Raw genomic sequence first — 60,948 nt, forward strand, 5'->3', positions numbered from 1 at the left:
ACTGACATAGCAGTTAAAATAAAATTATTGCACCTTAAGTAAAGAATTCAGGGAATAATTTAAGTAGAATTTCAGCTTTGGGTGCTGGCAGTGGAGTGGGAGGCTTCTTTCCAGAAATTGTCCTGGGAAGGTAGAGGCCCTCCATTTTGGGTTTACAAGACCCAAATGTATAATGTACAACAAGGACTTCTTCATTTAAGTAACTTGTTTTCAGTTAGACTAGTAAATGGTATACAAAAAAATAAAGGATGAGGGAGAAGTATGCAATGCATGCTGTTTGACCGATGATTATGAAGAGGTGTTCAATGGGTAGGCCTCTGATTCATGTGAGTGTGAGAAGATCTGCTACTAGGATTCAAAATAGGCATTGACTTAATGGTCAAAATATTATACTTTGTTGTTTGGACATGTGAAGTATTGGGACAATGGCTAGGGTAAGAATGGAGAGAACGAGGGCTAGTAGGCCCATAGTTTCTTGGGAACAGAGCATAAGATTGTGCAGGCAAAAAAGAAAAGAATCACTCTGGTTTAATATGGGGCGGTGTGTTGAGGGGGTTTGCTGGGGTATTGTTGTCTGGATCGCCTAACAGGTCAGGTGAAAATAGAACTAATATAATTAATAGCAGTAGTAGAATTAGGCCTAAAATGTCTTTGATTGTAAAATGAGGCTGAAAAGGGATTTTATCAGAATCTGATGAAATTCCCAAGGAGTTATTAGACACTGTTACATGGAGAAATAAAAGGTGGATGGCTTCTAGGGCTGCAATGATTAAGGGTAAAATGAAGTAGAGGCAAAGAATCATGTGAGGGTAGTTTTATCAACAGAAAACACACCTCAGATTCATTGTACTAGGTCAGTGCCAGTGTATGGAATAGTGACAGCAGATTGGTGATTACTGTTGCAACTCAAAAAGATATTTGTCCTCATGGCAAGATGTAACCTATAAATGCTGTTGCTATTACCACAAATAATAGGAAAATACCAACATGTCAGGTTTCTAGAAGAGTATAAGATCCATACTATAGGCCTCATCCTACATGTCAGAATAAACACATAAAGAATATTGAGGCTCTGTTGGCATGTAGATACCAAATAATTCAGCTGGAATTCACCTCTCAGCAGATGTGTGTGATGGAGGAGACAGCAGTTATTGTGTCTGATGTGTAATGCATGGCTAGGAATAGTCCTGTAATGATTTGTCGGGCCAGGCAAACACCTGGAAGTGAGCCAAAATTTCACCATGTGGAAATATTTGATGGTGCCATCAATGAATGAGTGGTTAAGGATTTTTATTAAGGGGTGAGTTTCTTGGATGTTGGGTTCGTACAGTTGAAATACAATGATGATTTTTCATGGTTGGGGGGTTGTGGAGTTAATCGAGAATATGTTTAAGGAAAGTGTGCGTAGACATGCATACAGAAGGAATTAATCAGGAACAGGAAGAGCATGTCCAGGGTTGAGTAGACATTATATTATAAAGACCCTGAACAGGGAAACATGTGACTCAGCAACAGCAGGGGAAATTGCCTGGTTGTATTGAACATTTTAGACATATATTGGTGCTCTGAAAAATAATGCCCCAAAATGGAAGCCTCAGGAGCAGCCTCAGAAGTAGAAGTTTTTCTTTGGCTTTCTCTTGCCATTCCATCTCTCAGTCCCATTTTCCCTCAAGGCTGGCCATAGCAACTAGGATCTCTCTTCCCTAAAGTGGGTCCTAGAAACCTGAACTCATTTTCCTCAAAACCAGCCATAAAACCTAAAAACTATTACTCTAACTTTTCTTTGCCTTTCTGTGTAAGAATGTGGCCATAAACAAATAATCTAACCTTTCTAGTTGGACTGTAGGTCATAAGATCACATAGCCAGAAGGAAGGAAATGCATGCACAGGGAGGTAAGGAAGAGTTTAGACAGACAGGCCTTGCCGGGTAGTCTACTAGCATTAAATTACACCCTTTTGTTTAATTATACTTTTATATGGCTGTCCATGTCTTGTTGAACCCAAGCATAAAAACGAACAATTTCCTCTGTACCTTAGGCTTTTATTCTGAAAACTCCCACATATATACTCTAAACAAATTTGTATATCTTTTTCTCCATCAATCTATCTTTTGTGACTTGATTTTTTTGGCAAAACTTCAGAGGGCCTCTGGTCCCTAAAACATATTAAGAAAAAACAAGAATATAGACTTAAGTTAAATCAGAGTAAAACATTGCCTTTTTAAAACCTTCAAGATAAAACATTTCAGCATCAGGCCATAACAACAGATTTAGAACTAGAGTAGGGGAAGAAATGTTACAGGAGCCCACAAAAGTTGAAGGAGAGAGTTAATATTCCAGGCCTTTTCAAAGGGAGAGAGGCTGAAAGCAGCAGGGTACAGCAGAAGGTGAACTTCTGAGATATCAATTTGAGAAATTTGAAAAGAAACAGATAACAGAAAGGAAACTTGTTGCAATTTCATTAAGAGTAAATAAATAAGAAAATCTTATTGTTTTCATCAGTTCTTTGGTTTTGTACTAGTTTATTTTTAATATCAAAACCCAATCTCTAGAAAGACAAATTTTCTTTTAATTAAAGCCAACTTAATCACATATAAAACTTATTTTATACATTCTCTTTTTATAAACTTTATGACAATTTACACAGACCATTTGTGATATGCTTGGACTTTGTGTTTTGTCCTAAAAATGACCCTTTCTTAAATAATCAGTCGTTTTACTTTAGGACAAACTTTACCATGTAAGATTTTTTCTTTCTCTCTCTCTCTCTGTGTGTGTGTGTGTGTGTGTGTGAGAGAGAGAGAGAGAGATGGAGTCTCACTCTTTTGCCAGGCTGGAGTGCAATGGCACAAACTTGGCTCACTGCAACTCTGCCTGCCAGGTTCAAGTGATTCGCCTGCCTTAGCCTCTCAAGTAGCTGGAATTACAGGCATGTGCCACCACGCCCAGCTAATTTTTATATTTTTAGTAGAGACGGGGTTTCACCAAGTTGGACAGGCTGGCCTTGAACTCCTGAGCTCAAGTGATCCCCCCGACTCGGCCTCTCAAAGTGCTGGGATTATAGGTGTGAGCCACCACACCCAGCCTAAGATTTTTTCTCATATAAAATTATTTTCCTTTTAATTTTCTTTATTAAAAATGTATCTTTATAACTTTCTTCACATCTCTCTCACTTACTGGTTCCTTTACTTACTGGTTTCATGAAAAATCTTTAACTTTTGAATTAGACAAAAATTATTTTCCTTTTAATAAGAACACACTTTTTGTCTTTCTTATAACTTTTTTATTTAAAACACATTTCATTTTGGCACATTTTATATGCAGAATTATGTATTAACTAGAATTTTTATTTTTAGTAATGTTAAATTTTTGTGAATAGCTAGGAAGTAAGAAATATTGAATTGTCTGTTACATTAGCATTTTATAGATAAGAATCTTTGATAATTAATTTTTATAGAAAAAAGTTTTTCTATAATTTTAATTGGAAATGACCAAGACATTTAATGAATATGTATTATGTAATTTAATATAACTTTAAGATGTTAAATTATATGACAAGTTTATTTATATGCATTTTATTCTATTCATTTTATTTTTCATAGTTTACCTAGGTTATTTATGAAAACTGGGATATTAGACAAAGCTAGTCATTATTTAAAGTTATTCCCCTGTTAACCATTTTAATAGCCTATGAATATCATATATTTACCCAAGTCAGAATCTTAAGGTTAAATAAATGGGTATTTTTTTATTTTTATTTTTTTGCCAATAGCTTAGGATTTAGCTGTTCTTATTAAGCCAACAATATTAAATGTTTTATTTATCAAAAATTACATGAACAAAGATTGGGGCTGGGTTTGCAGTTTTATAACCTTTGTGCCAAACCTTGACACCTTATAATTCATAGCAGAGATAAATATGAAGCCACTTGACTAATAAACCTAGACAAAAATGTATACTGACAATTTTGAAGACAAAAACAATGTCTTCAAAATCATCACCCAGACTGAAGTACAGTGTCATGAACACAGCTGACCGCAGCCTTGACCTTGTGGGCTCAAGTGATCCTCTTACCTCAGCCACTTGAGTAGCTGGGACCACAGACATGCACCACCATGCCTGGCTAAACAATAATTTTAAGGCTAGCTTATTTATTAAATATTTATTTGTCATGTGAACTTGAAAGCTTTTGGACTTGCTTAATCTATGAGTATTCATTTACATATAAGCAAATTTGGTAGCATGCTAGACACAATATATAATGCGTATATACACATATATAGAAACACATTTAAACAAGCATACACACACACACAAGTAAAGATCCATTCGCTTTACCTCAGAACTTTAGCCATGAGACAGCATCACAATCTCATCAGCCTATAAAAGGTAGCTGGATCTAAATTATTTCTGACAAAATTGGGGCCTGTCTACATGGCTAAATTTCATTTGCCCCAGGTAACCCAATGAAGGCTGTGGACCAAAATTTGGGGCAACAGCATCTGTTGTTTCCTGACTTTTTTAATGATCGCCATTCTAACTGGAATGAGATGGTATCTCATTATGGTTTTGATTTGCATTTCTCTAATGACTAGTGATGATGAGCTTTTTTCATGTTTGCTGGCTGCATAAATGTCTTCTTTTGAGAAGTGTTCATATCCTTCACTCACTTTTTGATGGGGTTGTTTGTTTGTTTTTCTTGTGAATTTCTTTAAGTTCTTTGTAGATTCTGTATATTAGCCCTTTGTCAGATGGACAGATTGCAAAAATTTTCTCCCATTCTGTAGGTTGCCTGTTCACTCTGATGATAGTTTCTTTTCCTGTGCAGACGCTCCTTAGTTTAACTAGACCCCATTTGTCAATTTTGGCTTTTGTTGCCATTGCTTTGGTGTTTTAGTCATGAAGTCTTTGCCCATGCTTATGTCCTGAATGTTATTGCCTAGGTTTTCTTCTAGGGTTTTTATGGTTTTAGGTCTCATGTGTAAGTCTTTAATCCATCTTGAATTAATTTTTGTATAAGATGTAAGGAAGGGATCCAGTTTCAGTTTTCTGCATATGGCTAGTCATTTTTCCCAACACCATTTATTAAATAGAGAATGTTTTCCCCATTGCTTGTTTTTGTCAGGTTTATCAAAGATCAGATGGTTGTAGATGTGTGGTGTTATTTCTGAGGCCTCTGTTCTGTTTTCATTGGTCTATATATCTGTTTTGGTACCAGTATCATGCTGTTTTGGTTACTGTAGCTTTGTAGTATAGCTTGAAGTCAGGTAGTGTGATGCCTCCAGCTTTGTTCTTTTTGCTTAGGATTGTCTTGGCTATATAGGCTCTTTTTTTGGTTCCATATGAAATTTAAAGTAGTTTTTTCTAATTCTGTGAAGAAAATCAATGGTAGCTTGATGGGGATAGCACTCAATCTATAAATTACTTTGGGTAGTACGGCCATTTACACAACATTGATTCTTCCTATCCATGAGCATGGAATGTGTTTCCATTTGTTTGTGTCCTCTCTTATTTCCTTGAGCAGTCATTTGTAGTTCTCCTTGAAGAGGTCCTTCACATCCCTTGTAAGCTGTATTCCTAGGTATTTTATTCTCTTTGTAGCAATTGTGAATGGGAGTTCACTCATGATTTGGCTCTCTGTTTATCTATTATTGGTATATAGGAATGCTTGTGATTTTTGCACATTGATTTTGTATGCTGAGACTTGGCTGAAGTTGCTTATCAGCTTAAGGAGATCTGGGGCTGAGACGATGGGGTTTTCTAAAAATACAATCATGTTATCTGCAAACAGAGACAATTGGACTTCCTGTCTTCCTATTTGAATACCCTTCATTTCTTTCTCTTGCCTGATTGCCCTGGCCAGAACTTCCAATATTATGTCGAACAGGAGTGGTGAGAGAGGGCATCTTTGTCTTGTGCTGGTTTTCAAAGGGAATGCTTTCCAGCTTTTGCCCATTCAGTATGATATGGGCTGTGGGTTTTTCATAAATAGGTCTTATTATTTTGAGATACGTTCCATCACCACCTAGTTTATGGAGAGTTTTTAGCATGAAGGGGTGTTGAATTTTATCGAAGGCCTTTTCTGCATCTATTGAGATAATCATGTGGTTTTGTCATTGGTTCTGTTTATGTTTTACTTTTATGGATTATGTTATGGATATGTTTATGGATTACATTTATTGATTTGCATATGTTGAACCAGCCTTGCATCCCAGGGATGAAGCTGACTTGATCATAGTGGATAAGCTTTTTGATGTGCTGCTGGATTCGGTTTGCCAGTATTTTATTGAGGATTTTTGCATTGATGTTCATCAGGGATATTGGCCCGAAATTTTCTCTTTTTTGTGTGTGTGTCTCTGCCAGGTTTTGGTATCAGGATGATGCTGGCCTCATAAAACAAGTTAGGGAGGAGTCCCTCTTTTTCTACTGGTTGGAATAGTTTCAGAAGGAATGGTACTAGCTCCTTTTTGTACCTCTGGTAGAATTCAGCTGTGAATCCATCTTGTCCTGGGCTTTTTTTGGTTGGTAGGCTATTAATTAACTGCCTCAATTTCAGAACTTGTTATTGGTCTATTCAGGGATTCGAATTCTTCCTGGTTTAGTCTTGGGCGGGTGTATGTGTTCAGGAATTTGTCCATTTCTTCTAGATTTTCTAGTTTATTTGCATATAAGTGTGCATAGTATTCTCTGATGGTAGTTTGTATTTCTGTGGGATCAGTGATGATATCCCCTTTATCATTTTTTATTGTGTTTATTTGATTCTTCTCTCTGTTCTTCTTTATTAGTCTGGCTAGTGGTCTATCTATTTTGTTAATCTTTTCAAAAAACCAGCTCCTGGATTCATTGATTTTTTTGAAGGGTTTTTCATGTCTCTAACTCCTTCAATTCTGCTCTGACCTTAGTTATTTCTTGTCTTCTACTAGCTTTTGAATTTGTTTGCTCTTGCTTCTCTAGTTTTTTTAATCGTTATGTTAGGGTGTCGATTTTAGATCTTTCCTGCTTTCTCTTGTGGGCATTTAGTGCTATAAATTTCCCTCTAAACACTGCTTTAGCTGTGTCCTAGAGATCCTGGTACATTGTGTCTTTGTTCTCATTGGTTTCAAAGAACTTATTTATTTCTGCCTTAATTTTGTTAATTACCCAGTAGTCATTCAGGAGCAGGTTGTTCAGTTTCCATGTAGTTGTGTGGTTTTGAGTGAGTTTTTAAATCCTGAGTTCTAATTTGATTGCACTGTGGTCTGAGAGACTGTTTGTTATGATTTCCATTCTTTTGCATTTGCTAAGGAGTGTTCTACTTCTAATTATGTGGTCATTTTTAGAATAAGTGTGATGTGGTGCTGAGAAGAATGTATATTCTGTTGATTTGTGGTGGAGAGTTCTGTAGATGTCTATTAGATCCGCTTGATCCAGAGCTAAGTTCAAGTCCTGAATATCCTTGTTAATTTTCTGTCTCATTGATCTGTCTAATATTGACAGTGGGTGTTAAAGTCTCCCACTATTATTGTGTGGGAGTCTAAGTCTCTTTGTAGGTCTCTACCATGTGCCATCTTCTCTATTCGGCCCTGAGGATACAATAGTGAATAAGACAGACAAGATTTCTGCTCTCAAGGAACTCACAGTCTAGGGAAAAAAATATAAAGAAATTACTTCTTTGCCATATGCAAGTATGCGTGCTACTGTTATGAGTTGAACTGTGTCTCCCAAAAAGCTTTGTTGAAATCCTAATCCTCAGTGAATGTGACCTTATTTGGAAATAGTATCTTTGCCGATGTAATCAAGATAAGATGAGGTCATTAGGGTGGGCTTTACGAGAAGAGAGGAGGCTCAGAAAGACACAGGAGAGATTTTCCTATGAAGACTGGCTGATATTGGAGAGAAGCATCTATAAGCCAGGGAATACCAAGGGTTGCCAACAACTACTGGAAGGTAGGGAGAGGCAAAGAAGGATCCCCCCTTATAGGTTTCAGAGGGAGCATGGCCTTGCTGACACCTTGATTCCAAACTTCCAGCCTCCAGAACTGTGCAAGATTAAATTCATGCTGTTTTAAGCCATCCTGCTTGTGGTCTATTAGTCACAGCGGCCTTAGGAAACTAATACAGCTACTAAGGCAGTGCACAGGAGGAGAGTTGAATGTAATGCAGAGGGTTGACAAAGGATTCCCAGCAGAAATGACATTTAAATTTATAGCAAAAGAATGTGTAGGATGTAGCCATTGGAGGCAGGAGAGGTGCTCCACTTGGGGAGCGCTGCAGGTCCGAAGGCTCGAGGCAAGAGAGAACACATTGGAGGAATTGAAGAAATCCTAAATGGCTAAATTACAAAAATGGAATTATTATAAATGACACTGAAGTAGCCATGAAAGAGCACAGTGAACAGATTAAATAAAATTGTTCATATAACAGAAAGACAAAGAGCAACTTTCTTGGAAAGAGCTTTTAATTGGGGTATTTTTTAAAAAAATTATCCACCTGCTTTCACTTTTATTTATTTTTATTTTTTTGAGACTGGGTCTCACTCTGTCACCCAGGCTGCAGTGCAATGGTGCCATCTCCGATCACTGCAGCCTTGACTTCCTGGGCTCAAGCGATTCTCCCACCTCAGCCTCCCAGGTAGCTGGGACCTACTTCAAGCCCTGCCAATTTTGGGGTTTTTGTTTGTTTGTTTTGTAGAGATGGGGTTTCATCATGTTGCCCAGGTTAGTCTCAACTCCTGAGCTCAAATGATCCACCCACTTTGGTCTCCCAAAGTGCTGGGATTACAGGCATGAGCCACTGTGCCTGGGCATTGCTTTTATTATTTTTAAATTTTATTTTATATTTTATTTATTTAAGACAGGATCTTTCTTCCTCTGTCACCCATGCTGGAGTATAGTGGCATGACAGTAGCTCACTACAGCCTCCAACTCTTGGGCTCAAGCAATCCTTCTGACTCGGTCTTCCATAGCTAGGACTACAGGGGCACACGCTGCCTTGGCCTTCCAAAGTGCTAGGATTGCAGGCTTGAGTCACTGCACCCAGTCTTGCTTTCATTTTTAATGTTAAGGGATTTTTCAGTTTCTTCTGGTAGAATAGGGTCAGGAGATTGGGCTCCAGAGGTAGGGAGGAGAAGATCTAGAAGAGGTGCAGCTTTCTGCAGCATGTTCCAGCAACAGGGCACACAGCACCAAGAAGGCGAGGCACACACACACATACACATACATACACACACACGCGCGCACACACACAAAGGAGATGACAATAAGGAGCTCCTTGTAGCAGATGTTCCCTAGTAACTCCAGATACTGTGATGTCTAGTAGCCAATTTTAATTTATCTTCCCCCTTACTCACAGAACTTCCATAAGCTTTGTTCACTAGCACAAAGCAAATATCTGTCAGCCAGGTGCTAACCCAACTCTGAAAAATAAAGGGATGTTGATGTCAGTGTTTGGAGGTAAAATTGATGAGGGATGGTTAAAATCACAAAAAGATTCAAAGACCTCAAAAAGTGGTCAAGGATAAGCCAAAGGTAAGAGTTCAAGGTGAGAAGGGACAGGCAACAACCAGAAAGTGTGAAATTCTCGTAGTCAGCTTCGGATGAAGACGCTGAATGCTCTATGTGGATGCTAGAGGCTTGAGAACACTTAAGTTACACTATGAATACAACCCAAAAATTTGCAATTGAGAAAGCCAATAGGGAGGCAGCAGTACAGACTCCATTTATGATAAAAACTGCAGAGTTTCTGGTGGGTTAAGGATGGGAAGAAAGAGATAAACCAAAGTCCAAATATGTCTATGTGCTGTAACAAGATTAATAATAATGATAACAATGATATAGCTGTTAATGAGAACTGACTGTGTGCCAGGAACAGTTCAATGTATGTTATTTCAGAGGCACATGTATTAATGAAAGGAGCAGAGAGGATAAGCAACTTGTGCAGTCACAAAGTTTGAAAATTCCATAGCAGACTGCTAGTTATCCTTTCAGCTTTATTCTTCACCACCTCTATGGTAATAATAGACATGTGGCTGCCCATCTAGAGGCTACATTTCTCATCCTCCTTTGCAATTAGGTGTGGCTGTGCTAAAAAGAGAACATGGAAGGCTTAACATTGCAATCCTTAGGAAAACCTGCTTATAAGCTTGGCCCTTGCCTTGTGTCTGGGAATTTGAATAATAAACAGTTCCCTATGTCAAAATAAAACTTTCCCCAAATGATAAAAGCACCTAAATGATTTGTACAAACAATATGGTCTATACTAACCACCTGCATTGCTCCTGGGAATCTGAAATTTTAAAATATGCAAAGTAGAGGGTGTCCCAATAAAAGTCTTGGGCACTGAGTTGCTAATAACTTCCCTGGTGGACACATGTTTTCACAACCCATTGCTGGAGGATTTAAGTGCATCCTGTGTCATTGCACTGGAAGAGGACTCTTGGATGCCTGTGCCTGGTTTCCTCCTGAATTCACCCACGTGTGCTTTTGCTGAGTTTCTTTTTTATCCTTTTGCTGCAATAAATCATAGCCATGGGTATAACTCTATGCTGAGTCATGTGAGCCCTCCCAGTAAATCCCCAATTCTGAGGGTCTTGGGAACCCCTTACACAGTGCCTAAGTTTTCACCAGTGAAATGTGAGTGGAAGTGATGCAAATTTACTTTCACTGGCCTAAACAGAAATTGCTTGCCCTCCATTATGTGTCTTTTATGTTCCTGTAGATTAGAACATGATTGAAGCAGCAAATCAGCTACAATCACGTGGAAGAAAGCAACACCCATAGTTGCAATGTCCACATGGCACACAGCAGCTTCATGTATTATTTAATTTAAAATTTAAATTAGTTAAAATTAAATAAAGTTTAAAATTAAGAACCCCAATTTCACACGTGGCTAGTGGCTATCATATTGAACAGTGAAGATACAATACACTTCCATCACTGCAGAAATATCTATTGGATGGCCGTGCCCTAGAGGCTAGTGGAGCAAAAAGATGAATGGAAACTTGGTCACTAAATGATCTCATGGAACTGAATAGACTTATCAGCCTAGAACACTAACAATCACTGGACTGTTAGATGATAAATATATTTATATCTTATTTAAACAACTGTATTTGAGGATATCTTTGTTACAGCACCTTAGCCTATATTTTAACTAACACAGCTTATAATTTATTCTTAATAAGAATCATGCAGAAAGTACAATAATCATGTAGGACAGGAGCAGACAGCATGTCTGAGCACAGCTTCCCTTTATGCCTAGGTCTTTTTAATCAGGGCACAAGCCTATTGGTAACAGTATCCACATGACATAAGGTCTCCCAGAATCTGAAAAGCTCAATTCTTGCTCCAACACTGCCCCTTTTATACTAAGAGCTTGCATCATTATTCAGGAAGAACTTTAAACAATCTATATGCTTCCTTTTGATTGAGGTATTTAATGCCACAAATATCTCTTTCATTACTGCTTTAGCTTTGTCCCGCAAATTTTGTACGCTGCATTTTCATTTAGTTTGATGCATTTTTGTTATTCTCTTAAGACTTCCCCTTTGACACAGGTATTAGACATGTGCTGCTTATACTTTCTCAGTGTTTGAAGATTTTTAAATTTTCTTTCTGATATTCATTTCTAGTTTGATTCCATTGTGGTCAGACAGCATAATCTATGTATGATTTCAATATTTTTAACTTCGTTGACATTTGTTTTATGACCCAGGATATGGTCGATATTGGTGTATATTCAAAGGGTACTTGAAAAAAACATGAATTCTACTATTGTTAAATGAAGTGTTTTATTGTCAATTAGATCCTGTTGGTTGATTGTCATGTTGAGTTCTCTACATCTTTGATGCTGTTTCTCTCTAGTTGTTCTATCAACAGCTAGTTCTAGTTGAGAGAGGAGTGTTGAAGTCACCAATGAGAACTGTGGATTTATCCATAACTTTTTCTTTCTATCCGTTTTTGCTTCATATATTTTGCAGTTCTGTTGTTTGGTGAACACACACTAGGGATTGCTATGTTTTCTTGGTGAATTGACCCTTTTATCATTGTGTAATGTCCTTCTCTGTTTTTGATATGTTTCTTTTATCTAAACTCTACTGTATCTGATAATAACAGAGCCACATCTGCTTTATTTTGATTAAAGTTTGCATGGTGTGTATTTTCCATCCTTTATTTTTAAGCTACATGTATAATTTGAACTACTTGAAGTGAATTTCTTATACAACATATAATTGAGTCATTTTTTTAAGTCCACTATGCTAATTTGTCTTTTAATTGGTATGTTTAAACTATTTATGTTTAATGTAATTGCTGATCTGTTAAGGCTTAAATATGCCATTTTATTTTTTACTTTATCTTTGATCTTTGTATTTCTGTTTCTCTGCTTTTATTTTTCTGCCTTCTAGTAGATGACTCAAACATTTTTTAAATGCCATTTTGATATGCCTATAGTGCTTTTGAGTGATTTTCTTTGTAGATCTCTTTTAGTGGTTTCTCTAAGTATTACATTACAGACATTTAATTTATCTGAGTCCACTGGTGTCAACATTTTACCAGTTAGAATGAAGTATAGAGACCTTATGTCTCTTCATATCACTTTATTCCCTCTCTTTAGAATATAATTGTCTTATTTCCTCTCCATGCACTGAGAGCCACATTAGACAGTTAGACTTTTGCTTCAATAATCAAACATAATTTAACAACTCAAGAAAAGGAAAGTCTTGTTTTTACTGATTGTTTTACTCATCCCATGTTCTTTCTTCCTTCCTACTGTTCCAAGACTTTTTATTTTACTATTTCTTTTTTGTCTAGAGAACTTCCTTTAGCCATTCTTTTAGAATAGGTCTGCTGGCAACAATTTTTTTTAGTTTTCCATCATCTGAGAATGTCTTTATTTCCCCTTCATTCTTGAAGGATATTTTCACTGGACATAGAATTCTGGGTTGACAGTTCTTTTCTCTCAGCACTTGAAGAGTGTTATGTCATTCCCTCTGGCCTCCATGGTTTCTGATGAGAAATCTGCTTGTCATTCAAACTTTTTTTTTTGCTATGGGTAATAGGTAATGTGTTATTTTTCTCTAGCTGCTTTTAAGAATTTTTCTTTGTCTTTAGTCTTCAGATAGAAAAGATAGTCTAGATTCTCTACTTGCCCTGTTGACACCCAGGGTGAGAGGGGCCTCTAGTCACTACTAGGCAGGGGTGGGAATTCAGATTCCCCACTGGGCCTCCAGTGATAACACCTTGCCTGGAGAGCAGTGCCTGCTCCCCATCTGGATGCATCTGACATAGCTGGGGAGGTGGTAGGTGGTGGCCTTGTTGTTGCTGAGTGTTGGTGAAGGTACTGACTCTCCACTAGGCCTTAACTGACATCCTATTGGGGAGGGGAAAGACCACCTCCTTAAGGATGGAGGGAGTGGAAGCCCAGGCTCTCCACATGGTCTCTCCTAGCACCACAGTGGAAAAGAAGGAAGGGGACTCATTGCTTCCTGGCAGAGGTAAAAGTCCCAGCTCTTCACTAAGCATTCCCTGACACTACCCCAGTGGGGTGTTGGGTGCCTCCTTATAGCCTCATGGGGGTAGAAGGCTGGGCTTCTCACTTGGCCTCCCATGTTGGGGGAGGTAGTGGGGCCATAGTTTTTTCTGTATATTTGGCTGGAGTCTGGTGGTTATTATCTCAAGCTTTTCTATTTTTCTAGGCCATCCCTTCTCTGGTCCTTTGGCTGAAGAAATCAAGCTTTTCTTAGGACATGTTATTTGTTTGCATCCATTGACGTTTCTGGATTCTCCAGAAACTATTTGGATACTGTCACCTCTAGTATCAAGTCTGAAATATATGAAACAAAAAGAAAAGCCTGGGAACTCACCACTGTGTCATTCCACAGGTTCTGAGGTCTCCAGCTGGTGTGCCCCTTCACTTTTCAGTCTTTTTAGGTTTATTTATTATGTCCAGGATTGTAGTTGTTCTTAGCAGGAGAAATAGGGGGATATGTGAATATTCCATCTTCCTGGAAGAAGACATGCTTCCTTTTAAGACAATGTGTACTAAATCAGGTACTCCCAATTTTTAACCCTAGATCAGATTTGCAAGGCCACATTCTCATCACAGGGAGTACCTGCCAATGATCCATCTCTCACCACCACTGGCTTTCCATTTCCCCACAGGGACAGATGGAAATAATATTTATAAAGGAAAAACAGAACATCAAACTAAAATTAAGAATCCATGGCTGGGCGCCGTGGCTCACGCCTGTAATCCCAGCACTTTGGGAGGCTGAGGCGGGCAGATCACGAGGTCAGAAGATCAAGACCATCCTGGCTAATACAGTGAAACCCTGTCTCTACTAAAAATACAAAAAATTAGCGGGGTGTGGTGGCAGGCGCCTGTAATCCCAGCTACTTGGGAGGCTGAGGCAGGGGAATTGCTTGAACCCAGGAGGGGGAGGTTGCAGTGAGCTGAGATTGCACCACTGCGCCACTGTACTCCAGCCTGGGTGATAGAGTGAGGCTCCGTCTCAAAAAAAAAAAAAAAAAAAGAATCCACAAGTGACAATAGATACCTATCATGTATTTCAAGTTCCATTATAATTTTCTGTGGGTAATATTTTCATACATTAACCTTTCTCCCATTTAGAAAAAACGAAGTGCAGCTTACTGCCAGCTCTCATTTGGTTTTACATAAACACATTCTTTGAGGCTGAAGCAAATCTGACTGATTTTCAATGTGAAAATGAAACATAAAAACTGTTCTTGGATTTATTTCTAAACAGAACTAACATCAGAATCATCTCAATCATGAGAATCATCTATTTCCAAAAAAATGGATTCATCGAATGAACCTTTGGCCAACAACTGTTCGAGAACGATGTTAATATCATGCGTGGGAATGCTACGTTTTCTAGTATTTGACATTTACAGCAATCGAGAATTACTGTATTTTGTAAATGGAAATACCACTACTAAAAAGAGAGAGCTATAAATAGAATGATGTCTTTTGTTTCCAAAATCAATGTGCTAGAGTGATGCAACAATAATAATAAAAGCGAGATATTTAGTGACAAAGATATTTCAGGGTAAACGCTACAGCCTCAAGTGCCACTGGTGAGTATTCTCAGGGCAAATGGTTAAACAGATATTCTTTTCATTTCTAGTCATTTCTTTTTTGCCCTATGATTCTTCCTCCATTCAAACCATACTCTAAGTCATCTACTGCCTACAGGGAGAGATGCTTCCACAGAACAGCAGATTGTTTTCTCAGTTATAACAACCTAATATTGTGAGTATATGGCAAAACGTATGTATTATCAAACGATTGGAGAGAATGCATAATTATATAAAATTCAAATTTTGCTATCCTAGAGGAAATACAGATTATCTTAGCTGTGGGAGATAGGGAGTCATAAGATAGAAAAACAGGAGTGTTACTTGCTGATAAATATCTCTCAGAATGGCAGCCACGTGTTTTGTGTGTGTCTGAGGATCCAAGTAAGAACAGCCTGGAGAGGTCTTAGAACAGGACAAGGCAGACACAACAACCAGCCACGTTGTGTCTGATGAGTGGAAGCCTGATTTACATTCCATTGCTTGGGAACAAATGACAACCATGTAAGGACAGATCCCAAGTGGGCTTGTTCTCACCCCCACCCTGGGAAATTTCAGCATTCCTGGGAATGATGCTCATTCCTGAAGGTGTGAGGGCCATGCCGGAAGCTAGAGTGTGAATTGACATGGGAAACCCCATTTAGCTTCTATGAAACAGGGGCTTAATATACAAATCACATTCCATTTTAAAAATATATGTCTTACATACCTGTGTTGAAAGTTTAAGATTCATGCCCACTACAGAAATAATGAAGTAAATGTTGGCAAGTGACCAGAATTATTCAAATAAGGGATCTTGGTGTTTCAGTAGACTTGGTAGACTAAGTATATATTGAGAAATAAATTCATTGAATTTTTGTTTAACATATCCACAAACATTTAAATTCTTAATGAGGTTCTATTCCAGCACCATAATAATTAACTATGAAATGCCATAATGACTAAGAGGTATAATAGGTAGTTCTATACACAGTAGATAATTCAGCCTTTAGAGGTCTCTACCCTTTGAAAAAGAGCCACAAGGAAAATGAAAATTGAGTGATTCATAGAGTCAAATATTGTTTGGAAAAACAAAAGCAGTATATGGACAGGAAGAATCATTATCAGTAAAATGGCCATACTGCCCAAAGCAATTTATAGATTCAGAACTACTCCTATCAAACTACCAATGACATTCTTCACAGAATTAGAAAAATCTGTTTTAAAATTCATATAGAACCAAAAAAGAGCCAAAGCAGTCCTAAGCAGAAAGAACAAAGCTGGAGGCATCACATACTCAACTTCAAACTACACTACAGGGCTACAGTAACCAAAACAACATGGTACTGGTACACATAGACCAATGGAACAGAATGGACAGTCCAGAAATAATGCTGCACCATCTACAACTATCTGATCTTCGACAAAGTTGACAAAAACAAGCAATAGGGAAACGACTCCCTATTCAATGAATGGAGCTGGGATAACTGGCTAGCCTTATGCTGCAGATTGAAACTGGACCTCTACTTTATGCCATATACAAAAATCAACTCAAGATGGATTGAAGACTTGAATGTAAAACTTAAAACTATAAAAACTCTGGAAGGTAACCTAGGAAATACTATTAGGACTTAGGACGTGGCAAAGATTTCATGATGAAGACACCAAAAGCAACTGCAACAAAAACAAAAATTTACAAATGAGATCTAATTAAACTAAAGAGCTTCTACACAGTAAAAGAAACTATCAGCAGATAAACAACCTACATAATGGGATAAAATATTTTTAAAGTATGAATCCATCAAAGGTCTAATATCCAGCATCTTAAGTAACTTCAACAAACTTACAAGCAAAACACAAACAACTCCATTTAAAAAGTGGGCAAAGGACACGAACAGACACTTTTCAAAAGAAGACATATAAGCAGCCAGCAAGCAAATGAAAAAATGCTTAACACCACTAATTACCAGAGAAATGCAAGTCAACACCACAATGAGATACCATCTCACACCAGTCAGAATAGCTATTATTAAAAAGTCAAAAAAATAACAGATGCTGGTGAAGTCGCAGAGAAAAGAGAATGCTTATGTACTGGTGGGAGTGTAAATTAGTTCAGCCATTGTGGAAAGCTGTGTGGCAATTTGTCAAAGAACTTAAGACAGAATTGCCATTTGACCCAGCAATCTCATTTTTGGATATATACCCAAAGGATAAATCATTCTACCATGAAGACACATGCACATGTATGTGCATTGCAGCAGTCCCAATAGCAAAGACACGGAATCAACCTAAATACCCATCAATGGCAGACTGGATTAAAGAAAATATGGTACATATACACCATGGAATACTATGCAGCCACACACACACACAAAAAAGCCGAGATCATGTCCTTTGCAGCAACATAGATGGAGCTGGAGATTCTGATGATCCCAAAGGTAGAGATAAAGGGAATACTACAAAACCCAAAATCAAGCTCAATTAAATTAGATCAATAACCATAGCCTCTGTTGTTTCCAGAAAGGCTTATTCTATGCTCTCCCTCCCTCCAACTCCTCATAGCCTCTCTTTCCTCCAGGTCTCCAGTGTTGACTCCTCTCTGGGGCCAAAGCAAACCTGTAAAATGTGAGCTAACCTGGAGTTCAGCTTCCTCAAAGGCTGTTCCTGGGGGCTTCTGGATAAAGATGGTGGGTAATGATATTTTACTCCACTGCCCTCCTCAAATTTTTCTGAAAACAATAAGGATGAAAATTTGAGGGAAAAAAGAAACACAACAACATCATCAGTGAAATGGGAACCAATCACAGCACCATTTCACAAGTACACAGCCCAGAACCTGGGGAGTCTGGTCAGAAGTGTGGGAGGAACAAAGCTCCCGCACAATGCAGGAATTGTCTGCATTCTGAGGGCTACCCGGAGATCTTTAGAGCATCTAGTCCTGAGGGTAGCAATGGGCCACAGAAGCGAGGTGCATGGTCTGTTCAGACATACATGTTCCTTTAATGAAAATGGATTCAAATACAGTTGGTCATTAGACAATACCAGTATAATGGGGAAATTGTGTAGGCTCCTAGGTGACCTTTTCCAGTCAGTTTGATGCTACCAGGGGCAAAACTTCTACAATTAAAAAGAAAATCTTAACAATATATGAAATCCTGAAGGGGGCAAAAAGAGGCTGAAAATCCTTTACTACAAGTATTGGCTGGTTTAGTGACTTCAAGAAGCCCTACATTTTCTACAACCGTAACCATTTCAGGGAAGTGAAAGTACAGACGAAAAACTGCAAAGGCATTTCCCCCATATTGAAAAAAATAAATGAAGAAACACTTAACACCTGGATCAGGTCACGCTTTCATTTTTATACCAATCTTTGTTAAAAGCAAATGCCCTCAAGGACCTACACCTCAGTTTAAGGCTGCAAAAGACCTACTGAATGATGCTGGACACAAATACGTGTGGAGATTTAACTGTGCTATTGGGGTTTGTTTTAAATAGACTTATTTTTTAGAGCAGTTTAGGTTCACAGCAAAATTGAGCAGAATGTACATCCTCTGGCCCCACATATGCACAACCTCCTCTATTATCAATGTCCCCCACCACAGTGGTAAATTTGTTACAGCTGATGAAACTACATTGATATGTCATTATCACCTATAGTCTATAGTTTACACTAGGGTTCACTCTTGGTGGCATACAATCTATGGGTTTGGACAAATGTATAATGACATGTCTCCACCCTTATAATATCATACAGAGTCGTTTCGCTGCCCTAGAAATCCTGTGGTCTGCCTATTGATCCTTCCCTCCCCCTAACTCCTGACAACCACTAATCTTTTACGCCCTATAGTTTTGCCTTCTCCAGAATGTCACTTAGTTGGAGTCATAGAGCATGTAGCTTCTTCAGATTGGCTTCTTTCACTTAATAATATGAATTTGAGTTTTTTCCATGTCTTTTCACAGCTTGATAGCTCATTTCTTTTTAGCACTGAATAATATTCCATTGTCTGGATATACTGTAGTTTATTCATCTACTGAAGGTCAATTTCAAGTTTTGGCAATTATTAATAAAGTTGATATAAACATTCGTGTGCAGGTTTTGGTGTGGATATAAGTTTTCAGCTCCTTTGAGTAAACACCAAAGAGCACAATTGCTGAATCATATGGTAAAAGTATGTTTAGTTTTGTAAGAAATCACCAACTGTCCTCCAAATTTTGCATTTCCACCAACAATGAAGGAGAGTTCTTGTTGCTTCACATCCTTGTCAGCATTTGGTGTTGTCAGTGTTCTGGGTTTTGCCCATTCTAACAGTGTAGTGGTATCTTATTGTTGTTTTAATTTGCATTTCCCTGATGACATATGCTGTGAAACATATTTTCATGTTTATTTGCCATCTGTATATCTTCTTTGGTGAGGTATTTGTTAAGGTCTTTGGCCCATTTTTAAACTGGGTTGTTTGTTTCCTTATTGTTAAGTTTTAAGAGTTCTTTGTATATTTTGGATAAAGTCCTTTATCTAATATGTCTTTTGCAAATATTTTCTCCCAGTCTGTGGTTTTTCTTTTCATTCTCTTGACATTGTCCTTAACAGAGCAGAAGTTTTTAATTTTGATGAAATCTGGCCTATCAATTCTTTCTTTCATGGATTGTGCCTTTGATGTTTTATCTAAAATGTCATCACCAAACCCAAAGTCATTTAGATTCAAAAATATTATCAATATTCTGAGAGATGTAAGAGAAGACATTGTAGCCATAAAACAAGAACAGAAGGCTATTAAAAAGGGAATATTTCAAGAACAAAAAGCAAGTTAAACATTAAAAAATTTTAAAGGTGACAGGTCCAGATAGTGCAACATCTAAAAGTAACAACAAACCAGAATTAAAGAAAGATAGAACAGAGAAAACAGAAGGATGGAAATCAACAAAACAATTCAAGAAACTTTTCCAGGATAGAAATATACAAGTTTCCAGAGTGAAATGGCTATTGAATGCACAGCACAATTAATAAAAAGACTCCCCACACCAAGCATATTCTTTTAAAATCTCAGAACTCTGGGGACAAATAGATGATTCTGCATGCTTCAAAGAGGAAAAAACAAACAGGTCACATAGAAAGAAAAAAACAGGAATCAAATGGCCTTAGACTTCTCAAAACAGCATTAAAAGCAAGAATACTGGAAGAATGAGAAACAATGGAGCAGACAGTGATTTCTTAAATATAATACCAAAGATATAAGCAGCAAAAGAAAAAAACAGAAAAAGTGAACTTCATGAAAATTTAAAGATTTTATGCATAAAAAGATACTACCAAGAAAGAAAAACGGCAATCTATGGAATAGGAGGAAATATTTGCAAATTATATATCTGATAAAAGATTCATACCCAGAATACATAGAGAACCCCTGAAACTCAATAACAAAAAACAAGCTGATTCAAAAATGGGCAAAGGATTTGAACAGACATTTCTCCAAAGAAGATATACAAATGGCTAGTAAGTACATGAAAAGGTGCTCAACATAACCAATCACTAGGGAAATGCAAATCAAAGTTACAATGAGATTCCACCCCACGCCCATTAGAATGGCTACTATTAAATAAAAAATAAAAACAGTCCAGTCATGGTGGCTCATGCCTGAAATCCCAGCATGATCCCTGCCTTTGGGAGGCCAAGGCAGGCGGATCACTTGAGGTCAGGAGTGCGAGATCAGCCTGGCCAACATGGTGAAACCCCACCTCTACTAAAAATACAAAAATCAGCAGGGCATGGTGGCGTATGCCTGTAGTGCTAGCTACTGCAGAGGCTGAGGCATGAGAATCACTTGAACCGAGGAGGCGGAGGTTGCAGTGAGCTAAGATGGTGCCACTGCACTCCATCCTGGGCAAGAGAGAGAGACTTCATCTCAAGAACAAAAAACAAACAAACAAAAACAAGTGTTGGTGAAGACGTAGAGAAATTGGAACCCCTGTGCGCTATTGGCAAGATTGTAAAATGGTACAGCTGCTGTGGAAGACAGTGTGGTAGTTCCTCAAAAACTAAAAGTAGAATTACCTTGATCCAGCGATTTCACTTCACAGTATATAGTCAAAAATATGTGATATGGTTTGGCCCTGTGTCCCCACCCAAATCTCATCTGGAATTGTAATCCCCTTGAGGGAGGGACCTGGTGGGAGGTGACTGGATCATGGGGGCGGTTTCCCATGATCATGCCTTTCTCATGATAGTGAGTTCTCACGAGATCTGATGGTTTTAAAAGTGACAGTTTTTCCTGAGCTCCCTCTCTCTCTCTCCTGCTGCCATGTAAGACATACTTTGCCTCCCCTTCACCTTCTGCCATAACTGTAAGTTTCCTGAGGCCTTCCCAGCCATGTGGAACTGTGAGTCAACTAAACCTCTTTTATTTATAAATTACCCAGTCTTAGGTAGTATATTTATAGCATGTGAAAACAGAACAATACAGGATGAAAAACAAGATTATAAAAAAGACAAGAAATAATAAATGCTAGCAAGGGTGTGTAGAAAAGGAAACCCTAGTACTCTGGTGGAAATGTAGACTGGTGTAGCCATTATGGAAAACAGTATGGAGAGTCCTTAAAAATTAAAAATAGAGCTACCATATGGCCCAGCAATCCCTCTTCTGGGTATATACCCAAAGGAGGTGAAGTCACCACCTCCTGAAGATATCTGCACTCCCACGTTCATTGCAGCACTATTCACGATAGCCAAGATATGGAATCAAACTTAGTGTTCATCAATGAATGAATGAGTAAAGAAAATGTGAGAGTTATATAGATATATTTACAATGGGATATTATTCAGCCTTAAAACATGAGATCCTGTCATCTGCCACAATAGGAGGTGGACCTAGAGGACATTAGGCTAAGCAAAATAAGCCAGACACAGAAAGAAAAATATTGCTTCATCTCACTTATGTGTAGAATCTTAAATTTTTTTTAAAAAAACGGTCAAACATATAGAGAAAGAGAATAAAACAGAAAATAGTAACTACCAGGGCAGGGGGTGCGTGGGGAATGGGGAACTGTAAGTCAAAGGCTACAAAGTGGCAATCACAGATGAAGAAGTGTAGAGATCTAATGTACAACATGAGGACTCTAATAAAATCGTATTAGGAATTTTTGTTAAATAAGTAGACTTTAGCTGCTCTTGCTCCAAAAAAGTAACTGTGTGACATTAGATATGTTAATTTGCCTCTCTATAATAACCATTTTATTATCTATATGTATCCCATAACATCAAGTTGTCAACCTCAAATATACACAATAAAATTTACTTGAAAGAAATAAAACTTTATTACAAAAAAAAAAAAAGAATTGAAACGGTGTCTTTGAGGAGGTGGAGAAGTGGTTGCAATTTTATTTTTTAAATTGTTTAATATTATTTTCATTGACAAATCATAATTGTATTATATTTATGGAGTATAATGTGATGTTTTGACATATATATACAATGGGAATGATTACATCAAGCTAATTAACACATCCATCACCTCATTTACTTAACATTTTTTGTGGTGATACAATTGAAACTTACTCTTTTAGTTATTTTGAAATATACGTTATTATTGACTACAGTCACCCTGCTGTGCAATAGATCTCAAAACTTATTCTTTCTGTGCAGCCAAAACTTTGTACTTTTTGACAAAACTCCCCATTCCATTGCTCCCCAGTGCTCTCCCAAGCCTCTGGTAATCATCATTTCTACTCTCTACATCTATGAATTCAACTTTTTTAGATTTCACATATAAGTGAGATCATGTGGTATTTGTCTTTCTGTGTGTGGAGATATCCCTCCAACATATTGATTTCAATTCCTTTGAATATATCCCAGAACTGGGATTATTAGATCATATGGCAGTTCTGTTTTTAGTTTTTTAGGGATGAAAACAGAGTCTTGAACATTTGTACACACATGTTCGTAGTAGCATTATTCGCAATAGCTAAAACATGGAAGCAACCCAAGTGTCCACTGAGGGATGAATAGGCAAAATGCAGCATAGACATACAATGGAATATTATTCATCCTTAAAACGAAGGAAATTCTGACCTATGCTATAACATGGATGAAACTTGATGACATTATGCTAAGTGAAATAAGCCAAATGTTGACAAATAAGCAAAAAAAAAAAAAAAACAAATATTATATGATTGCAATTTTTTTTTTTTTTTTTTTTGAGATGTAGTCTCTCTCTCTTGCCCAGGCTGGAGTGCAGTGGTATGATCTTGGCTCACTGCAACCTCCACCTCCTGAGTTCAAGCGTTTCTCCTGCCTCAGCCTCCCAAGTAGCTGGGATTACAGGCACACACCACCACACCCTGCTAATTTTTGTATTTTTAGTAGAGATGGGGTTTCACCATATTGGCCAGGCTGGTCTCGAACTCCTGACCTCATGATCCGCCCGTCTCGGCCTCCCGAAGCGCTGGGATTACAGGTGTGAGCTACTGTGCCCAGCCTATGATTGCAATTCTATGAGGTAGAGTAGTGAAAATGATAGCAACAGAAAGTAGAACGGTGGGGATGGGAGCAGTGGCTCACACCTGTAAACCTGACACTTTGGGAGGCCAAGGCAGGAGCAGCATTGCTTGAGTCCAGGAGTTTGAGACCAGCCTGGGCAACATAGAGATTCCATCTCTACAAAAAATAAAAATAAAAATAAATTAGACAGGCATGGTGGCATGCACCTCTATTCCTAGCTACTTGAGAGGCTGAGGTGAGAGAATTGCTTGAGCCTGAGAGGTTGAGGCCACAGTGAGCCATGATCACACCACTGTACTCCTGCCTGGGTGACAGAGCAAGATCCCATCAGGAAGAAGAAAAGGAAAGGAAAGGAGAGGAAAGGAAAGGAAAATGGAAAGGAAAAAGGAAAGGAAAAGTAGAATGATGATTGCCAGGGGATGGGGAGAAAAGGGAATGAGGGGTTGTTGTTTAATGTGTACAGAGTTTCAGTTTTACAAGATGAAAAGAGTTATGGAGATGGACAGTGGTGATAGTTGCACATTATGAATGTAGGTAATACCACACTGAACTATACACTTAAAATCATTAAGATACTAAATTTATGTGATATGTATTTTATCACAATAAAAAAATTGCGGAAATTTTTTGAAGGGATGGAGCAATGGCATGTCAACAGTTCTCAATTCATCCAAGCAATTAATCAAGTGTGAAGACAGAATGAACACATTTTTAGACATTCCAGGACTCCAAAAATGTACATCTCATGCATTCTTTTGGAAGTAAGTACTGCATTTGGGCTTCACCAAAACAAGAAAATAAGCCAAGGAAAAGGAAGACATGGAGTAGAGGAAAGAGGAGAGAATTGAAGGTAATCTCAAGGTGGAACGATGAGGGGGGTTTCTGGGTAATACCGGTGTATCAGGTTTAGAGGACAACAGTCCAGACTGAAGCAGTGTGACCAAAAGGCAGCTGTGCTGGGGAGCTGTTATCCCTTGGACGCCTACTGCCTTTGAAACAGAGGACAGAATGCCCAGATAAGCCAGCTTATATTGTTATCTATATTCAGCCTAACTTGACCATAGGCTGGTTAACAGCACTCCTGCCTTCCTCTTCATGCCCTACAACCTAGAAAAACTGAAGATAAGTAGAATGTGCGCTTTCACCCAATATTTCTCAATAATTAGCATGCATCAAAATCACTGGAGGGCTTGTTTAAACACAGATTGTGGGGCCCCAATCTAAGAGGAAATCACACCTTCTAGACAAGTGTCTTTAGTTACACAATGAAAATATTCCGAGACTTGATGAACCACTTAAACCAACTTGCTTGTTTTTATATATTTTATCTCTACTATGAATATTTTGTTTTCATTATATGAGTGGAATAGATTAATTCCACTTTATAATTTACAATAGTGTACAGCATTAGCTAGGTGAATAATCAGTTTTCAGATGTTAAGATGTATTGATATATTCACGTGATTCACAAATTAACCATAACTAAATAATAAGTCGCAAGTCAACAGTTGGCACAGTGATCCTTAGTAATTTAGCATTTGAGCAGTTTAGATGTCTTGATCTAAGAAACACATTCTCCAAGCCCTGGAGTCTCCAGTCTTCACTGACCAGGGATTAAGAGACTTGTGTACATTAAAACCCCCACTCCACCCCCTCACACCAATTTAAATATTGGTCAAGCCCTTTTAAAAAACAGATGGCAAAATAAACTTCACTGGACATTTTTGCTCAAAGAAGACACACTTTTTCTTAATGTAGTGATAGTTGTTGACTAAATGATGACAATGGGAATGATTCCAAAGAGAAAAAGGTCAAAAGAGTTTGTACCTGTTTTTCTCAAAATATGATCCCTCAAATGCTGGGTTCGTTTGATTTTGTAGCTGTAAGTTATGGTCAAGTGCTAAACCCCCGGGTGTTATTTGTAGAAGCTAGGGAAGTAATGGAACCACCTAAACGCTGAAACCTAAGTGGTGTTTGAATTAAAAAAACATAAGTTCAAAACCACAAATCATTATTTCCCTTATAACTGTGTTTAGTTATGATGGAAAAGGACAAAATGTGCATGTACAGCAATTTCCATATTAATCAAGTGTATGTATACATATTATGTGCAGTTTTCTATCTTTTTCCTATATGAGGTTGTTCTGATTATTTTTATTAAAATATAATTTTATGCCTATAATCTAATAAAATAAACGGGCTTTTATTTTGTATGTTTTCTTTTCATTTAATTTTTCTAGCAATTTATTTTTATTGTCTTTTGCAAAAGAATTAGTCTGTGATGGAGTGGAAATTACAAAAAAAAAAAAAGCTAACCACAGTAATTTGAGAAACACTGATCCAGCTCACTCAAGCATGGTATATATATATTAGGTTTAACCAGATGAAACTGCCAATAATCTACCATTTTGACTTTCAAATGGCAGATGTAATATATGGATGTTTATTTTACGATTAGTCTTTAAAGACCAATTTCAAATAGTGGATATAACAAAGCCTCTGTTCTGACATGTATACACTTTGATCCTAGATAAGCCCCTACACTCTTTTTTTTTAAGTACAATGTCCATTTTATTTTTCTCCAGAGAATAGTCTGTCTTCAGTCTTTAAGAACTCAGCTCCTTACATGGGCTTTGGTGGGGGACGTGCGGCAGCACCCGCAGGTCTAAATCGGGGTGGGGGTGTTCGGTCCTTGCGGGCTTCACGAGATCGATTCCTGACTACTTTGCTGTGAATTACACAACTCACACAGTAATGTAGCTTCACACACAGCTTGGGAAGCACATAGGCATCGAAGACGCTCGCTTCAGAAATGTCCCTGACTGCTGCAGCCTCCACTATGTTTCGAATGACGAATTTCTTAATGGCGTTGTCCTTGGGCACGCATCGGGCACAGTTAGTGCAGCGAATAGGCTGCACGTGGCCGCGGCCCTTTTTGGCACGAACGTTGTTCCTTCTTTTCTTTGTCATCTTGGAGGCATGGACCGGAGAGAGCGATAAGCCCCTACACTCTTATTCTGGACCTATTTACTCCTGTGTTACATACAACCATCTAAGGCTTGGTTTGGTTTCTCCAGGATTCAACAAAATTGGAAATGGAAACAAGAGTTGCTACAGGTAAACTCACTGGCAACAGCATGAAATATCAAGTGGAGGAGACAGAAAAACTACAAAAAGTTGAAAATAGCTATCTGTGGCTATTTAATGATGGGGCAAATACCTTGCTATTTCTCAATAGACCCTAGAAACATCACTGTACCCACTTATATTTAAAGTCCTGAGTAATCAATAAAACAACAATTTGTATTGGTTACATTGATGGGGGAGTATATAACACATTTCTGATTCAAAATGCCGAATACACAGTTTTCGAGTTTAAAGAAGTAAATCCTCAGTTCTCCAAAGAATTCATCCATCTGGACAATTTTAGTCCCAAGTGAATCATTTCTACATGACAGCAGAACACAAAATTGATAGGATTCAGATATTATAATTAGACAGACTAAGCATTAAGACACACACACACACACACACACACACACACACACACATGCACGCACATATACTTTCCCACAGAAATCCTTGGGTATAACATTAATCACAATCAGCAGTTTTCCTTCTATTCAAATTCAGCTTCCAGGAAGATCAAAGCTGTTAAACTAACAAGGCTCTGAATAATTGCCTCGCTAGGACCTAGTTAAACCTGATTGAGACAGTCAGACCTTAGCTGTCATGTGTCCATCCATTTGTATCCCCCTTAATATGTCCTTGATATGAGAAGACATGATGGTATAGTTTGATATAATTTAAAAGAATATTACAATGTGTTGGGGATATCAATTACACCCAAGACCCCTGTAACCGTCCATACAATATCTTCCTTGGATGGCCAGTTGAGAGCAGCTCCTCTACCCATGTCCCAGCTAGGTGTACAGATGCTATTGGCCTGGAGCCAGGCCATTCTGGATGCCACATAAGGAAGAATGGGATAGGTCAGGGGACAAGATTGGAGGGGTAGATTGCAGTTAAGTAACTGCTGTAAACTCAGGAAAGAGACCATAGTTGACTCAAATAACACAGGTTTGAACTGCAAAGTTCTGCTTACATGTGGATTTTTTCAACAAATGTATTAGAAAAGATTTTGGAGATTTACAATAATTTGAAAAAAACTCACAAACCCGCAGTTGAGAAATATTTTAAAAATTAAGAAAAAGGTATGTCTTGAAGGCATAGAACATGTAGTTATCAATCTATTTTACCATTTACTACCATAAAATATACACGAATCTACCATAAAAGGTTAAAATTAATCAAAACACATGCAAACACTTATTCACAGTCAAGACAAATGTAACCAAATATAAAGATGTAGTATTAAATCATAACTACATGAAATTAAGTGTAGTAATACTATACTATTGTAATAATTTTGTAGCCACCTCCTGCTGCTACTGCAGTGAGCTCAAGTGTCACAAGTATATGCTTAACACCATGTAACACTAATTATCTCTGAGTGAACATTTCATCTTTCCAGTAAATTGTGTGTCACAGTAAAAAGTGACCTCTTCTGGTTCATCATGCTTAAGTGTAACACCATTTACCTTAATAACACCAGGGGACCCATACAAAGTGCCACTAGTAAATAATGCTGGAAATGCTCCCAAAAAGCAGAAAAAAAGTCATAACATTACAAGAAAAAGTTGAATTGCTTGATATGCACCATAGATTGAGATCTGCAACTCCAGTTGTCTGCCAATTCAAGATAAATAAATCCAGCGTAAGGACCATTGTAAAACAAGAAAAGGAAATTCGTGAAGCTGTCAATGCAGCTATGCCACTAGGTGCAAAAATTTTGCACTTTTTCCAAAACACCTTTCTGTCTCGTATTGAAAATGCATCTTTTACCAGACATAGTGGCTCACACCTGTAATCCCAGCACTTCAGGAGGCCAAGGCAGGCGAGACCATCCTGGCCAATATGGTGAAACCCCGTCTCTACTAAAAATACAAAAAATTAGCTGGGTGTGGTGGTGTGCACCTGTAGTCCCAGCTACTCAGGAGGCTGAGGCAGAAGAATTGCTTGAACCTGGGAGGCGGCAGTTGCAGTGAGCCTAGATGGCACCACTGCACTCCAGCCTGGCAACAGAGTGAGACTCTGTCTTTAAAATAAAGAAAATGCAGTTTTTATGCGGGGCAGGATTGCTATAAGAAAGGCACATCTATGGGCTCGAATATAATTAGAGAAAAAGTAAAGTCATTAAATCACAACTTAAAGGGAAAATGAAGGATATAAAACTGGAGAATTTAATGTCAGCAAAGGATGGTTTTATAATTTTAGAAAGAGGTTTTGCTTTAAAAATGTCAAGATAACAGGAGAAGCAACTTCTGCTGACCAAGAGGTGAGTTCCCTTATGCCATTAAGAAAATCATGGAGGAGGAAGGTTATCTGCCTGAACAGATTTTTAATGTAGATGAAAGTGCCCTGTTCTGGAAAAAAAAAAAAAAGAAATGCCACAAAGGATATTTATTAGTAAAGAAAAGAAGTGAGCTCCAGGATTTAAGGCAGAAAGAGAGAGGGTAACTCTACCGTTTTGTGCAAATGCAGTCAGGTTTATGACCAGGATTGCTCTTAACTAAAAAGCTGCTAACCCCTGAGATTTGATGAGAAAATATAAATACCAACTATAAGTATTTTGGTTATACAACAAAAAGGCCTGAACAACAAGAACACTTTTTCTGGATTTGTTCTATTGATGCTTTGTCTCTGAAGTCAGGAAGTACCTTGCCAATAAGGGGTTGCCTTTTAAAGTTCTTTTGATATTGGACAATGCCCCTGGCCACCCAGAACCCCAAAAGTTCAACATTAAAGGCCTTGAGATGGTCTACTTGCCCCCAAACACAAGGTCTCTAATTCAGCCACTAGATCAGGGGGTCATAAAGACCTTCAAGCTCATTACATAGTGCAATCTCTAGAAAGAATTGTCAACATTATGAAAGCGAACCTGATAGAACATTATGAAAGCCTGGAAGGACTACACCATTGAAGATGCCATCATTGTTATAGAAAAAGTCATGAAAGCCATCAAGCCCAAAACAATACACTCCTGCTGGAGAAAACCGTCCAGAGGTTGTACATGACGTCACAGGATTAACAACAGAGCCAATCAAGGAAATCATGAAAGAAACTGGATATGGCAAAAACAGTGGGGTGGAGGGGGTGGGTGATGAAGAGCTTCAAGATAGCAATCATGGAAATATTTAAGAGCAAATAGACACCACACTAGAGAAATTAACAGAAGATGGTTTGATGGAGACGAGTGCTTCTGAACCAGTGCCAGAGGATGAGGAAGATGTAGAAGCAGTGCCAGGAAACAAACTGACATTAGACAATCTGGCAGAAGGGTTCTGATTATTCAAGACTGCTTTGGACTACTTTTAAGACATGGACTCTGCTATGTTACAGGCACTAAAACAGAAGCAAACAGTGGAAGAAGGATCGGTACCATATAGAAACATTTTAAAATAAATGTAAAAGCACAAAAGTCTAACAGAAATTATGATGTATTTCCATAAAGTCACCCCGAGGGTGCCTGCCTCTCCTGCTCCCTCTACCTCTTCCACCTCTGCCACCCCCAAGACAGCAAGACCAACCCCTCCATTTCCTCCTCAGCCTACTCAGCATGAAGACAATGAGGATGAAGGCCTTTAGGGTGATCCACTTCCACTTAATAAATAGTAAGTATATCTTCTCTTCCTTATGATTTTCTTAATAATATTAATCTCTTCTCTAGCTTACTTTATTGTAAGAATACAGTATATAATATATATATAACATACAAAAGATGTGTTAATCTACTGTTTATGTTATTAGTAAGGCTTCTGATTAATAGTAGACTATAAGTAGTTAAGTTTGGGGGAAGTAAAAAGTTGTATGAGGGTTTTTAGACTGTGTGGGGGGATGGCACTCCTAGCCCTCACTTTGTTGAAGGGTCAACTCCATACTGTAATAGTCTAAACTAAGGAAGGGAATAAGAGTGTTCTCAGGAGATAAAACCACAGAGCTTGAGGATTGAATGAAAGAGAAAAGGAGCTAAGGATGACTCCCAAGTTTCTGGCTTAAGCACATGGAAAGATGGTGGAGGCATTCACTGACATTTTGAGAAAATAGATTTAGGGAGAAAATAAGTTTCATTTTTGACATGCTGTTTCTTCTTCTTTTTTTTTTTTTTTTTTTTTTTGAGACAGAGTCTCGCTGTATTGTCTCCAGGCTGGAGTGCAGTGGCTCAATCATGGCTCACTGCAAGCTCCGCCTCCCAGGTTCACACCATTCTCCTGCCTCAGCCTCCTGAGTAGCTGGGACTACAGGCACCCGCCACCACACCTGGCTAATTTTTTGTATTTTTAGTAGAGATGGGGTTTCACTGTTAGCCAGGATGGTCTCGATCTCCTGACCTTGTGATCTGCCTGCCTTGGCCTCCCAAAGTGCTGGGATTACAGGCGTGAGCCACTGCACCCGGCCCTCTTTCTTAAGATAATTTGTGAGATACCAAAATTAAGATATCCAGAATGGATATTGTTTTCTTACTCAGAAAAGACATAAAAGTTTGAGGAGTATTTAGAATTTCAGTGTTTCACACCTCATTCCTAAGTTATTTTTATATGGTGGAAAGAGCTGATATATACATAGCCTATATTTTGGTACCAAATCTGCTACAAACTAGCTGTATGACTAGAGAGATCACTGAACCTTTCTCAGCTTCTGTTTCTATAAGGAGATAGAAAAACTTGCCCTCCCTTATTCACAGGGTAGGTAATTCAAGTATGAGCATTTTGAAAATGAAAGAGGGAAACCAATGTCTGGAGTTACTATTGTCTCTTTTAAATTAAAAAAAAAAAAAACTAAGCTATTTATTTTCTTTGCTTTCATGAGGATATCATTCCTAAAACAGAAGGAGGCAAGATTAGAAGATTTTTGCACTTTTAAAACAGAGTTTTACACACACCAAAAGTTTTAAAGGAGCAATTTTACTGCAACTATTTTTAAAGAGCTCAGTATCAATTTTAAGAAATTCAGCAACTGACAGGTTTTTAATGAAAAGAATAAACCCTTCTGAGTTCTCATTTTCTGAAAGCTTTTCACGTTTTAAGAATTGAACCACTCAGCACAGGTTTTTCTGTTACCATTTTGAAGATGTTGGAAGTATTAAACATAAAAGCTGTCACTGTTAAAGAAAATACTTTGTAACACAAAAAGAGATGAGAGCATAAATGTTATGTGCGTATGCTTTTAAATCAGAAGTTCTGAGTTCTAATTCTGTCTCCATCAGTTAATAGCTATCTGAATGTAAACATTAAAATTAAACATTATTTAAATATTCTGACCCCCCCCCAGGTTTTTCTAATCTGTGAAATATAAATAATAATTGTATTATCCTCAGGGAGTGGTTAGAAGGATTCAATGAGACAGTATATTCAAAGCACTTAGCACTGTGCAAAAGAGTGTGAGAGTAATTAAATGGTCAAGAAATACATGTAGAGCTGATTGGCCTCCATAGTAATCAAATTAACAGAGTTTTTATTTTGTTGCTAATAACATTCAGTGATGGCAAGGTCAGAGAGAGAGGCATTCTATTCATAAGAGTAAATGGATAAAACTTTTCAGGAAAAAAATTTTGAAATATGCTGGTGAAAGCCTTAAAAATGTTTACACCAGATGCAGTGGCTTGTACCTATAATCTCAGCTACTCAGATGGCTGAGGCAGGAGGATTGCTTGAGCCCAGGAGGTTTAGGTTACATGCACTCCTGTCTGGGTGACAGAGCCAGATCTTGTCTCTTAAAAAAAAAAAAAAGTTACATTCTTTGAGTCGTTCCATTTTTAAGAATCACTTGTTAGAAAATAATCAGATATAGGCCAGGTGTGGTGACTCACTCCTGTAATCCCAGCACTTTGGGAGGCCAAGGCAGTCGGATCACTTGAGGTCAGGAGTTCAAGACCAGCCTGAGGAATATGGCAAAACCCATCTCTACTAAAAATATAAAAATTAGCCGGGTGTGGTGATGTGCATTTGTAATCCCTGTTATTCAGGAGGATGAGGCACAAGAATCACTTGAATCCAGGAGGCGGAGGTTGCAGTGGGCTGAGATTGCACCACCACACTCCAGCCTGGGTGACAGAGCAAGACTCTGTATCAAAAAAAAAAAGAAAGAAAGAAAGAAAGAAAAGAATCAGATATAAAGATGCAGAATTACATGTAAAAATCAGAAACTACCTAAATGTTTAAGTCCAGAAAAATGGCTTAATAAATTATGGTACATCACCTTCTGAACTGATGCACTGAGATTCAGAGAAGGGCACGTCATCCCTGTGGTATCCTTACCAAAAATGCATAACCTGAATTTAATCATGAGAAAATGTCAAGCAAACTCAAATTGAAGAACATTCTACAAAATAAATTGAGGTAATAAAAGACAAATAAAAATGAAGGAACTATCCCCAAATGGGGAAAACTAAGGAAACACTACAACTGAATGCATGACATGGTCCTCGATATTAGTGGAACAATTCATGAAATGTGGGTGAGGTCTGAAGATTAAAATATTGTATCACAGTTAATTTTCTGGTTTTGATCATTGTACATGATTATGCAAGATGTTAACATTTGCAAAAGCTGGCTGAAAAGTATACTAAAAATCTTTGTGCTGTTTTTGCAACTTTGGGTAAGACAAATTATTTCAAGATGAATATTTCTAAAATAGAAAAATTAAATAATGGCACATTCACACAGTGATTATGCAGCCATTTAAAAGGTTTGTAATTATTCTGAATGACACTGGAAAATGTTCACTACATAGCATTATTGGGAGAAAAAAAACAAAAGCCAGTTCACACACTGAAAACTAAAGCCCAGAATGAATCCACTAAAATCTTGAGAGGACATTTCTAAGTAGAAGATTACAGATGCTATGTTCTTAATTAATTTTTTAGTTTCATATTTCCCAATTTTTTCTACCATGAGCATTCACCACTTTTAAAATTGGGGGGAGGATGTTATTTTTAAACACACATCATGATTTTGCATCAAAAAAATTCATTTAGACATATTTCTTCTCCTTGGTTTTAATAAAGAACATTTTTTCAATGCTTTGAGTTTTCAAAACTATGATTTTGATAAGCCAACAATGAGCCTTAGCTTAAGTGAGTTTCTTAATTTGGCATCAGTAACCAAAAATGCTTAATGGTTTCCCTAACTACTTGGAAATGAATTCTTGGCACTATGTCTTCTTAAGTTCTGTGGGTCTCATGTTGAAACAGTTGCTTCATTTCCACTAAATAATTGGAACTATTCCCTGGGTCATCAGAGAAGCTCAAACCTATGCGCATCTGAATCTCAGTCAACAACAGAAGGAAGAGGAACCTAATAATTTCTCCTCAGCCTGTCACAAATCAAGAGAAGAATGCATTTGTGCTGAAGACCGGGAAATTAAAAAGAAAGCAGATTTTGCTGGGAGGCAAGTCAAGGTGGCCACCAGGAATCTTAGACCCCTCGGCTTCAGATGACCATCTTCTGAGTAATCAGGATGTTTAGCAAGGCATACTTGAGGGGGCGTAAAGCATGGCTCCTATCTCAAAATACCTCCTCTGTGAGGTAATGTACGTGACACTGCTGTGCACTTGTGTCTGTTCCTTCCATCCAGGCACTGGCCAAAAAAGCTGTATTTGCTTGGCTCTGGAAGAATTTTTAATTCCAAAATTTATCGCCCCCACTCCTACCATCAAAGTGCAATGTGTCATCTACCAACATTTCACTAAGCAAGTAATTCTAGAACAGAACTGGTTGCAGGCCCACCAGAGGACAAACAATGTGGGGAGCTGGATTCAGAAAGCACTACAGATGGGCACCTTGAAAAGAGAGGTGCAGGACTCCTGCAGCAAGTTCTGCCAAGCCATGGTCCTCTCTGGTGCCATCCTCCTTAGGCGTTCACCACTACCTGCTTGCCAGCATCAGCCTGCCTTCTCAGGGTTATGAGTACATCCCCTCCTCCATGCCATAAGCATTCCCCTAACCCCATGCTGACAAGCTCAATGCCAGGCCCCAGTTCATCTTTCCAGACTTCCAGCTCCCTGCCTCAAAGCCCAATTCCAGCCACAGTTCGGAGCTTTGTACATTGTTGCATCCTTACTTAGCTTTCAACCGCAACTGTATCCCTGCCATCTCTACTTCAATGTTATCTCTGCAGGCCAAACATAACCCACCAGCTGCCAAGGCATGCAGTACCACGCTCAGCCCATCGCTACCCGCCTGGACCCTTGTGGCCTCACCACTTGCCTCCTGAGCCTTCTGTGCCCCTCCCCTGGCCCACCTCCACCATCTGCCTTCTACACTCTGCCTGTCAGGGGCCCAGTCTCCCCACTAGTTTATACCATCTCCCATGTTCTATTTTTATTTGTGCTTGCCCTTGTTCCAGAAAAGACAAGACAACACATACTATAGTCCTACCATGTTTTCTCAGGTGGGCTTCTTAACCCATGTGGCTTCTCATTCTATTTGCCCTATGAAGCACAGGGAATCAAAGACAGCGTTTCTCTGTGACATCAATTCTCGCGCCATCTAAGACAGGTCAACAGTAATGGCAGAGGCCTTCCTCGTAGCAAAGGGAAAACAATAGCAAACCACTGATGTTGAACTACCAGCCAGAAGCCAAGTGAGATATTAAGACAGCAAAGCCACCAGCACCAGGACAGGAGCTCATACCTCTTACCAGATAGATGCTGCTCTCCCACTCCCCCTGCTGGACACCGAGGTCCTGGGGCGATGCTTCCAAAGTCCACAGTCCCCAAATGATCAGACACCCATGTTTGCCCCAAGAGGTGTAGACTAAACGTTAAAGAGAAGCCACACTTGCTAATCTCATATTTAATTATCTTCAATGCCAAATTAGAGAAATGGAGTACCCCTCAGTGGAAAAAGGTAGGTGCTACTTGTTAGGCAGACTGGCTGTGAGCCCCCATTCTGTCACAATCTAGTTAGGGTATTAGGAAAGTTGTTCCAAGTGTCCCTGGGCCTTAGTTTCCCCACCTGTAAAGCACAGGTGACACTACCCTCCCCATATGGTTGATATGAAGATTAAATGAGATAAATTGCAGGCATCCAATTGTTATTGTCCACACCGATTGGCAACTAAGCTCTTGGCACACAATCTCTTGGCACCCCAGTGGCTTCATCTATGTAATTCCAATAATACCTGCTCAGCCTACCTGTGAGACTTGGCTGGGGCAGATGAGAGAACAGATGTTTGTCAAAGCACTCTGTAAATCATTAAGTGCTATGCTAATTCATCAATGACAACAACACCTGTCTGGCACTTTGAAGAGACACAGATGACAATGGTAGTTTTGATCTTTGTGGAGATTTGGAAATTTGTGGATGAAATAAGCATGCATGAGAATAACTGTACTTCAAATAGGAGATTGACTGCCATATTAGTAATAAAGAAAAATAATAATAGGAATGAAAAGAAAAGAAAATTTGATTTGCCTGAGGCAGAGGGTCGAGCAAGAATCACAGATGACCTCATGAGTGTCTCATGCTGCAGCAGGTCATAAAGACAAGTAAGATTGCTGTCAGCAGAGATGAGGAGAGGGCCTCCCAGACCCAAGAAAGAGTGAGGGCCACGATGCAGAGGAATGATGGTTCTGGGGATATGAAGAACTCCAGCTTGACCGCACCCTGCGATGAGGTGCCACAGTGGAGAATGGGGTTATGAGGACAGGTTGGGACACCATAGCGTTCTGTGAGATTGAACATGACAGCCAGGCAGTGCAGAGCCATCTAAGCTTTGTGAACAGCATGTCTGAGGAAGTTTACCAAAGACAATGTGAAGGCTGGCATGAGATGGGGAGAACAGGGGCAAATACAGGAAGGAATCATGATTGCCAAAGAGAGATGGGGGCCTGAAGTGATTCAGGATGCACAGGGGAAAGAAGAGATCAAAGGAAGGGACAAATATAAATGGAAGGTATTACGACCATAGTGCTCATGACAAAGAACCACATTTATCACTCAGTTCCACATGTACCAAAGGAAAATATCAGAAAGATGTCATGAGCTCAAATTAATAGTGATCTTTGGTAATTTACAAAAGGATAGAAGCAGTAAGATGAAGTAACACAAAGCACGTCTCTTACAGACTTCTAGAATTAACAGGGAAAGTAGGAGATGTGGTGCAATTACTTATCATCTGGGTAGGTGAATTTCAGGGGAAGAAAATCTCAGCAATATGCATTTAATCAACATATACTTTGATATCTGCTTTTGCCTAAGAAGTTCAGTAATGTCTTACAAATTGTGTTATGTTTCAGCATATCAAGTTCTGCTTGTAGCTCACTCACAATCATCCAGCACAATGGGGAATTTATCTTGCTGGTATTTCCAGGGAGACTGGGAAACAGCCAGTACAGATCAAACCTTTTCACATCATCACACTATTCACTCTACTGGTTAGAGATAACAAAGACAAACACAATAGGGAATGGTCAATTTATAGCAACAAGGACGAGGCTCATGTTTCTTCAGCATACTTCCTAACATGTCAGCAGTAATTACCACATATTAAAATAAGCCAGACTGGGCACAGTGGCTCATGCCTGTAATTCCAACACTTTGGGAGGCCAAGGCAGGAGGATCACTTGAGACCAGATGTCCAAGACCAGCCTTGGCAACATAGCAAGATTCCATGTCTACTAAATAAATAAATAAAAAATAAATAAATAAATAAATAAATAAAAACAAATAGCTGGGTGTGGTGGCATGTACCCATAGTCCCAGCTACTCTGGAGGCTGAGGCCAGAGGATCGCTGGAGGCCAGAAGTTCAAGGGCCCTGTGAGCTATGATTACAGAACTGCACTCCAGCCTGGGTGACAGAGTGAGACCCTGTCTCTAAAAACAAATAAATAAAATTAGCCATTTCAGTAAGCATATGCTCCCAAATTAAGAAACCTTGTTCCTTATTCCATGACAACTTCAGGGGAAAACATATTTTTCCATTTTTTGGAAGTTTTAAGACATATATGCTCAATGTAGAAAATAAAACCAAAAATAAGAGCATCCTCTGGTGTATGCTAAGGTTGTAAAAAAATTAAAAAAAGAAAGAAGAGCTAATATCCTCCAATATACTATGATTAAGATCAATATTTACTCATTGTTAATCTTTGGGAATACTTCCTTCTAGTTTTATTTCTGTGCTTTTTAAAGAAACATGTTGGCCGGGCGCGGTGGCTCACACCCATAATCCCAGCACTTTGGAAGGCCGAGGCGGGCGGATCACGAGGTCAGATCACGAGGTCAGGAGATCGAGACCATCCTGGCTAACACGGTGAAACCCAGTCTCTACTAAAAATACAAAAAAAATTAGCCCAGCGCGGTGGCAGGCGCCTGTAGTCCCAGCTACTCGGGAGGCTGAGGCAGGAGAATCCCTTGAACCGGAGGCGAAGGTTGCAGTGAGCCGAGATCGCGCCACTGCACTCCAGCCTGGGCGACAGAGTGAGACTCCGTCTCAAAAAAAAAAAGAAAAAGAAAAGAAACATGTTAAGATTACATTATATTTGAAGCTCTGAATTCAGGGCTAAAAAAAAATTAGACTACAAATATGTTGCATTCTTGTATTTTGTTTTGCTCATCATAACAAATATTTCTCCCATTGTTGAAAGCTGGAAGACTCCACTCACAATCCATATTTCTTTAACAAGACAAAGAAGCGAATGTGTATTAATTTAGTAGTGTAATGGGGACTTCCAGTTCCCAGTCCAACATTTAAAGAGCTTGGAAGTCATTGTTCTCATCTTCACAACAAAATGACCTTGTGTAATTCCCTCTTGAGTGTGGGATGGATCTAGTCACTTGCTTCTAATGAATCAAATATGGCAAAAGTGATATACCACTTTTGATATTAGGTTACAAAAGACTGTAACTGACTTCTGTCTTGCTAAATATCTCCCTCTCTTTCTCTCTGGTTCTTTTTGCTGGCTTGTTCTGATGCAAGCAAGCTGCCATGCTGTGAATTATCCTATGGAGAGGTCCACATGGCAAGGATAGAGTTTAAAATCAGCAAGGGAATTCCCTAAATCTGAGGTTTGATGTTTTCATTAATCCTGAAAAAAAATCTCAGTCATTATTAACAAAGGGCATAGGCCAGGTATAAGATTCCAGTTGTCCTCTCCCAATGGAGTTGCACAGACAGTGCTAAATTCTCCCAGCAATGATGTGTGACAATAGATGTGAAGTGTTGCCTACTAGAAAAGCTCACCCAAAGGTTGGTATCCAGGGCTTTTATGGAGTAACCACATGACTAACCTTAACAATGTAAGTCTCTAGTTGCCCTCAGAGGTCAAATTGGTAAGGCAGTGGCCTAGGCCCTCAGGCAAAAAAACAACAAAAACAGGTGTTCATCTTAAATTACATTGTTAATATATAATATCCAGAAGGGCCCATGGCCTCAGGTATACAAATAAACTCTCATGGTGGGATTTTACAAGGGCTTGGAGCTTATCAGCAGGTGGTCAAAGTCCGGTCCTAAAGACATTTGGAATGTGTGGTGTTTGGACAACCCAGGCCTGCTGCGTTAACTCTTTACTGCCATCTGCCATCCTGCCTGCCTTTACTGACAGGAAGCCATCAAGGAAATAGTTGCCTAGATAGCAAAGAGCTCACCAGATGGTACTGGAATTGGGTGCAGTGCTCCCTGGTGCTGTGTGCCCCTTCCCTATGCAGGCAATATGCCCTCAGTAGAACATGTGCTAGAATATGGCCATTCAAGCAGGAAGGGCATCAGTGTTCCTAGCAACGTGGCTGAATAGTCCATCAGTGTGAAGATCTTGCAGGAGGTTCAAGCCCAGGTAAGGTGTTAGGTAGAGTGTGAGTTTACTGCCCTAGAGTGGCAGTGTGATGCAGAGAAATAAATTGTAGGTTTAGAATGAGGACACCTGATCCTGTCATTTTTTCCAACTGGCTTTAGGACCCTCATCTGAAATATTTTCCTATTTATAGATGGGAGGCAATATTGCGTAGCAAGCAAGAGTGCTGGCAGGGCAAGTTCAGTGGGAAAGCAACTTGCGCAGGCACAGAGAGCCCTGTACTCAAAATAACCCTAACCACGGTTTAATGCTCTGCTGTCACCATCTTGAACAATGTTCAAACAAGGAGCCCCATATTTTTGTTTTTCACAGGGCCCCATAAATTATGTAGACTCTCCTGGTGCCAGGTCTGGAGTCAGCCTATGGGTTCAAATCCCTGATCTATCATTTTTAGATGTATGAACTAGGGCATAACATCTAATACCTTTTAGACTTGTTTCCTTGTCTATAAACAGGATTTTAAAAGATTGTTGTGAAGATTAAGGAAATAATATATGGAAAAATATAGCGTTGTATATACATAAATACAGTCATTCCTCAGTATCCATGGGGGATTAGTCCTAGGACCCCCTCAGGTGGCAAAATCCATGGACACTCAAGTCCCTTATATAAAATATTTACACATAACCTATGTACTATCCTCCCACGTACTTGAAATCATCTCTAGATTACTTATAATACCAAATACAATGTAAATGCTATGTAATATTTGTTATACTGTATTTTTTAATTTGTTGGGTTTTTTTTATTTTATTTTACCAGGGAGGCCTGAGAGCCTAGAAAATTTTGTATTATTTTTCATTGTTGTATTTTTTTTATTATTGGGGGTAGTTTTTGTTGTAGTTTTCAAGGCATGGTTGGTTGAATCCATGGATGTGGAACCCATGGATACAAAGGACCAACTTTAGTCATGGGTGGTAACTATTATTTGTTCTCAACAATAAATAACAATAAAATAAAATAATATAAATAATAACAATAAACAATAATAATAGCTATCTATTGCTTTGTAACAAATTACCCCAAAACTCAGTGGCTTAAAACAACAACACTTATTATCTCATGGTTTCTGTGGGTCAGAAATGCCAGTGCAGTTTAGCTAGATCCTCTGGCTCAAAGCCTCTCACCAGACTGCAATCAAGGTGTCAGCCAAGGCTACAGTCATCTTAAGGTTGAACTGCAGAAGACTCTGTTGCCAAGCTCATGCACATGGCTGTTGGCAGGATTCCTAGTAGACTGTCAGAATGAGGGCCTCAGTTCCTTGCTGGCAGTTGGCTGAAGGACACCCTCTGTTCCTTGCTATGTGGCTCTCTCCTTAGGACAATTCACAACATGGCAGCTTGCTGGCATCAGAACAAGCAAAAAGAGCCAGGGAGAGAGACTGAATCAGACAGAAGTCACAGTCTTTTGTAACCTAATATCAAAAGTGGCATAGCATCACTTTTGCCATATTTGATTCATTAAAAGCAAGTGACTAGATCCATCCCACACTCAAGGGGAGGGGATTACACAAGATCATTGTTACAAACTGAACAGAATCATCCTAAAACTTAAATGTTGAAGTTCTAACCCCTAGTACCTTAGAATGTGACTGTATTTGAAGATAAGGTCTTAAAAAGGGTAATACGGCTAATGAAGGTATATAGGTGTGCTTAACTCCAATATGACTGGTGTCCTTATAAGAAGGGGAAGGGGCTGGGTGCAGTGGCTCATACCTGTAATCCCACTTTGGGAGGCGGAGGTGGGATGATAGCTTGAGCCTGGGAGATTGAGGCTGCAGTGAGCCAGGATCACGCCACCGCACTCCAGCCTAGGTAACAGAGCAAGACCCTGTCTCAAAAAAAAAAAAAAAAAAAAAAAACAAAAGCATACCAAGGATGCACGTGCCAGTGGAGAGGCCAGGTAAGGACACAGTGAGAAGATGGCCACCTACAAGCCAAGGAAAGACACTTCAAGAGAAACTAAAACTGTCAACAGGTCTGGTTGGACAGGTTTGATCTTAGACTTCTAGCCTCCAGAACTGTGAGAAAATACATTTCTCATTTAAGCCACCCAGTCTGTAGTATTTTGTTATAGCAGTGCTGACAAAAAGAGTCAAACTCTGTAAAATATTGTAAGAGATTTATTCTGAGCCAAATATGAGTGACCATAGCCCGTGACGCAGCCCTCAGTAGGTCCTGAGAACATGTGCCTAAGGCGGTCTGGGTACAGCTTGGTTTTATATATTTTAGGGAGGTACAAAACAGCAATCAAATATATTTAAGAAATACATTGGTTTGGGCCAGGTACGGTGGCTCACACCTGTAATCCCAGCACTTTGGGAGGCCGAGGTAGGCAGATCACAAGGACAGGAGTTCCAGACCAGCCTGACCAACATGGTGAAACCCATCTCTACTAAAAATACAAAAATTAGCCAGGTGTGGTGGCGGGCACCTGTAATCTCAGCTACTCGGGAGTCTGAGGCAGGAGAATCACTTGAACCCAGGAGGCAGAGGTTGCAGTGAGCTAAGATTGCGCCGCTGCACTCCAGCCTGGGCAGAGAGCAAGGCTCCATCTCAAAAAAAAAAAAAAAAAAAAAAAAAATGAGGTCACACAGATGATTGCAGGATGCTGAAGGCAGAGAATTTTATTGAGCCATGAAAACGGCTCTCAGCGAAGAGGAGAGTTGGAAAGGGGACGGGAAGGGAAGGTCGTCTTCCCCGAAGTCAGGTTGTCTCTTCTCTGAAGTCAGGCCATTTCCCCTCTACCAAGTCTGGGGTCTTTATAGGCACATGATGGGGGCAGGTTGGGCCATAGGTAGTTTTGAAAAAGGCAACATTCAGTTGGTAAAGAAAAAAAAGGCATTATTCAGAAAGAACCAATCAGGAGAGAACAGGCAAACAGCAATAGAAGTTCTCACTTTGGGCTGCCGGTTTCAGGCTGTTTTTTTGTTTGTTTGTTTGTTTGTTTGTTTGTTTTTGAGGGTGAAGGTGGGGTTTCACCGGGGACCCGATCCTGTCTGCCCAGAATTTCTCTGCCTCCTATCTCTATTATTATTTAAGAATTTAAAACTTAAGTAGTCTTTTTTCTTTTTTGAGACAGAGTCTTGCTCTGTTGCCCAGGCTGGAGTGCAATGGCGCGATCTCGGCTCACTGCAACCTCTGCCTCCTGGGTTCAAACAGTTCTTGTGCCTCAGCCTCCCAAGTAGCTCAGACTACAGGTGCTCACTGCCACACCCAGCTAATTTTTGTATTTTTAGTGGAGATGGAGTTTCGTCATGTTGGCCAGGCTGGTCTTGAACTCCTGACCTCAAGTGATCTGCCCACCTCGGCCTCCTAAAGCACTGGGATTACAAGCGTGAGCCACTGCATCCATCCAAAACTTAAGTAGTTGTAGCATGCAGAACATTAAAAAGACTTTTAGGTTCACCCCCATATGTCCTAATATGTTGTATTTCAAAATGTTGTTTTATTTGAGATTAGGCCTATCTTGTTTGCCATCATTTTTAGATCTATGCATTCTCTGATATAATCAGAAAGCAAAATGACAGTCACACATTTTCTTCCAACTGAGCTTTAAAAAAAAAAACCGAAAAAGCATTGACATAGGCTGAGTTTCCTACAGCTACAGGCTTTCAGAGAGGAATCTTATACTTTAAAAAACAGAAATTAAACTAACAGCTCTACAGAGATCTTTTCAATGAAAAATAACTCACAGGAGTTCTTTTCAAAGCATTTAAAAATTCTCATAATCTACTCATCCACATCAACACTTTTAATTAGAGCCTCTGTTTACTTAAAAGGAAGTATAACCAAAAAAGAAATCGAAAGAAAAATAAGATCAAGCCAAGCATATACGTCAACTCCATCTCTCATTGACAACTGTGTCAATTGAAAAAATAGGCCGGGGGCGGTGGCTCATGCCTGTAATCCCAACACTTTGGGAGGCCGAGGTGGGTGGATCACGAGGTCAGGAGTTGGAGACCAGCCCGACAAACATGGTGAAACCCTGTCTGTACTAAAAATACAAAAATTAGCCGGGCGTGATGGCACGCGTCTGTAATCCCGGCTACTCAGGAGGCTGAGGCAGGAGAATTGCTTGAACCCAGAAAGCGGAGGTTGCAATGAGCCGAGATCGCACCACTGCACTCCAGCCTGGACAACAGAGCGAGACTCTGTCTCAAAAAAAAAAAAAAAAAGAAAAAAGAAAGTTGTCTCTAACTTCCAATTCCAGCCATGACAGAGTAAGTCTTAGACTTAGCTTTCCTACCATAAACTGGCCAAAATAGATAAAACAATTTTCAGGGATTGGACACCAGTTAAAACAGTTATGATGTTTGAAAGAAACCAAACGAAGTGAGCTTCATGTCCCCCACTGCTTGGGAAGTTGAGTCCAAGTGGAAAGTTGCATTTGTATAGGGCAGAGGAAAGAGAAACTAGAATTTGTGCCTGCCACAGTGGCTGGGATTTGGAAGCCAGGTGCTGCAGAGCAGGGAATCACACAGAAGAGGACTTCAGAGATTGAACCCTGAAAGTTTATAAACATTCTTCTCAGGTCCTTGAGCCCAGGCCATATGACCTGACTGTAGGGTAAGACACCCAGGGTCTATCAGAGAATAACTGCTGGGAGGCTGGAGAGCTAAACGGAAATCTCAGAGGCCACACAGTGCTGGGAATGTGGTGGCATTCTAATCCAGCCAGGGTAAAGAAATATTGGTGAATTCCCAGACTTCCAGATGAGTCACAAAGCAAAAAAGGTCATGTCCTAAAAATGTACATTACCCTCTAGGAGTAAGGATTATACCCGAGGAGTAAGGTCAAAACTGATGTAAACCCACCATAGCAAAGCCTAAACCCAATTTTCATCAGAATTAAAATTATCTGTCAATAATTTAATTGCCAGCCAGAACAAAATTCAACATTCTTTGGAGGAAGTTAACATGATCCAGAGTTTCTATAAAATGTCATTCATAATATCTAGCATGAAAAGTTTACCAGGCAAGAAACTGGTTAAAGTTACTAATAGCCAGCCAGGCACAGAGGCTCATACGTGTAATCCCAGTGCTTTGGGAGGCTGAGATGGGAGCATTGCTTAGAGACAAGAGTTTGAGACCAGCCTGGGCAACAAAGCAAGTCCCTACCTTTACAAAAAACAAAAATAAAAAAAGTAGCCAGGCATGGTGGCACACAGCTGTAGTCCCAGCTACCCAGGAGGCTGAGGCAGGCAGATCACTTGAGCTGGGAGTTCAAGGCTGCAGTAAGCTATGATTGTGCCACTGCACTCCAGCCTGGATGACAGAGCAAGACCCTATCTCTAAAAAAAAAAAAAAAAATTTTATTTTTATTTTTACTTTTTAAGTGACTAGTAGCCAAGAGATGGAAGCAGGTAGAGATGATCCAGATATTGAAGTTAGCTAGAAAGACTTCAAAATAACTATAATTAATATGTTAAAGAAAAGAGGGGTAAAGATTGACAATGAGAATGAAAAGATGAAGTATAAAATCAGAGAATTAGAATCTTTTTTAAAGAGAATTAAGTAGACATTCAATATTTGTAAAATACAATATCAGAAATTAAGAATTTATCAGCTGGATTCACAGTGCAAAAGAAAACAAGATTAATTAATTTGAAGACAGGTCAGAGGAATATATCCAAACTGAAACACAGAGAGAAAAAATAACAGTCACCTTAAATATATTATTTGGGAGATACTCCCCTCATTCACTCCTCTTTTTATTCTCCTTTCTCCCAGGCAACTTATTTTTTCTAATAAGAAAAAGCAGGTGAGAGTGGGATGTAAAATAATACGTGGCTATGGCCGGGCACAGTGGCTCATGCCTGTAATCCCAGCACTTTGGGAGGCCAAGGCAGGCGGATCACCTGAGGTCAGGAGTTTGAGACCAGCCTGACCAACATGGAGAAACCCCGTCTCTACTAAAAATACAAAAAAATTAGCTGGGCGTGGTGGCACATGCCTGTAATCCCAGCTACTTGGGAGGCTGAGGCAGGAGAATTGCTTGAACTTGGGAGGCGGAGGTTGTGGTGAGCCAGGATCATGCCATTGCACCCCAGCCTGGGCAACAAGACCGAAACTCTGTCTCAAAAAAAAAAAACAAACAAAAAAAAACAACTTGGTTGGGCACAGTGGCTCACGCCTGTAATCCTAACACTTTGGAAGGCCGAGGTGGGAGGACGCCTTGAGCCCAGGAATTCAAGACCAGCCTGGGCAACACAGGAAAACTCCATCCCTACAAAAAACACAAAAATTTACAAAAAAACACAAAAATTTAGCTGTGTGAAGTGGCATGTGCCTGTAATCCTAGTTACTCAGGAGGCTGAAATGAGAGGATCCCTTGAGCCTGGGCATTCTAGCCTGGGCAATAGAGCAAGACTCTGTCTCAAAAATAAAATAAAATAAAAATTTAAAACAAAATATACCAAGAGAAGCTTGGAAAAAAAATTTGCTCTAATCAAAGTCAAACGACAAACTGGAAAAATACCTACCAATCATATCACAGATATAATTTCTGTAAAATACAAAAGGATCTACAGGCTGGGTGTGGTGGCTCACACCTGTAATCCTAGAACTTTGGGAGGCTGAGGTGGGAGGATTGCTTGAGTCCAGCAGTTCAAGATCAGCCTCGGCAACATGGCAAGATCCCTTCTCTATCATTTAAAAAGTAAATAAATAAAAGGACCCATAAATCAATATGAAAAAGGCCAACATGCCAACAGAAAATGCGCTAAAGGAAACACAATGGTTCTTAAATATATGAAAAGATTCTCCATCTCACTCAAAGCAAAATAGTAACTAAATCTATAAAACACCATGTTTCATCAGTTTGGAAAGACCATTAAGTTTGATAACACATGACTCAGCAAAGGTATGGACAAAAGGGGCTCTCACTAGAGTTTTCAGAGATCTACTCTCCCAAACATACATCACTCTGCCATTCCTAGAGTCTGGCCTTTCTCCTCCTGATCCAAGATAGCTATCATCCAGTCATTTCACATCCATTTCAAGAAACATACTTCCCTTTCAGGAAGACTTACCCAAAGTACCACACAACACTTCTGCTTACATCTCAATTATCAAATATTAGTCATAGAGCTATATCTAACAGCAAGCCTGGGAATCTTGTAGCTTGGTTGCCACATAGCCAGCTAAAAGTGACACTTTGCAAGAGAGCGACAGAAATGGATTTTTGTTAGGCAATTAACATTCTCTGCCATGCCTACTTCTTTGATTGCCAAATATTGATACACGCTTTCTCATATACAGAACACAATGAATCTCTCCCAGGGATACAGTTCTCAAATTTCATCCAGATACTGCATCCAGGTCAAAGTTCAGGAACTCTGGGAAATATGTACCTTCCATCTGGTACAGACAGCATCTCATGGTCCAGCAATCAAAAAACTTAAAAATGAGTTAACTGCCCCCAACTTACCCAACATACAAAGGTGGAGTAGGAGCAAGATTAAAACATTGAGGCCAGGCGCAGTGGCTCACGCCTGTAATTCCAGCATTTTGGGAGGCTGAGGCAGGCGGATCACCTGAGGTCAGGAGTTCGAGACTAGCCTGACCAACATGGAGAAACCCCATCTCTACTGAAAATACAAAATGAGCCAGGTGCGGTGGTGCATGCCTGTAATCCCAGCTACTTAGGAGGCTGAGGCAAGAGAATCACTTGAACCCAGGAGGCAGAGGCTGCAGTGAGCCGAGATCGCGCCACTGCACTCCAGCCTGGGCAACAAGAGCGAAACTCCGTCTCAGGAAAAAAAAAAAAAAAAAAAAAAAGATTAAAACATTGAAACTGCCCACCAGGAAAGGGGAGAAAGGAAAGCCTGCTATAGTCACTGGTCTACAGCAATATTAAATCTTATGGGGCAGGAAGAGTGACTTCCTTCCCAGGCAGTACCTGGGACCTTCAGTTGTGCTCTCTGGGAAACTCCTTTGGAGGCTTCTAGTTTTGCCCTCTGAGGTTGTTTCTTGTCCACTATCTTCTGTGGCCTCATCTTAAATAGGCATTAGGGAGCATCAGCGAGCTGCAGACCTTCCATAGCTCACTCTTTATTAGTGGTTGTATTAGTCGGTTTTCACACAGCTGATAAAGACAAACCCGAGACTGGGCAATTTACAAAAGAGGTTTAATTAGACTTACAGTGCCATGTGGCTGGGGAGGCCTCATAATCATGGTGGAAGGCAAGGAGGAGCAAGTCATGTCTTACATGAATGGCAGAAGGCAGAAAGAGAGCTTGTATAGGGAAACTCCCATTTTTAAAACCATCAGATCTCATGAGACTCATTCACTATTATGAGAACGATGCATGATAGACCTGACCCCATAATTCAATCATCTCTCACCGGGTTCCTCCCACAACACATGGCAATTGTGGGAGTTACAATTCAAGATGAGATTTGGGTGGGGACACAGGCAAACCATGTCATTCCACCCCTGGCCCATCACAAATCTCATGTCCTCACATTTGAAAACCAATCACACCTTCCCAATAGTCCCCCAAAGTCTTAACTCATTTCAGCATTAACTCAAAAGTCCACAGTCCAAAGTCTCATCTGAGACAAGGCAAGTCCCTTTCGCCTATGAGCCTATAAAATCAAAAGCAAGGTAGTTACTTCCTAGATATTTAGAGGTACAGGCACTGGGTAAATGTACCCATTCCAAGTGGGAGACATTGGTCAAAACAAAGGGGCTACAGGCCCCACACAAGTCCGAAATCCAGCAGGGCAGTCAAATCTTAAAGGTCCAAAATGATCTCCTTTGACTCCATGTCTCACATCCGGGTCACGCTGATGCAAGAGGTAGGTTCCCATGGTCTCGGGTAGCTCTGCCTCTGTGGCTTTGCAGGATACAGCCTCCCTCCCAGCTGCTTTCATGGACTGGCATTGAGCATCTGTGGCTTTTCCAGGCATGTGGTACAAGCTGCCAGTGGATCTATCATTCTGGGGTCTGGAGGATGGTGGCCTTCTTCTCACAGCCCGACTAGGTGGTGCCCCAGTAGGGACTCTGTGTGGGGGATCCCACCCCACATTTCCCTTCTGCACTGCCCTAGCAGAGGCTGTCCATATGAGGAACCCATCCCTACAACAAACTTCTGCCTGGGCATCCAGGCATTCCCGTAGATCTTCTGAAATCTAGGCAGAGGTTCTTAAACCTCAATTCTTTTTTTGTTTGTTTGGTTTGTGTTTTTTGTTTTGTTTTTTTGAGATGGAGTCTTTGCTCTGTCGCCCAGGCTGGAGTGCAGTGGCACGATCTCGGCTCCCTGCAAGCTCCGCCTCCCAGGTTCACGCCATTCTCCTGTCTCAGCTTCCCAAGTAGCTGGGACTACAGGCACCTGCCACCACGCTTGGCTAATTTTTTTGTATTTTTTAGTAGAGACAGGGTTTCACCGTGTTAGCCAGGATGGTCTTGATCTCCTGACCTTGTGATCCTCCTGCCTCAGCCTCCCAAAGTGCTGGGATTACAGGCGTGAGCCACCATGCCCAGCCTTAAACCTCAATTCTTAACTTACGTGCACTCACAGGCACAACATCACATGAAAGCTGCCAACGCTTGAGGCTTCCACCCTCTGAAACCATGGCCTGAGCTCTATGTTGGCCCCTTTCAGCCATGGCTGGAGCAGATGGGACACAGGGCACCAAGTCCCTAGGCTCCACACAACACGGGACGCTGGGCCCAGCCCACGAAACCACTTTTTTCTCCTAGGCCTCCAGGCCTGTGATGGGAGGGGCTACAGAAAGTTCTCTGACATGCCCTGGAGATATTTTCCCCATTGTCTTGGTGATTAATATTTGGTTCCTCATTACTTATGCAAATTTCTGCAGCCAGGTTGAATTTCTTCTCAGAAAATGGGATTTTCTTTTCTATTGCCTTGTCAGGCTACAAATTTTTTGAACTTTTATGCTGTTTCCCTTTTAAAACTGAATACCTTTAACAGCACCCAAGTCACTTCTTGGATGCTTTCCTGCTTAGAGATTTCTTCTGCCAGATACCCTAAATCATCCCTCTCAAGTTCAAAGTTCCACAAATCTCTAGGGCAGGGGCAAAATACCACCAGTCTCTTAGCTCAAACATAACAAGAGTCACCTTTGCTCCAGTTCCAAACAAGTTTCTCATTTCCCTCTGAGACCACCTCAGCCTGGACATTATTGTCCATATCATTATCAGTGTTTTGGTCAAAGCTATTCCACAAGTCTCTAGGAACTTCCAAACTTTCCCACATCTTCCTGTCTTCTTCTGAACCCTCCAAATTGTTCCATCCTCTGCCTGTTACCCAGTTCCAGAGTCGCTTCCACAGTTTTGGGTATTTTTTCAGCAGCGCCCCACTCTACTGGTACCAATTTACTGTATATGTCCATTTTCATGCTACTGATGAAGACATACCTGAGACTGGGCAATTTACAAAAGATAGACGTTTAACTGGACTTACAGTTCCACATGGCTGGGGAAGCCTCACAATCATGGTGGAAGGCAAGGAGCAGCAAGTCACATCTTACATAGATGGCAGCAGGCAAAAAGAGCTTGTGGGCCATCGCAGTGGCTCACGCCTGTAATCCCAGCACTTTGGGAGGCCAAAGTGGTTAGGAGTTTGAAATCACCCTGGCCAACATGGTGAAACCCTGTCTGTACTAAAAATACAAAAAAATTAGCTGGGCATGGTGGTGCATGCCATAATCCCAGCTACTTGGAGGCTGAGGCAGGAGAATCGTGTGAACTCGGGAGGCAGAGGTTGCAGTGAGCCAAGATGGTGCCACTGCACTCCAGCCTAGGCAACAGAGTGAGACTCCGTCTCAAAAAAAAAAAAAGAAAGAAAGAAAGAGAGAGAGGGAACTTGTGTAGAGAAACTCCCATTTTTAAAACCATCAGATCTCATGAGACTCATTCACTATCATGAGAAGAGTGCATAAAAGAGCCACCCCCATAATTCAACCACCTCCCACCAAGTTCCTCCCATGACACATGGGAATTATGGGAGTTAACAATTCAAGATGGGATTTGGGTGGGGACACAGACAAACCATATTAATGGTGCAAGTCTAAGTTTTCTTGAGAAAAAAAGTGTTTTTCCTCACCCTGTTTCCATGTCCCTTTCTTTATTTTCTCATCTGGGCTATTCTTGAGGCAGGAGGAAAAAGAAGAGAAAGTGCTGCTGCGCACTTTGTTTTTTTCAGTTTTGAGTAAAACTCCAAGATTATTATTCACCTTTTAATATCCTTATAACTTTGCTTCTGACAGGAAAGAACAGCATCAGCTAAAATTTCCCATATTAGTTTATCTATGTCAACATCAAAGTTTTTAATACTTAATTTAAAAATCCCCCTGGACTGTTCAGCAGAGAAAAACCAAAATCACACATGTATTGAGTATCTACCATGTATGGTACACTAAGGATACCAGGTTCAAGAAGATCCTGGTCCCCATTGTGGTGTGGTGGTTACAGGGTATACTCAATTGGCAACATTCAACAAATCGCATGTGCATTTAAGATCTATTCATTGTGGCTGGGTGCGGTGGCTCATGCCTGTAATCTCAGCACTTTGGGAGGCTAAGGTGGGTGGATCACCTGAGGTCAGGAGTTTCAGACCAACCTGACCAACATGGTGAAACCCTGTCTTTACTAAAAATACAAAAATTAGCTGGGTGTGGTGGTGGACACCTGTAATCCCAGCTACTCAGGAGGCTGAGGCAGGAGAATTGCTTGAACCTGGGAGGCAGAGGTTGCAGTGAGCCGAGATCACTCCATTGTATTCCCGCCTGGGCGACAGAGCAAGACTCCATCTCAAAAAACAAAAACAGATCTGTTCATTGTTTTGCATGTAATAGACACAATAAAAATGTAGGCTATTTAAGGAAAGACCAGAAAAATAAATGTTTAGTGTTTACTACTGTTAACACATTAATTTCGAAGAAGTTAAATTTACGGCCAGGCACAGTGGCTCACACCTGTAATCCCAAAATGTTGGGAGGCTGAGGCGGGTAGATCACTTAGTTCAGGAGTTCAAGACCAGCCTGGGCAACATGGTGAAACTCAGTCTCTACAAAAAAATACAATAAATTAGCTAGACATGGTAACATACCCAGGATGCTTAGGTGGACAGAACTCCTGAGCCCAGGAGGTCGAAGCTGAACTGAGCCATGTTCATGCCACCACACTCCAGCCTGGGTGACAGAGTAAGACCCTGTCTCCAAAAAAAAGAGAGAGAGAGAGAAAGAAGTTAAATTTATGATATGAATTTGACTATTCTATGTGTATAATATAAGGCACTGAATATTGGGTAAAGTACATGGGCCCTTTCTATGGAACTTGAAATTTAGTTTTTGTAATTGTCTGTACAACATTTCTTCCACTGTATAAATTTTTTTTTTTTTTTTTTTTTTTTTTTTTTTTTTTTTTTTTTTTTTTTTTTAGCCGGAGTCTTGCTCTGTCACCCAGGCTGGAGTGCAGGTAATCTCAGCTCACTGCAACCTCCGCCTGCCAGGTTCAAGCAATTCTTCTGCCTCAGCCTCCTGGGATTAAAGGCACCTGCCACCACACAGGGCTAATTTTTGTATTTTTTTTAGAGACAGGGTTTCACCATGTTGGCCAGGCTGGTCTCAAACTCCTGGGCTCAAGTGATCCACCCGCCTTGCCCTCCTAAAGCGCTGGGATTACAGGCCCAAGCCACTGCGCCCAGCCTTCATCCATTGTATAAATTATTTTGAAAAGTAGCACATACCAGTAATAGGATCATAAGCATCTGGTTAGTGGACCTGGGTCCAAATCCGTTTTTCCTGTGCTTTGGGGGAAAATTACCCATGGCTGTTTCATTTGCAAAATAGCAATAATGCCCAGGGTTGTTGTGGGGACTAAATGAATAAACTGCCAAGTCATAGTAAACATTCTCTCTCCCATGTCACCTCCTCCCAGCATCCTTTGATGTCAAGTCCTTGGCCAGGACTGCAATTACCCATTATGACTAACAGTGAAAAATATTGGCCCTTTATGATTCATATTATGCCAATATCCAGTTCACAAATGCATTTTATACTTAATACGTATAATTCTGCAATCCATTCATTCATTTTCATTGAACACCTACCATGTGCCAGGACCTGTGCTAGGCTCTAAAATTACAGCAAAAGACAGTGTCCGTATTTATGGTGCTTACATTCTACAGGCAGGAGACAAGAAATATATATATGTATGTATGTATACACATATACATATGTTAAATTATAACTTTACATGTATATATCAGGTGGGTAAAACTTCTTTGAAGAAAAAGTGAGATTAGCTCCCTCTCCCTCTCCCCACAGTCTCCCTCTCCCCACGGTCTCCCTCTCCCTCTCTCTCTCTTTCCACGGTCTCCCTCTGATGCCGAGCCGAAGCTGGACTGTACTGCTGCCATCTCGGCTCACTGCAACCTCCCTGCCTGATTCTCCTGCCTCAGCCTGCCCAGTGCCTACGATTGCAGGCGCGCGCTGCCACGCCTGACTGGTTTTCGTATTTTTTTGGTGGAGACGGGGTTTCGCTGTGTTGGCTGGGCTGGTCTCCAGCTCCTAGCCGCGAGTGATCCGCCAGCCTCGGCCTCCGGAGGTGCCGGGATTGCAGACGGTGTCTGGTTCACTCAGTGCTCAATGGTGCCCAGGCGGGAGTGCAGTGGCGTGATCTCCACTCGCTACAACCTCCACCTCCCAGCCGCCTGCCTTGGCCTCCCAAAGTGCCGAGATTGCAGCCTCTGCCCGGCCGCCACCCCGTCTGGGAAGTGAGGAGCGTCTCTGCCTGGCCGCCTATTGTCTGGGACGTGAGGAGCCCCTCTGCCTGGCTGCCCAGTCTGGAAAGTGAGGAGTGTCTCTGCCCGGCCGCCCATCGTCTGAGATGTGGGGAGCGCCTTTGCCCCACCGCCCCGTCTGGGATGTGAGGAGCGCCTCTGCCCGGCCGCGACCCCGTCTGGGAGGTGAGGAGCGTCTCTGCCCAGCCGCCCCGTCTGAGAAGGGAGGAGACCCTCCGCCTGGCAACTGCCCCGTCTGAGAAGTGAGGAGCCCCTCCGCCCGGCAGCCGCCCCGTCTGAGAAGTGAGGAGCCCCTCCACCCGGCAGCCACCCCGTCTGGGAAGTGAGGAGCGTCTCCGCCCGGCAGCCACCCCGTCCGGGAGGGAGGTGAGGGGGTCAGCTCCCCACCCGGCCAGCAGCCCCGTCCGGGAGGGAGGTGGGGGGGTCAGCCCCCCGCCCGGCCAGCCGCCCAGTCCGGGAGGGAGGTGGGGGGGTCAGCCCCCCGCCCGGCCAGCCGCCCCGTCTGGGAGGGAGGTGGTGGGGGTCAGCCCCCCGCCTGGCCAGCCGCCTCGTCCGGGAGGTGAGGGGCGCCTCTGCCCGGCCGCCCCTACTGGGAAGTGAGGAGCCCCTCTGCCCGGCCACCACCCCGTCTGGGAGGTGTACCCAACAGCTCATTGAGAGCGGGCCATGATGACAATGGCGGTTTTGTGGAATAGAAAGGGGGCAAAGGTGGGGAAAAGATTGAGAAATCGGATGGTTGCCGTGTCTGTGTAGAAAGAAGTAGACATGGGAGACTTTTCATTTTGTTCTGTACTAAGAAAAATTCTTCTGCCTTGGGATCCTGTTGATCTGTGACCTTACCCCCAACCCTGTGCTCTCTGAAACATGTGCTGTGTCCACTCAGGGTTAAATGGATTAAGGGCAGTGCAAGATGTGCTTTGTTAAACAGATGCTTGAAGGCAGCATGCTCGTTAAGAGTCATCACCACTCCCTAATCTCAAGTACCCAGGGACACAAACACTGCGGAAGGCCGCAGGGTCCTCTGCCTAGGAAAACCAGAGACCTTTGTTCACTTGTTTATCTGCTGACCTTCCCTCCACTATTGTCCTATGACCCTGCCAAATCCCCCTCTGTGAGAAACACCCAAGAATGATCAATAAAAAAAAAAAAAAGAAAAAAGAAAAAGTGAGATTAAAGGAGAGAAGGATGGGGAGGCAATGATAGAGACAGGAGACAGCCAAGGGTCCCCAGCAAAACCACACCTTCAATCCTAAAACAGCCTGAAGGCTGAGGGACCGGACTGCTGGTCCCAGATGAAACCTACAACCCAGAGGGAGAACTGCCCCTGTTTGCCCACCCTTTCCTGACTAGTTCTTTCTGAATAATGCCTACTTGCACACTGGGAAAATGGGGCGGAGCCATAGGAAGTTCATGCCTTATGCCAGGGGAGGAGGCCGGTCTTTTCAGCTTTTGTGTGTGGTGGCCTGGTATTCAACCTGGGAGGTAGGGGCCCATTAGCAGGATGCCTTGTCACTTTGCTCAGTTTTTTTTTTTTTTTTTTCCTTTTCGCCAATGAATCCAGCCCTCCTCAGCCTTCAATGTGTCCATGTGCCTAATTTCTCCTGGTTGTGACACAAAAACCTGGATTTAGCTAAACTAAGGAGCAAAACTTCTACATCAGTTTGGTGGCACATCTGGGGATCAAGGAAGGGTGAGTAAGATGTGAACAAAAAAATATTTTTCCCTTTCATTTCTAAGCCTTTTCGTCCTTGGACTTCTGAGGGTAGAGGAAACTGCACACCACCCGCCCCCCAATAGCCGCAGGCATGCATGAGATGAATGGGCAAATAGCAGCTCCCCAGCCCCCTTCTCCTCCCCCTGGTGCTAAGGCGCATGGCCCAAGGGTGCCAGGAGGCAGACTGGCTTGCATTTGCCACCACACATCCACAGTGTCTTCCCCTCCCCTGGCCAGGGGTCCAGCTGTCAGACAGCAATTAAGTTAGTCTCCCTGTTAGAGGAACCTATTTGCATAAGAATAGGAGGTTCTTCTGCATACATCTTTTTTCTTCTCTCTACCCTGTCAGCAGTTAACACAGCCCTGCATTTAAGCTATTTTTTTTCTTTTCTCCACCAGGTCAGGAGTTAACTTTAATGCAAGACGATTTTTTTCTTTTTAGAAGACATTTTACGAGGCCAAGCCCCTAACTAACAGTTTATATTCTCTGTAAAGTTTTAATTATGAAAAAGGATTTGTGAGGTTGGTCTTAAGCTGTAGCCAATCTGGTGTGCTTTGCATGTCTTTCTGTATGGTCAGTAGCAAACTTTGCTGCAGGCTTCCATCTTGTTTTACATCCTTGGAAGTGTGACCTGTAACCACGTGGCAATGCTTTGTTTTAGCTTTTGCCGTTTTACAATGGTGGCCCAGGTTCAATCCTGGCTGAGGGAATGAGTCTTTTCTGGTTTGATATCTGCATTATTTTTATCATTTGTTGATTCTCTTTCCCTCCATGAACCACCTTGGATTTTCCTTTCTCTGAGCACCTGGGAGGTCACCTTTAGTAAAGTTTGAAAGCCAGAAATATTGGCCACTTGGCACAGCTAAAATTGGGTAACAAGGGATTTAAAAGGATTTTCTTAAAGAGCACTCAGCTTAATTAAAAGTGGATATCCAAGTTATAGGTATATTTAAAAGGCCGTTATATTTGTCTCTTCTTGGTTCTTGTTTTGCTGGAAAGGGGTTTAGGGTTTTATCTCAGTTGACTGAATTATTTCTTTCCATTTTGCCTTGCCACTCTTAATACACAAGAAGAGAGAGACCTCTGTTTTCCCCATGGATCCCTCTCAAAATCTGTTTTTGCCTTCCAGCTGTACCTGTTTATTAGACCCTAAAAACTGCATGTTTTCCTAGCCTTGCTCTTGAAGGGCTCCACCCAGAGGCAAATAATCCAATTAGGAGGTTGGCAAAAGGAAAAGTCTTATGGTTACTGGGTTTTCTTTGCCTGTCTGTGTAGTTATATATATGCTGTGTGTGATGTCTATTAAAAAGAGATCTAATTAATTTACTTAAAGAAGGATAAGTGCTTGGATCAAATATTTTTTAAAGGGAAGATAAAAGCTGTGGTAACTTTTAGTTCACATGACTTTAGTGTTTGAGAAATAAAAACAGCCTTAAAGATTATTGGTAAAATGCCATCAAAATGTAAATAGGTGGACTAAATTATGCAGATCAGATACTAGGTTTGCAAAAGGCTTTAAGGCTATAAACTGCTTTGTGGTTTTTGAGAACTGTTCGACTTGCCTGCTTCAAAACCAGTAAGGTCTGAGGACATATGGAATTAACCACACCCTAAATTATGCTAGAAGTCAAAACTTGGCTGTACCTAGTACATAATTAAAACAACTTGCTGGGCATGGTGGCTCATGCCTGTAATCCCAGCACTTTGGGAGGCCGAGGCGGGCAGATCACAAGGTCAGGAGATCGAGACCATCCTGGCTAACATGATGAGACCCCGTCTCTACTAAAAATACAAAAAATTAGCCAGGTGTGGTGGCGGGTGCCTGTAGTCCCAGCTACTCGGGAGGCTGAGGGAGGAGAATGGCGTGAACCCAGGAGGCAGAACTTGCAGTGAGCCAAGATCGTGCCACTGCACTCCAGCCTGGGCAACAGAGTGAGACTCTGTCTCAAAAAAAAAAAAACAAAAATAAAAAAAACTTACCAGGTTTTACATTAAAGTTTAAAAATGCTAGGAGTTACCATTGTAACATATAATGAAGACTACTGGAAATAGATTTGTGAGAAATACATGTGAGGTGTATAAGAACAGTAAAATACGTTTTTAATAAAAGATTATAGGAAGGTGTGGAAATGTAAAATTCTTGCCTAAGGTTAAACGATTGTTTTGAATTAGATAAAATAAAGCTAAAAGTTCAAACAAGTTGTAAAAGGAATGTAAAAATTAATCTTGCAAAAGAAATTCTGTGTGTGAACACATTGGCTAAATTCAAATATGGCTTTTCTGTAAATTAAACATTGAAATAAAAGCACAAGGTACTGAGCACCAATCTGCTCTTTAGTAAAATTTGTAAAGAGTTATAAAAGGTTTCTGCTTTTAAATTTCTTTTTTTTTTTTTTGAGATGAAGTCTCACTCTGTCACCCTGGCTGGAATGCAGTGCCACAATCTCGGCTCACTGCAACCTCTGCCTCCTGCGTTCAAACGATTCTCCCGCCTCAGCCTCCTGAGTAGCTGGGATTATAGGCACCCACCACCACGCCTGGCTAATTTTTGTATTTTTAGTAGAGACATGGTCTCATCATGTTGGCCAGGCTGGTCTTGAACTCCTGACCTCAAGGGATCCACCTGCCTTGGCCTCCCAAAGTGCTGAGATTACAGACTTGAGCCACCGTGACCTTCCTGCTTTTACATTTCTGAGTCATCATTTTGGCAAAATAAATAAGTTATGGTAATCTGGAATTCTATTTCATAACATCAAGTGTTTTAAACTTCTAACATTTAACAAGCTTCCCAAAATCAAACTTCTATTTCAAAATTGTCTTTCCTGACACCTGCCTTTTGGATGCTATAGAGGGCCCCTGGAACATCCAGAAGAGAGGTAAACAGAATTACCGGACATGTCTAGGTACATGGGATTGCCAAAATGTTGTTTAATCTTCATATATTAATATTCACTAACCTATATTACCTATATTAATATAGGTTATTAATATTAATAGATAATTAATATTAATATGTAATTAATATTAATAACCTATATTAATATAGGTTTAGTGAATATTAATATACGTTCCAAAATTGTATGGGATTTCTAAAATTCTAATGCCTGAGTATATGCTATCAATCACAAGGTGGTTAAATTATTGTAAACCACAGAAATAAACCAAATTTCTTTGTCAATCATGTTTCTGACTGTAACTACCCTGGACATTTTGTTATTTATAGATGATTGTTGTTTTTATCATCTTCAGAAGATGGTGTGTAATCAGCTATAGAACTTTAACAGGTGCTCTCAAATGCAGGTTTCTGATATCTTTGAAGATTGTGACACTGGAATAAAGGAAAACATACAGGACTCATGAAGAGCTGACATGTTCGTGAATATCAAGCAAAACAAGAGTTAATGGAATGGACTGAACTAATAGAAAACTGAAATAATCTTTTTTACTTTTGCTTGGAACACTGCTGATTCTCATTTTGTTTTTCAGACTCAAGGAAGCTTATTTTGAACTATTTATGGCCTTTAATAATTGAGTAAGGTAAACTCCTGTGAACAAAATTTGGAGCATCTCTCTCTCTCTCTCTCTCTCTCTCTCTCTCTCTCTGCCTGGCTTCTCCAGAATTTAGAAACTAGTTGTGAGTATTCTTAACTTATGGCAATATAGTTATTTGCATCAGTGCAATAAGAATCCCTTTTCTTTTGCAACATGACACAATTGTAGAAACTGGTTGTCTTACCAAGGCTTTGACTGGAAGGGTGTGCTTCCCTTTAAGGAGTGAAGCTCAACTGGTAGAGCCAATAAAAGCCCCTTGGGAAAACTGGCCTCACACCTTGTCTACACAGTCCCTGTACAGGGTTCCTGACTTGTGATAAGTAAAGAATGTCACTTTCTGACAGGCCCAAGAGCTCCAACTTTATCTCAGGACCTTAAGAGGAGAGGATCACCCAACTCACAGGTATTTGATGGTACAAACCCATGGCTAGGCTCGGTTTTAGAAAGATTGAAATTTCTTGTGGATCAGAGTTCCATCAAGGCCAATCTACCAGGCCTATGTAAAAATAATTATTTTTGCTGTACTTTATGCAAACAATCAAGCCAAGTATAAGACTAAAGTCTATTCTGCAAACAACTCAGTCCTATCATGGTTTGTTTTTAACAGAAATGAGGACTGGAAACAGAGAAATTATGTTTCAAAACTTATCATACATTTGTCATTAACTTCTAGATTCATTCGTTGTTTTCAAGTTTTTGCCTACATTTTAGACTGACCCTGCTAATTCCTGTGAACCATCCAGTATCTCCAACTATAGCTCAGAAGGAACAAAATGGCATGGATAATCTGGATCAATATTTTAACACTAGCAATTATCCTGCAGACCCTGCGGGGTGATGGGAATAAATAGAGCGCCCATCAGCCGGAGGTTTCCTTTTGGGGAAAGACCAAGGGAGCTAACCACAGCCAAGCCACATGCACCCAAATCTTAGCAAGCATAACTACAGCCACCAGTTATCAGGGTGTGTCACAATACATCCTTTTCTCTCCCTTGTTAGAGGAGCACTCAATTCCACAGCTTCACCTTAGTATTCAGCTTATGATAAGGAGTCCATGCAATGCCCCTAAGACACATTTTTGTCCCAAACTCAATTCCAAGCTTCGGGTCAAAGTCCTAGGAAAGAAAACTGGATCTGAGGGATCCAGAGGCAGACAATAACAAAAGTTAAAAGACACAGTGCAGGTAAGTGTGACTGATTCCTGTCAACTAAGCCAAGCTTCCCATTTCACAGATAAAGTTCATGCTAGTATCCATGGCATAAATGATGTCTAGGGAATTCAAAGGCTACTGACAGCACAGGAGATAGGGCATACATGGGTAAGAGTGAATATTCCCAGCCCCTAGGCCCCCGTTAACATGGATGGAAGCCACTTTAGCACCCATGGGCAACACACTGTCACAGTCACTGGGACTCAGGGATACAAGGATGGAGGAAAGGAAGAGGAGAGGAACACCTCACTTTCCCTCATGTACTGTGGGTATTTGCTAGGAAGAGAAGGGAACCTGGGATGCCTCGCTCTCTCCTTTCTAAATGAGTAGCCATTCATCTTCAGTCTGTATCCCTTTCAAATGCATCCTGAACCCCTGGGACTCCTTTAGAAAAAACACCTTTTTTTTTTTCCTCCTCTGTTATTTCTTCACAGATACGTAATCGTATCTCTGCACTATGGGACACTTCCCTTGGCTACATCCTCTAAACTGGGAAAAGTTAATTTCCCAAACCTTAAACTGGTTGGCTTAGGATTGGGCTTGGGGAAGGGAACCCAGAAGCCTCACATGCCAGCAAAAGGGTAAAGTTTTTGTTATTGTTGTTGTTTTTATCAGCCAGGCTTTTGGCTTCCCTATCCCTATGCAAACTGATAAAAGGCCTCAGGATTTTTGAGCTGTCCTTACCCTCCCCTTGTTTTGTTTTGATACCTGTTTTCTAATAACCCAGTTTGTCTCTTCTTGCCTTCAGGACATCAAACTCGAAACGGTCATACAACCAGAGCCTCAGACAATGGCCCCTTTTGCCAGAGACCCTTAGATAGGCCTCTGTGGGAGTTCTGACTGCTGTCTTCCCAAAACAGCACCCCCTGCCAGAAGGAAGCAGTTAAGATTGATATTTGTCCTCATCCTTATGCTTATCTAATGGCAATTAGATGTACTTCTTTAGAGAAGAGCGTGATAGAGGAGACAGTCAACAGTCACTGGCAAACCTCACCTTCAAGCCTAAAACAGCTCGAAGGCTGAGGGACTGGACTGCTGGTCCCAGATGAAACCCTCGACCCTCAGGGAGAACTGCCCGTTTGCCCACCCTTTCCCAACTGACTCTTTCTGAATAATGCCCACATGCACACTGGGGGAACGGGGTGGAGCCATGGGAAGTTCTCACCCTGTGCAGTGGGGAGGAGCCTGGTCTCTTCAGCCAATGTCTGTGGTGGCCTGCTATTCAATCTGCGAGGTGGGTCGGGGG

General features: G+C 40.6%; 2 pseudogenes, besides 3 other annotated features; both read right to left on the reverse strand.

The window, feature by feature from the left end:
- Positions 192 to 1,321, reverse strand: MTCYBP42 (MT-CYB pseudogene 42; annotated as a pseudogene).
- Positions 26,094 to 26,534, reverse strand: RPS26P32 (ribosomal protein S26 pseudogene 32; annotated as a pseudogene).
- Positions 34,561 to 35,061: an enhancer, noted in NCBI's record as "H3K27ac hESC enhancer chr7:22821663-22822163 (GRCh37/hg19 assembly coordinates)". NCBI's record gives its function as "activates a minimal SCP1, AML or CMV promoter by ChIP-STARR-seq in primed H9 embryonic stem cells {active_cell/tissue: H9 hESC(primed)}" and the evidence as "EXISTENCE:reporter gene assay evidence [ECO:0000049][PMID:30033119]".
- Positions 52,716 to 53,617: an enhancer, noted in NCBI's record as "H3K27ac hESC enhancer chr7:22839818-22840719 (GRCh37/hg19 assembly coordinates)". NCBI's record gives its function as "activates a minimal SCP1, AML or CMV promoter by ChIP-STARR-seq in primed H9 embryonic stem cells {active_cell/tissue: H9 hESC(primed)}" and the evidence as "EXISTENCE:reporter gene assay evidence [ECO:0000049][PMID:30033119]".
- Positions 54,519 to 55,419: an enhancer, noted in NCBI's record as "OCT4-NANOG-H3K27ac hESC enhancer chr7:22841621-22842521 (GRCh37/hg19 assembly coordinates)". NCBI's record gives its function as "activates a minimal SCP1, AML or CMV promoter by ChIP-STARR-seq in primed H9 embryonic stem cells {active_cell/tissue: H9 hESC(primed)}" and the evidence as "EXISTENCE:reporter gene assay evidence [ECO:0000049][PMID:30033119]".

This window comes from Homo sapiens, chromosome 7 (assembly GCF_000001405.40).
Source record: "Homo sapiens chromosome 7, GRCh38.p14 Primary Assembly".
Lineage (NCBI taxonomy): Eukaryota > Metazoa > Chordata > Mammalia > Primates > Hominidae > Homo > Homo sapiens.